This window comes from Nelumbo nucifera, chromosome 2 (assembly GCF_055504915.1).
Source record: "Nelumbo nucifera cultivar China Antique chromosome 2, China Antique-T2T, whole genome shotgun sequence".
NCBI classification, from domain to species: Eukaryota; Viridiplantae; Streptophyta; class Magnoliopsida; order Proteales; family Nelumbonaceae; genus Nelumbo; species Nelumbo nucifera.
Window position 1 is genome coordinate 14,427,221 of NC_142650.1, and position 71,919 is coordinate 14,499,139.

At 37.6% G+C, this 71,919-nt stretch overlaps 5 protein-coding genes and 1 long non-coding RNA gene across 9 annotated transcripts; 3 read left to right on the forward strand and 3 right to left on the reverse strand.

Moving 5' to 3' along the window:
- Nucleotides 1–3,015: 3,015 nt before the first annotated feature.
- Nucleotides 3,016–4,943, reverse strand: LOC104597145 (putative E3 ubiquitin-protein ligase RHC2A). The gene has a single exon (XM_010258558.3). The coding sequence runs from the start codon at nt 4,365–4,367 to the stop codon at nt 3,213–3,215; it is 1,155 nt and encodes a 384-aa protein (XP_010256860.1). The 5' UTR covers nt 4,368–4,943; the 3' UTR covers nt 3,016–3,212.
- A 14,023-nt stretch (nt 4,944–18,966) lies between these two features.
- LOC104597144 (glycerol-3-phosphate acyltransferase 5-like) lies at nt 18,967–20,998 on the reverse strand. The gene is made up of 2 exons (XM_010258557.3): nt 20,312–20,998; nt 18,967–20,197 (listed from the first exon to the last, which is right to left on the reverse strand). Exons 1-2 carry the CDS (start codon nt 20,945–20,947, stop codon nt 19,283–19,285), a joined length of 1,551 nt encoding a protein of 516 aa, XP_010256859.1. The 5' UTR covers nt 20,948–20,998; the 3' UTR covers nt 18,967–19,282.
- Nucleotides 20,999–45,684: 24,686 nt separating this feature from the next.
- LOC104597143 (pumilio homolog 2-like) lies at nt 45,685–55,076 on the forward strand. 3 transcript variants are annotated; one of them, XM_088897391.1, is made up of 11 exons: nt 45,685–45,823; nt 45,960–46,788; nt 48,784–50,351; nt 50,459–50,600; nt 50,709–50,816; nt 51,803–52,015; nt 52,154–52,264; nt 52,479–52,673; nt 53,691–53,865; nt 54,640–54,719; nt 54,839–55,076. In XM_088897391.1, exons 2-10 carry the CDS (start codon nt 46,162–46,164, stop codon nt 54,675–54,677), a joined length of 3,177 nt encoding a protein of 1,058 aa, XP_088753517.1. In that variant the 5' UTR covers nt 45,685–45,823; nt 45,960–46,161; the 3' UTR covers nt 54,678–54,719; nt 54,839–55,076. The 3 variants fall into 3 exon arrangements, with proteins under 3 accessions (XP_088753517.1, XP_010256855.1, XP_010256857.1); XM_010258553.3 differs by having other exon boundaries at nt 54,640–55,076; XM_010258555.3 differs by having other exon boundaries at nt 45,686–46,788; nt 54,640–54,723.
- A 5,340-nt stretch (nt 55,077–60,416) lies between these two features.
- On the forward strand, nt 60,417–66,901 carry LOC148801935 (uncharacterized). Of its 2 annotated transcripts, XR_016081988.1 has the most exons (3): nt 60,437–62,114; nt 66,426–66,515; nt 66,682–66,901. It is a non-coding gene; the product is annotated as an uncharacterized LOC148801935 (long non-coding RNA). The 2 variants fall into 2 exon arrangements; XR_016081987.1 differs by having other exon boundaries at nt 60,417–62,114; nt 66,426–66,901.
- On the forward strand, nt 62,385–64,168 carry LOC104597142 (transcription factor PCL1). Its single transcript, XM_010258551.3, has one exon. It carries the CDS (start codon nt 63,061–63,063, stop codon nt 64,018–64,020), a length of 960 nt encoding a protein of 319 aa, XP_010256853.1. The 5' UTR covers nt 62,385–63,060; the 3' UTR covers nt 64,021–64,168.
- Nucleotides 66,902–68,550: 1,649 nt separating the features above from the next.
- Nucleotides 68,551–69,725, reverse strand: LOC104597141 (thaumatin-like protein). Its single transcript, XM_010258550.3, has 2 exons — nt 69,408–69,725; nt 68,551–69,306 (listed from the first exon to the last, which is right to left on the reverse strand). Exons 1-2 carry the CDS (start codon nt 69,472–69,474, stop codon nt 68,618–68,620), a joined length of 756 nt encoding a protein of 251 aa, XP_010256852.1. The 5' UTR covers nt 69,475–69,725; the 3' UTR covers nt 68,551–68,617.
- Between the last annotated feature and the right edge of the window lie 2,194 nt (nt 69,726–71,919).

The window sequence follows — 71,919 nt, forward strand, 5'->3', positions numbered from 1 at the left end:
AAGTCCAAAACATGTATCAAATAGGGGACTGGGGACACTCTGCATTGGCCCACATTTTATTAGTGTCTTTCACGAACTTTCATTTGTCGTTGAGAGGTATGCTGTTGTTAGCATTCCATCTGTTTTCAACTTTTATGACGCCATTTTCTCCTTCCATTTATTGTTTTTTTTTAAAATCCAAGTTTTGAAGTTTTTCTATTTTTTTATTTGTTTAAGAGTGGGACAAATGAGAAATTGAGAATTGGAAGTAGTCGAGTGTTCACCAATAGGTTTTGGAGATTCGCAAAATGGTTTCCCGTGGAACCTCAGGACATGAGAAACCAATTTGATGGTTGGGTCTCTTCTGAGCCTTGTGTAAAATTAATCTTTATGGGTTCACCGTTCAAACCACCCAAAGATCGTATGGTCTCAAAACCCAAAGAACCAAAATGGAGTTCAGGTTGTATTGTGCTCGTTGATGATTGCCTCCGGATTGGTTTCTCTGCTACCAAAGAAGCAAGGGACTCAAAACTCGGATTCATGCAATAGCGGTAAATGGATATTGAGTTTGGAAAGTGGGATTTCTTAATTTGAAACTTTAAAAAAAAAGGTAGTAAAATCCAGCTAACAATATGGATATATATGGTTACACTTTACAAATACGGTGTCATAAAAAGATCGAGACTGTGACTGAAAATGTTAGGAGTTTGGACGGGCCGAGTTGTTGGTTGAAGGATTTTTGTTGTCGTTGGTAGATAAAGAGCAGAATTGAATTTTACAAAAGTTATAACAGTCATGTATACACATGTGGAGGGAGTGTGACATTTTGCTAATGGTAGTTATAGAATTAATTAATTGTCATAAAATTGAGGGATACTTTTAAGGGTTTTTGTAAACAGTATTCCTAAAGCTTATTGATAGTTTAATTGATTTCCCCTTTAAACTTTAAAATGGGTCAAGATTCAAGAACAAAGCTTAATTCTGACCTTGTTGCAAGATTTCTGAGCCAAACTGTGATCCAATAATAGATGGTGATCTATCGAGAGAGAAATATGTGGGGTGTTTAAGATTCCTTGGTTTGGTTGTTCAACCTTCTTGGCCAAACGATTAATGGATTCTATTTGTGTTGTTGTTCATGTATTTTGAAATTACATGATAAAAAATGAAATAAATTATACTAACTAAAATTTAAAATAAACTTCCCAACATTCGAATTATATAATATAGATATTTCATCGTTATATATTTTAATGATAATTTATTATTTATTTTTATTTCGACATATGAAGTTCTTCATTCAGATTTGGTTTAGGTTTAGATCTTCAACGGACTAAGTAAGACTAAGGTTTTTGCCTTTTTGGATGTATTACAGAGTTACATGCAAAGTGTTTTTTTTTTCGTTTAAATTTATTCAGTAAACGTTTTATATTTGTATGATTGTAAAACCGAAAAACACATTTAATCAAAAGGCGTTTACGCGCAATTACGCACTACATCAGCAAAAAAGTTTCCTCAATAAACGTAAACCAACCACACATATATATGGTAAGCGACTAAGGTGCTTCTACGGAATTCAAGGTGGCAGAGTTGTAGTATTCGAATGAATGGGACACGATCAACCACCTACACCTGACCAGGTTGGCTCGGATAAATTCACCGAGTCAAGCCGCTGGGTTTTCGTACCATATCAAGAACTAATCTCGAATACCATTAAGGTGGTTATTCAGGTTTTGGCTGGGTTTTGGTTGAAGTTGAGATTGTAGATTATGGATGAGAACATATTCCAGAAACAGCATCTCATCTTCCATCTTACTTTACTTCATCTCAAGGTAAAAAAAGGTGAATTATAGTATGGGCAATTTGCTGAGCTTTCTAGCTCCTTCCCATATAGATCACTAAACAGCAGTTCTCTCCAACCTTCCCTTCAAAGACATCAACTTCAATGATTTAAACATCAAATGATATGATTAGAATCTTGGTGTTGGAGGTTACTGACATAATATGGAGGTATCGCGTTTATGTGGCGGCAAAAACCAAAAAGTGATTTGGTCGAGAATCGAGATTCGAGATTACTCCAATTCGGCCATTCCATTTGATAAACAAGTCCACATGGTCAAGTCCCATATGCAAAGCAACGTCAGAGGTGTCAGCTGTTCACTGATTCCAGTGAGGCTTTCTCCCATTCTTGATTCTTCACGCTAAAAGAGCTCTATTGCCCTCTCGTTGTTTCAAATCAGACACTGTTGTCTCAACAGGACAAAGACAATGGCGGTGAGAGAGCCTCCTTCCCTCGCGACGCTATCTCCTGCAAGCAAAAAAAAAAACTCTGGAGTCTGGACTCACTACTCGCTGAATTGTCAATTAGGCATTACTAAAAATCTACTGTTTTTTTTTTTTTTTTGGTGAATGGTGAAACTATACTATTACTAGAGAGTGGGACCTTATATGATGGTGGGTAACTGGGTACTGATCATGATCATGGCAGCTTAAAGAAGGCATGATTCAGCCTGGGAAACCCATAATATGTTCAATCTCCCAACTCCTAATAATAAGTCGCTGTATGAGAGACAAATGGCCAACAAAGATAGTCCCCTTCCTGTTAGTAGATTGGCACATCCAAAAACATGCCCAGAATAAAAGGCGAACTTTCATGACACATTGCCATGGACTTCATACATGGACACAGCTCACACAGCTCATAAGGTTCTGTGAACAAGAAACGAAGTTCAATATTATACCCACAGCTGAAGGCTGACACTAACAACATTCTTCTAATGAAGAAGGGAAAAAATAATATGCAATATGAAGGTTCATTAACAATGTAATATAGTAAAAAAAATATGAATGCTTTGAACCATGCCACTAGCATCTAAGCACAGGCAGTCTGAGCTTGTACCTTCTATTTTTAGAGTCCACTCCATATTCTGATTGCATTTCTTCTACTACTCCTCGATATTTTTCGTTTCTTTTGCTACCAATTTGAGGAGAGAAATAATATTGCACCTCTCCTAGTCCATTCCCATGAAAAATGGATTCTTTTTGAACATGATTAAAATTGAGAATTCTTCATTCTTTTTGCTATTTACAGTGCTTAAAAGCCAAGCCTTTTACAGAGATGTTGCCATGCGCTAAGAGCGCTGTCACGATTGGATGATCGGACAGTAAAACCAGAGAAGTAGAGAGAGAGGAGATTTTCTTAAAGTCTCCCAACCCATCCAAGCCAAAGAAAAAAATCACCATCTGGAAATTCCACCGTTATCTTCCAAGGTCCAGGCGCTGCCGCTGCGCCTCCGCGAGGTTCTACTGAAGACAGAACTGGAACGACTTCTAGGAGTAACCCTAGATTCTGAAGTATGATGAGAAGACGATCTTAGCCTCCCAAAGAAAGAGAAGAAACTGCGGAAGACACGGCCAAATCCCCGACTCTCTCTCGACCTGCTACCTCTAGATGTCCATGAAATTCTCCTTGGCGCACCGCCAGTATTAAACCCACCATCCATTTCCGTGTAAACGACGGGTAGCTCGCGCTCGGCAGCTCGTCTACCCCCGGAAAATCTTCCGACTGCAAATCCACCACCCGGGAGCCTCCATATGGTTAACCCCACAGTATCTTCTTCAGTAGTCGCTGGAGATTGCTCGCCTTGACCACCTTCGGGCTCCGGCGATGCTCTGCCACGAACATCTGTAGGCAATTCGTGACGGCAAACGGGACAAGAATTTCGAAGAGAGAGCCAAGGGAGGATGCAGTCTGAATGGTAGATATGTTTACAAGGCATCTCACGGGCCTCCGAGCCAAGTTCAAAGGGCTCCTTGCAGACAGCACAGTGAGACTCAGTGACAACATGGCTGTCGACAATCTCGATGGTCGGCATGGACTCGACGGCAGCCTTCGACGCCGGGGGATGCTCATAGCGCCCAACTCCGTTGATCTCGATCTGAGCCAGCTGTTCGAGAAGGCGGTCAAAGCCCGAACCCATCAAGAAATCCGACATGCTTGCGGGCAGCGGACGGAGTCCTGAACCGGAGCCATCATCGTAGTAAAGCTCAAAGTTTCCCCTCTCTCCACCACCACCTTCCGCGCCGCCACGTTCAGCAGGCCCCCGGAGGACAATAACGGGGTTAAAAGGCGAACGATCCCCAGTGTTCCTTCGGCTGCGGCGAAACCCTAGATTCGCACTCTGATCCGAATTCTGCCTATTCCCGAGCATATACATCGCAGCGCCGGGAAATCGCCGGCGCCTAACGTCTGCATGTGCAGATCGAGGGGGCTCAACGATTTCTTCAATAAAACCCCCATCGCAATCAGGGCAAACAATAGTTTCTCGAGCCCAAACCCTAACAAATCGATTGCATCTGTAGCACCAGTACGAAGACCCAGCTGAAGCCATCTATATAAGCAAACCTAGAAAAAAAAAAAAAAAACTTTTTCCTGTAGATCAGGGATTCACGGGAAAGAAAACCTATAACACAGAACCCTCTTTCTTTTACAACCCTTCCGAATCCGATTAGTGAAGAAAAGCGAAACAGAGGGTTCTGCTCCACAGAACCGCTTCCTTGGAATACTGGACTTCGTCACTGAAACCTCACAGTGAGATCTGAGAAATCAAGCAAATAAAAACCCTCAGTTCCTCACTAATTTTCACAAGAGAGAAGAAAAGTCCAAGATTTCCACATCGATGAACAAATTCAGGATCATAATGAGGAAAGAAACCCTAAAATTGCTGGTTTATTTTGCATTACAGAGAAGAGAGAAGTAACGAAAGAATTGAATCTGGATTCTTGCAAAACGCGAGAAAACTCTGGTTCAACTTCAACCGGAACAAAGAAGAAGGGAGAAACCCTAACTTGCCAGCAAACTAGAGATCCGGCAGACTAGAAACCAAGAAAGATAAAACGGAAGACAGCAGTGTAAAGGTAAGGTCATGAGGGTTGGAAGGACAAGTAAACGAGAGGCAAGGCTTTTAAGCAGGGGCAGGGGTGAAGGCTTAACGGCGAAAACGCGTTCATTTTTGTTTTTCAACGCTTAACTCCCTAAACCAAACGTCCGTCGTGAAGTGTGGTTCTACACTTGTAGAACGTCAAAGAGAAGATTCGAATAAGTGGATCGGGCCGAGCCGCGCGCCGTTGGGCTTCACTCGGCGATACGCGTGGCGTTGGTAGTAGGAAGTAGGAACTGGGTCTGGGTGGATGCCTGGAGTTGCTTGGAGTTGGAGTCTTGGAGACCAAAAATAAGAAAATGACGCCAATTTTGAAAGTTGAACCCGTTAAATATTCCTGGCCTCCTGGGGTAGTTTTTCTGGTATTTCTTTCTATTCTTATTATATAGGGAAAGAAAGTAGAAACGTTTATGAACCAATCGTAAAATCCACCTTTGGGTTGGAATTTAGTCATTTACAATTTAGTGCTGATCGTTTTTTAAATTAAATGGATAATATATGTTATGATCCAATTAATTAATTATATTATTGAATAGTAATTGGGCATGGGGTAGAAAATAGAAATAGTCCATCATCATAGCCTAAACGTGAATTTGACTTTCTAGGTTGTAGGCAGGCATATCTTGGATTATTTTCGGGTGTAAGATCTCAACCGTCAGACAATATGAATAATCCGATGAGTCAATGGGCGGTAATGGTGTGTTGCGTGTTACGTTGTAGTTTGGTTTGGAGATTGAGCCATCAGATTTTGATCGAGGAACGAAATTCAGGAGGAATGATGGATGATTCATCATCGTCATTATTCTGCTCTGTCACTTATCAGTCATGATCTTCATCAGGCATGGCCATGGCCCATTGGCTGTGGATCTGGAACTTGGCAGCCTGGCAGTAGGCTTCAGGAGCCGTCTTGACTCTTGAGAGTGATGTGAGTAACAGAGTAAGCAAAATGACAAATGAAAACGTGGAGCATGCAGGATTGCATTGCAGCCGTTGGATTCTCTTGAAAAGTCAAAATTGAATTTGGTAGAAGAAGGATATAAAGCAAAAAAGGATCCAATGATCGTACAAAGGAACGATTGAAAATGAACCACGACGCAGTTGAGGTTTAGGAAGGCGGATCCTTTCTATTGTATTCACTAACTATTAAGCAGCGAACAGAGCACAGAGGCGGCGTTTATCGGGTTATCAGGTATTAACTACCAACTATGAATTAATTATAAATTTTATAATTCCTGTCTCTGACGATCGATTTAGCGAGAATCCAACTGATCAGCTGGCTTTCTTTAGAAGCAGACATGCTTTTCCAGTTTTCTTTCGTCGAAGGTGGAATCTGATTCAATGAGAGAGAGAGAGAGAGAGAGGGTCCCTCTCCTTCCCTCCCTCCCTCCCTACCCGTCTCCTTCGATCTTTCATGAGGGGCAGAAGCCGAACGCATTGGATTACTGGATATAATTAAGCTTTTTAATGAACACCCATGCACGCATAAGCATGGCCCGTTTTATCTAATTAATAAATTAAACCATCTGACACCAGTCTAATGGTTGATGGGGGCCACCAGCAATGAAGGGCGAACTACTACTTCTCTGACTCCTGAGTCCTATCTGTGAAACAGTGAAAGGAAAGAGAGTGGCCTGTGCAGTATCTGTGAGAGCATCAATCTGAACCGTGAACAGACAAAGACGATTAATTTACGTTTTATGCTAATTCCGGCTTCCGGGTCTCCCACACTTGAGTTTTGGCGGTGTGTGTGAGGTGAACAGGAAACCAAAAGCATCTTTTCCTTCGTGGAACGAACGCGTTAATTAGCTTCGTTGGGTAATAAAGGTAATAACCCATCCTCCTCCCCTACAAAGTAAACAGAAAAGTGGAAAAAAAAAAAAGGGAGAATGACCAATCAGCCCAGATCAACAAATATACGGATAAGATGTGGTTTATAGGGGTGAAAGGGTAGGGGGCTGAAATTCATAATTCTGCATCGGATGTATCCTTACTTCCCCAAAAGGTAAAGTAAATTTTGATAGAGCATACTTCATACTTGTGTTTGTTTTCCCTATTTATTATCCTTTAAGAGTTCATAGTCCAGTCCATACCGGTATTGTTGTTGTGATGATAAATATGGATGTGGAAAAAAGAGAATATCTATATATTGATAGCCATATATATATATATATATACATGCGCCATCCCTTGTCCTCTTTTTATCGCTCTCTTTCCGTTTCGTTTCCCAAAGTTGACTAGTGCACGTGAGATTTACGACAAGCACACGCGTAGAAACTTCCATATAGAGCTTAGAGCTCCTCTCCTCTCCTCTCCTCTCCGGAGAAGATTGCATATGTCCTGTATGTATACACACTCCTTAGTTTTCGTTTTTAATTATTATAATATAAAGAAAAAACCTACAACTGTCTAACATCTTTATTTATCTTTTTAATTTTATGTTTTTTTTCGCTTCATCTTTTTAATTTTATGTTGGCATTGTTTTCAGTGTTACAAAAATATAACAACAAATTACACGATGGATTTCAGACCACTTTGAATGCGCTCTGTGAGAAGCATATCCCAATGTTAAATTCATATCATAACGTTGTTGTCATCCAGTCCATTGGTTTTGCTCTTTAACCGGTTCAACGGAAAGGGATCATCATCATTCACCAGTCTTCTCTCTCTTTCTCAATTACACTGCCAATTTTTAATATATTTACACATGCAGAATGGACAAGAATAAAATGTTAGGGATTGAGAGATTCCTTTCTTGTGTTACACGCTGTGGCGGAGGTGAAGGGGACTCCTCTTCTTTTTAATTTTCTCATTCCAACAGGTCCTTGTTCTGCTCACTAAGTTTCATTAATTGTCACCAGCCTTTTTTTTTTTTACATTAGCTTGAATGAATATATATATATATAAGTACTAAATATAACATAGATAAATATATAGTGTACATATATAATATATAAATAATATATTTAAGCAGCTTTAGACTCAATTTGAAAGGAATACAAATATAAATATATGCAAAATAATATAAAATACAAGACTTTATATTTATACTCTTTCCAAATTGAGCATTATGCAAAAGAAACAGTAATTACTGGGAATATCTGGCTTTCGGAGCAGAAACATTAGATTCATCAAATTTTACGCTGTTATCAATTAGTACTCGATCTTGTTAATTGTAGCATTAATTTTATAGAAAATAGCATCAAATATCAGAATTGATGGTAGGGATGTATATGAAAAATACACGTTTAGTTGAATCAGCTTGGACGGCCTTTCGGCCTCTGAGCCAATGATCCACAAGGGCTACACCACTTTGTCTATTAACAGAGAACCCCTGATTTTCCCTGATGAGTGCTGAGATGAGATGCGTTTATCCCTCCCTTTTTTATAAAAAATATATTATGTGTGGCGTGTTCCATAGCGTCTAACCAGCGAGAGAGCTTCATCCATCAAAACAAAAGTCGATAAAAGGACGTGCCTACTTGGAATCTAAAGCTACCTTTCTTTTTACGAGTCTTCTTTATGCTTTCTTCCTTCCAAGTCAGTGGTGCTCCTTCTTTTGGCTCTTCCCAATCCCAGGACCCAGATAGAATAAAGCTCGTCTTTTCTCAAAGGACTCTAACCGCTTTTTTCCCTCGGCTCCCTGCACTACTTCTGTGTGTAATTTCGCTTGAAAAAATGGGGTCAATCATACCGTGGAATTTTAATTATTTCATAATTCCAATGTGAGTTCACTTTCCTCCAAATACCCAAGCTCAGGAATTTGGATTCAACATTTCGGCTCCTTTGATTTTCAACGAGAGATTGTCATGTAATGTACCATGTTAAATTTCTTCTGCTGTATATATATACAGTCCAATGTCCAATCAATTACCTTACTTTTGTGATGAGAGAGATAAGGCCCCACTCCACTCTTACAACTGAAATTCAAAACCCCAGATAGAGAAAGATGGCGTTTTGTTTTCCCAAACTGAAACTGGGTCTTGGTGGAAGTGGAACAGCTAGCTCATGGGCGTGGAGTCCAAATCTCAATACAACTGTCCGGTCCATTTCTTTGACGCTTGTCCCATTCAACAATACCTAAATCCAACTCAATTATGCTACCCATTCCTACGGCAAAAAAATATGTCAACACAAGCAGCCGGTGATCAATAATGCATACAACCACACATGTAGATTGTTTTTTTTTTTTTGTAATTCCTGCATTTTCTTTTATGCATGCCATATGACCAGTTGCCTATGCCTCTTTTTTGGCTTGAAGTAATGCGTGGAGTCTTTTCAATTAATTTCGGGTCCCTATTCTATGTCTATCTATATATAGATTAGGCTTTAATGGGTAGATATATATGTGTACTCTATGCTAATTACAAAGGTGGCTATTCTCTCACTTAGATGTCACAAAATTTCTTAAACAACTCGCACTACTGGAATTGGGATTTGGGAGACACGTAGTCCACATGGATACAGCTTATACAACATCCATACCATAGTATAATAAATCAATAAGGAGCATGCGTGAGCAGAGAAGAAGACTACAACGTAGGTATCACCTACAGTGTGGGCAGCAGGGAAGAGGTGAAGATGACACATGTCGTGCATCGCTGTCTAAGTGGTAAGTGGTGTCCATGCTTGATGTTTAAAAGCTACATAGTAATGGAGATGTTATTGCTAGGCCCATTGGCTTAAATGGTGGCAAACAGTGGTATACCTCTTGCATCTAGGGTCTGATGATGATGATGATGATGATTGGTGGTGCGCGATCAGGTGTTTTTTGTTGGAAAGGCAATTCGAGTGTCGGACTGCTATGTCTTGGAAGGAAAGAAGATAAAAGGTTATGGGGTATTTTATCTGGTGTGGACATTTCAATGCTTAAGTTAATTTGGGAAGTTGTAGAGAAGTGATAGCTTGAAGAACAGTAATTTGTGATAGTTAAATCGTGCGTACTTTATGAGACTAGAGGCGATGCCTTTATATAAGTAAGTTGTCGTAGGCTTCGTGAAATGTTTTCGAGATCACTGGCCTGCATAACCTGGAGTCTGTTCCGCACTCAAAGATGGACTCTGTGTAAGATGATAAGGCTTATCCAAATCTATCCAATTCATGCGGGATAGGGATAAGATCCATTGGCGTGCGACATGATCCTGAAGAGATCGGAGACATCTGGCTTGCTTCTTGAAGGAGGCTACAGGGCACCTCGGTAGGTCGGTGAATACGACGAACTGCTTGGGCCCTAGTCTTAGCTAAGTGACCCAAGGTGCCCAAAGTACCCAAGGTGACTTGAAATGTTGAGGTATCCAAGAATACTCAAATATTACCGAATCGATTGTTCGCTCCATGTATCATCATGTCACTGGTCGGACCAAGTAACCCCTCAACAATGATGAACTAGAGCGGACCTAGCGGGTGGCGGAGAGGAGCCATGGCCCCCTCTAGCTTAAAAGTTCCTACAATCTTATTTTGGCCTTCTCATCATTTATTTTTATTAATTCTTGGTTCCCTTATTTGTGTTTATTAGCTTTTGGCACCCTAATTATATTTCTGTCCCCATGCTGATAGTGATAGTTTAGAGCAAGCTTCAAATATCCATATAATTGATGCTTCGAACTGTGCATTTTTTTTTATAATTTTCTTTTTCAAATTTTCAGAGAGGGCCTCATTTTTTTATTAATTAATTAATTATGAAATAAAAGAATTTCTTAAAACCCCTTAAAATAGGCATATTGATCTTCAAAAGATAGAATACGACGGAGTATATTATATCAAATTTTTGAACCTTGATTTATAGCCAAAGACCATCGGTATGACTACCCTTAGGTAGGTCTATGTTATCTTGTTTTACGATTACACTCTAAGAAATGAAAGCACAAGTAAAATAATAAACCATAAAAATACAAGGGATTAATTAAACCGAGCGTTCAAATTAAACAGGTTTAAGACCGTAATAGATGTTTTCAAACTAATATTTTCAAAGGTAAAACTAACCCAAAACCGAAATCACTTTGATGACCAATTTTTAGGTCAATGGTTTGACCGTCCGTTTGAAATGGATGACTCATTTTAATTTAAAATAATAAAAATGAAAAATGACCAAAACTATTATCAAGGCTGAACAGATCCATAATTCGACCGCCTGAATCAACACCTTGCTGATGAAGTTAACAGTTTTCGGCAAACTAAAGATGAAATAGAATCGATTGGCTTAGGCTTGAAATCTATATATAACCACCTGTTGATGACCTAATTAATATTCTCCGAAGTTGAACTACTCGACATGCTTGATTCATTGTTAAAAATCTAGAACACATATATAATTAATATTCTTCATCTATCAGGCTTAGGCTTGAGTTATATTCATTCGGCCTGAAACATTAATTCGTCATCAAGTCGGAACACTAGAGTCAAATGCAAGCAAAACAAGCTGTATTCATAGTGGGTGTCTCGGTGATATATTTTATGTTGGATGGCGGGGGTTCTACTTCTACATTCCAGAAAAACCCAAACCCACACAAATTAATTCCACAAGGCCTAAACGCACAACCCGTTATTAGAAGGTCAAATAACTTTTTATCATTTTCCAGTCTCTTCCAGTCTTCCTCGAAGGATCAAATTTATTTCGAGCGAGTGAGAGAGCGCGTGAAGGAACCTCTGATAACTAATGAAGTGGCTGATGGAATAATTTATTTAATTTAGACACAGAATGAGAATAAAAATTAGAATCAATAGAAATGAGATTTCATTCTTAAGAAAGAGTAGGGAATGGTCATTCCACCAAGAATGAAAATGGAATTCCGACTTCACCCAAACAAAATTGGAATCAGAAATTCTAAACCCCTATTCCAGCAAACCGAATGGGCTTAAGACTCATGGATCGATTCTTCTTTATATCTATAAATCACTGTTAAGAAGCCCATACATGTGCTGATAGATTAGCTAGTGTTGTTATGAATCAGGATGTTAGACGTAGTTTTTTTTTCGGTGCATGTTGATATATTATGGGAGGATATATCTGCTGTTAGTTTTTGGCATTCTTGTCCTAGCCGTTGGTGCAATACCATCTTTATCACCTGTCTATTTTATCCACTCCAAAGTAATAAGTGATTAAGTCCAGCCACTTAACCACCATCAAACCGCTCATATTGTGGACTCGGGATTCCAGAAAAAATGCTATCCACAAGACCTTGTAGATACACACATATGGAAACAAATTTCATGCTTCTGTGTTGTCTTTCATTCATGGAGAGATGTTTTTGATGCATGGCCGTAGTGTCTTGTGGGGTGGTGTGGGTAATTTTTATATTGTTTGTGTAATTGTGTTGATGATAATATTGGTTATCTAAATAGAGGAAAGATATTGAAAAATGTTGAAAACATTGTATGAAAATGTTATAAAGATTATATACATGATGAAAACATTGTAAAATATGCAAAAATATAGGATGTTGTTTTATGTAACAATAAAAGATGAACACATAGAAAATATAAATTAATTATTATCTTTTTCCAAACAGGATTGTCAACGGGTTGGGCCTCATTTATGACATCTTGTAGAAAATTCGGAATTAATAATCAGGACAGTTAGGTCTGACCTGATTATTATATATGTAAATAACAATTTCAAACTTCATTTTCTGATAATATAACTTTAGTAAAAGTAATAATAAGATAGTAAATTATTGATATGTTAAAAAATCAAGTATTTTGAACCAAAATGGTCTTACCTAAAAATAAAATAAAATAAAAAAGCAATCTTTGAAGAAGTTGTGGAGGAAAAATTGGTATTGGTGTGTCCCATGCGATTTTTTCTAAGCCCATAAAGAAGTCGTCATACTCTTTATCACCATATCTGGGATAATGAACTCATCGTCCTCCAACATTTATTCGTCATCGTCTTCTCGACTCTCCATGGCCTGTTTGACCGGTTATAGGAGCTCGTCTTCCATGGGGGAAGTTAATGGGGACATTAGTGAGAGACCACATGCTGAACATGAAGAAGAAGCATTAGACGGTTTAGTAGTGGGTGTGTCGAGTTCACCGGTGGTCCACCGTTGAGATGTAGGAAGCTTTTGTTGGGTGTTGAAGGTGAGGTTACTCGGGCTTGCAGGTTATGATAAACATTTTTGGTGGGTATGGCTCTGCTGACTTGTTACATGGCCAAACACCCCTTGGAACTGATAAATCTATAATGGCCTCTGTTGTGTTAAACCAGCAAATACAAATATTCAATGTCACAAAAAATTAGGATGGAAACAGGAAAGGAGAAAAATGTGTAAGACCCTAGAGAAAGAGAGACGTGGACAATTTTTTTGTATTTGCATATGACGACATTGGAATTATTTCTCTAAATGCCAAAATTATCATTTTTAATATTTTTGAGACCATTTTACTTTATTTGTCTTTCCAAGCAATGATAAGAGTTATTTGTCTTCTATGACAACAACAGTTGTATAAACCCTCCTTCATTATGGATCAAACAATTGAAAAAAGGATTACAAGGATGACGGTTCAACGACATCTTCTTCTGTGTAAATTCTCGGTTAGCACTAATGACACATTTTGAAGTTTGGGTATTAAAGTGAAACTAATACAAAGTACAGGGTAACAATGCCTTTTATTACACAATATGTTGATTCTAGCAATATTTGGTATTGGAATCTATACAATGAAAATATTAAAAAAAAAAATTTATGAACATTTGTTTGTAGTGTAATTTCTGAACATTTTATTACATGGGTGTGAAACTTTGAATTGCACTATGGATAACATATCGGAGCGCCATATTGTGAACCATATGCATGACGGACTCATGGTTAGGGTATCTCTCTATTTAATTCAACTAATGCAATCATCCTTCATTGGTTATGAAGCCTCTAGAGGAGGTCCCTCAGTTCCCATTCTCTAATTTGTCGATGATTGTATAATTTTTGTTAAATCATCAATTAATATATATATTTTAAATTAAAGATATTTTAGACAATTTTGCCAAGGCCTCGGGGCAATTGTCTAACTACTTTAAACCGGCCATAACTTTCTCCAAAAATATTCCAGAAAAAATTATGCCCAAAATAGAGAGAGAGATGGGTCTCCTCTCTTTCTTCGTTGTTGATGATCAAACCAGAGAGAGAAAGGAAGGGATGAGAAGTTTCCATTCCAATCACTGCCATCATTGTAGCTAATAAACAATCATCTCTCTCTCTCTCTCTCTCTCGATGCTCTTTTCTCTTGCCATGCTTTCCATTTTCTTCTTCTTCTCCCCTTTACTAGCTCAGTAGCTTGATCATGCTTTTAAGATCAAAACTGTAGTTATCTATCATAAGCTTCTAAACTATTGACAAGATCGCCTTAGGGGAAACCCTCTAAGAAAACACAGATTTATATCTTCATCGCTATTTCTCTTTTATTTTCATGTGTTTTTAAAGAGAACCTTTAAACAGAGCATGTTTTAGTGTTAAACTATTAACCGTGTGGTGGTATTTCATGCTTCTCATGTATAAATTTTTTAATCCGCAGGATGTTGACGTGTATCACTCTGATAGGTCGTGCAGGATATCCAGACTCTCTAAATGTAAAGTTGCCCACTAAAAAACAAGCTTATTGTCAGGGGTTTAATCATAAATCCGTCTTGTGATCTTTGTGGTGAGGACGAAAGTGTCCATCACTTATTTGTTAATTGTGATCATTTGGGGCAAGTTTCAGATAGTGATACCTCTATTAATCAATGGTGGAAACTATTGCATGTATATTATGTGGGAAGAACAGGAATGATAAATGTTTTAATAATAAGTCTATTACTCCCCATCTAATTGTTAACATAGGTATGATTAATTGGAATGAGATTAAGATTAATGTGTTGAACGAAGATCAGTCCACCAATAAGGGTTGGTCCATTCCTAAACCTGATTGTTTCAAGATTAACTTTGATGCCACTTGTAGAAATTAATGGTGGCAGATGCGCTATTGGATGTATTGTTAGGAATTACCAAGGTAATGTTCTTGAAACTAAGGCTTGTTGTATTGGGTGCACTATGATAAACCTTGTTGAAGCGTGGGCGGCACGGAAGGCCATCAACATCGCAATCAACTACATTAGACCTAGTTAGAGGAAGTTATTTTGAAACTATAACACCTTCAATCTCATTTGAATATATAGAAGGAGTTGAAAATTAAACTTATGACCATTTAGTGAAAACCGCATCACTCAAATTAAGATACAATATAAATCTTACATTATATGAGCATATATATATTTTAATCAAATCAAATGGGATTATATCAGATCACAAAGGATTCAAATTCAGACAATCAGATTCCATTTGCAGCCCTATTTATGTCCCAATTCAATCGATCAATTTAATTTATAGTCATGTATAGGGGCTTAGGGCCCGTGGAATGAAAAAGCTCTGTTCCGTATCTGGTTCTGATACCGTTGTAATGATATGAAATTTTAATATCTCAAATTTCATTATAACAACCACAGGACTCTTTTGCTTATTCTATTGCAATTATTCGGCACCATCCCCTGACTTTCTGGTACATAAGTTTGGATTTGGCGAGATGCCTTTTTTTTTTTAACTTTAATCATAGAAATGTTAATTACACATCAATCTTTACGTTTAAAAGCATATTCACATTAATTATTGATTATCCTAAAAGTTCAGCTTGGAAGGAGTACAAATGGAAATGTGTAGTACAAAATTTTGTATTTGCACTCCTTCCAAACTGATTTGGAAACAAAAGCACCACGATGATGACTTGCATTTGATAGTAAAAGTGCTGATTTTGCATCTTTAAGTGAAAATTTTGATAATAAAGACAAACCATGCATACATCTAATTTGACAACAATGTTGTAAACCTTCGTTGACCTGGACGATTGAATCGTTCATCCCATTAATTTATGAGCCATCTTTTAAGAAAAAAAACGTTGAAAATGTCAACAACAACCTGTTGAATTGTCTTTTTTTTTGGGTAAATTATAAAGACATCCCCTGTATTATGGGGTTAGTGACAAAGACCCCCCTATACTTTAATTTGCAACAAAGACCCCTCTAAACTTTAGCCATTAGACAAAGACCCCCCTCCGTTAATATTCCGTCAGTTATCTTTAAAAAAATATTTTTATTTTTTTTAAATCCTTAAATTACCTTTTTCTTATTTATTTGAATGGTGAAAAAGATATCTTGGACCAAACCGCCATAGATACCCATCACCACACTAAAACCGTAAAACATAAAGCAAGAACCATTAGGAACCCGGTTCATAAACGTACTGAGAATCTAAAGAGGACAGCACGTAGGATCCAAGAAATGACTCATGCCTTTGACGACATAAAAAATAATCATGCACTCCAAACTCTGCAACAAAAAAAAGTTAGAAGTAAGTATTCCCTACTACTGATATTGGACTTTTGGGCTTAAACTTATCATGAATGGACGTCCAATTATGCTCTTTCCGCCCTTCAATAGTTTTGAAAAACACTAACTAAATTTGGGATGCAAACAACCAGAAATCAACCAAAACATAGAAGCCACATGCATAATCTAAACTAGTAACACAGAAGCCACACGCATAATCTCAACTCAGAATTATGCTTAAGAAACACACATGCACATTGAGTTTATATCTTGGATCAATTTGTCCAAAGTTGAAAGAAGAGGAACCTTCTTTGCTGACATTCCATTACAACAAACATGGTCTGGTTTCCCCTGAAATTCCATTGCAACCTCTTCGCTCGAATGACCTTCTTCTTATTGATACAAACCGATAGCACCAGATGCTTCAACCCCTCTTCTCCGCTACATCTGATCAAAATGTCGTGAGACATTTCACTATTCCAGAATTGCTCTTTGGTTGAATACAGTGGGTTGCCTGAGAAATGTTCTATTCGTGATACTAGAGAGAACTGGGCATCTGGCAGGATATCTTGTCGATACAAGTGACTGCATCTGCATTTTGGATCAAAGGGATCAATGATACTAGAGGACAACAACCCTGCGTTGAACTACCTCCGCAAGAAGAGTCGTTCACTTGTATGGCGTATTTGCTAACACAAGAAGCCATCTCTCATTACAGACAAGCACCCAAATGAAGAAAATGAGAATTTGGAGATATGTTATCATACAAAAAGAACAATACTAGAGAGAGAGAGAGGGAGGGAGGGAGTATTGCTTCTTGTGCTAGAGAATATGGAGAGATTGAAGATACATCATGGATTCTCTTTTGTTTTCCTATCAACGGTCTTAAAGTTAGATTTTGTTGTTACTTTTCAGGTGACAATCAAATGTGTTTTCGATAATTAGGTTTTAAGAAAAAAAATGGCAAAAAAAAAGAAAGAAAAAGTTTAGTGGGCTATTTTGGTAATTTAACACTTTCTGTTATTTGGCTTAATGGTTAAGGGGTATTTGTCACAAAGTAAAAGTACAGGAGATCTTTATTGCAAATTAAGATACAAAGGGTTTTTGTCGTTTTGAGAGAGAGCAAATATTTCTCTCCTCCAATTTCTACTTTTTTGTCTATTACTTTCATTTCTTTTTCTTTCAACATGAACTGAGAGAGATATAGAGGGAATAAATGATGGGGGGTTTCACTTTCTTTGGTTACCTAGCCATATCCTCTTACCTCTAATCGAAAAATCCAAAATTCTTTTGTGATTTTATTCTCACTTACATACTCTTAGTTTTCATAAGTTCTATTTCTACATTTTCTTTCTTTATTTTTTTTTTGGCTGTTAATTCTCATTCTATCTTGCCTTACGAGAACTGTTCTGATGTTTTTTTATTATTCTTATAAATAAGAATCATTCATGGGTTTGAATTTCTGAAAATTGCTATAAAAACGGTCATTTTGAAATTGATGCTTTGGAGTTTGGATCAATGTTTTCAACTTGCCATTGATCCAATCAGTCGAAGGTCAAGATTTCGGGTCCTATTCAATTAAGACCTGTTAGATAATCAAAGATGGTTGACTTGGTCAAGAACCGTTCGGCCTGATTGGGTCAACCATTGACCCATTCGACTCGGTCATTGGGTTGCGAGTTGCAAATTCAATGTATGCAAATTTTCGGAGGCCATAATTTTACACTCTGATGTTAGATTGGGGTTATTTTTTTTATTTTTTGTAACTTTTCAAGATCTATGCGTTCCAAAATGACATTGACGCTTTGCCTTGCTATATATTTTCATAAAAAAAAACCCCTTTTTTGGCCTCAAATGACATTGACGCTTTGCCTTGCTACATATCTAAAATATATTTATACATTATTTATTGATAAAATATATATTTACACACACATATACACACTTAATACATATATGATGACGTGGCATGGTCTGAACCTTTTGACCCAACCGGTCGAATTGGTGACTTGTGATCCAAAGGCAAAGACGGTTTGGCATTTGCGTCGATTTTTAAAACATTAGTTTGGAGACGACAAAAGGAGTCAGCAGTACTTTTCCGGATTTTTTTTTTTTATTTTCTGCAAATTTCTGCTTCTAAACTTCTTAATTGTTAAATTTAAGTATTGAATAGATTTATGTATTGCACTTTCTTTGCAAAATTTCTACTTTTTAACATTTTTTTGTATTTTATACATTTTAAATATTTTTATAATTTTAAGTTATTATATTTATGATGTCACTAGTTGATGTGTTCAACTGAACCGTTGAGCGGCAGACCCAGGACCCGGAAGAAAAAAATGGTTCCACTTCTGGGTCGGTTCTTCAAACATGTTCTGCTTTAAAATAGCAAAATCATATATATTGGCAGAAATTAAACTCCCTAATGAGCAAAACTGTGCTTAGGAAATCATGGTGCAACGAGATGGCTTCATTCCAGTTTTTAAAGAGGTAGTTTAGAGGCTTTTAGATGTGCGAAATTATGGAGTTTCTGCAGGCCGAATTTTGAAAATTTGGGTATATTGGTGCAAAGCCACTTGGAACAACCATTAGAGTGTCTTTCATTAAACTTATCTCCCTAAGATGTTACTGTAAAAGTTGTTCGAACAGACAATGCACTGACCGGAGCCGATCTCATCATACTGACGGCAAGAAGAATGCCAATTACCAAAATGTAACCAAATTAATTAAAATACTGATTTAACTAATTATACATAGACTTGTCTCTCCTTAATTACAACAAATTTAATTACCAAAACAATATTGAAAAGAATCCAAACCCCACGCAATCGGCAATCCCCTATCTATACAATATGCATGCATAATTAGAATTAATAATAAGATTAAAAAACCATCAAATGGGATTTAAAAAATTTTAAAAATCGGGAAAACAGAACAGAAGCCAGAATCCCAATAATAGTGGCAGAGGCAGTATTAATTACTGATGATATATTATGTATATGCTATGCCATGCATGTTATCAGTGTGGAAAGGGCTTAAAAGTGCCCACAACCTTCTTCACACGCTCCAGTAATGGCGTGTAATTAGATACCGTACCATCGTTCCCGGCAAGCAATCTGTACTTGTCTTTCCTCGTAAAATTGGTGCACTCAAATCCAAGCGTCGTGGCTAACATCCTCTGCACTTCATTTGCCACCTCATGTGGGCTTTTACCGGCCGAGCACGTCTCGTCCACCGGTAACTGCCCCAAGAAGGTAACCTCATAAATGGGGCGAGGGTTCATGAAGAAAAATATGGGGTCCAACGCTTTCCAACCCCTTGCCGTGGTTGCATGAAACAACCCAACCCTATGGTTCAACGCAACCGGGACTATCCGGTCCGTCAACTCTGCGAATAGTGCACTGAATCTCAACAGGAATGGTTCTCGGCACGTTGTCCCCTCCGGGCACACTGCAAGGTCCCCTTTGGCCAGCTCTCGCTTTATCTTCTCCGCGTCCACGTCCCGGATTCTTGTTAAACGAACGGTCGGTATCGGCGATAGTATCTCCGATACCCTCGACAGGGAGTACGTAACTGCGGGGATCCTGCGTCCAAGAGCCGTGGCAAGAACAACCGGGTCCATTAGGGTGCGGTGTGTGCACACAAACAGAACGCCACTGTTGGATCGCGACACCGGGGGTGGTGGTCTGCCCCTTACTATCAAGTCGCCTCCAAGTGGTCGAGCAACGTAGGGGATAGCCCACAGAGGAAGAACCAACCCGATTACGATTCTTATGAACGCAAGTACGATGCCTAATGGAAGCCACAGAAGGATGACAAGGGCCATCAATGGCGTTGGACGCTTGATTAGCCGGCCGTCGTGGAATATGACCGGTTCCGGACGTTCGTCCTGCTGGTTAATTTGCTTCAAAGCGAATGGTGGGTGGATTTGTTCCTGCACACAAAGCCAGTGTTTACCTAGTGCTTAATTAGCGGTAACTTAAACTACCTGTACATATTTAGGGTTTAATTTCTAGCTAGCTAGGTGGGGTTGGAAATGATCACTCACCTTGCAGAGAGAAAGGATGGATAAACTAGACACACATCGACCTAACCCAGCGGTGGGCTGTTCGCCGTTGAACAACACATTAATACGGTTGGAGATTGAACCCATATCATCTCTAACAAATCCAGTGGCAAATCCAAATCGATTTACCTCGAGCTCACTTCCGAGAACTTCAGTGGCACGTAAGTGCCCTTTAACAAAACTCTCCACCATCACTCTGGGGCTCTTAGTCACCACAACCTTCTTTTCATAGGAGCTAAAGATCCTCCAAGCGTCGGTATCCAGATCATCCATGTAAAACTTGGGCAGCACTGCACGTGCCACAGACTCTATCTCAGATGCCCGAGCACCGGCGACGGCCACAAAGATGGTGAGCTTGAGAGCCGCATCCCCCATCCCCAGCATGTGTAGCAAGCGATGCAGAGGCCAGACCATGAGCAAAAGAGTAAAACGAATCAAGCCACCGGACGCCTCGAAGGCGACTAGCATGAAGTAGGAGAAGGGGTCTGGGTCCTTCAAGAGAGTGCCTTCGAATTCTGATACAACACAACTCTCCATTGGTGTTCGTCGAGGCTCCTCCTGGTCTTCCATTGTCAGGGCAGGCTCTTGCGTTGGAGTTTGTTGCTGCTCCCTGTTCATCGAACAGTGACTTATAGGGGTTGTAAAAAGTTGCTTTTGCTTGGTTCGTTCTGCGAAATTGAGCAAGAGTTATAGGCAGTTTATCGGTTCACAACTACCTCCATTTTTTTTTATTTTTCTAAAGGTAAGCACCAAATGAAATGGAAAGAATTACACGCCACGGAAGATGAGTCATGAGTCATGAGTCAAACTCAGCACTTCTGTGTTTCCAGTCGTCCACCTAAAACTAAACTCCCCGCCTTTGGTTTCTGACGACTCGTATGTATATATCTATGTATGTAGATGGGGTTTTATACTTTTTTGTGTGTGTTTACGTCGACGCTACTCGCTAGCTGGTAGCTGGGGGACTCACACACGAGACGAAGCTCAGACATATTCACGTTATTCTTGCAGCAGTCCACATAGTCTGGACTCTTCTGGATTGTTCGTCGCTTCAAAGCTAGCTTCCGTCGGCTACTGTGCTTTCGTGCTGTCCGTCTAGCTAGATACACTGTTTTGATTCGAGTACTCTACTGAAGCTGCTTCAGTAATCAGTTGTAGATTAACAATCGTTCATCAAGCCAATCCATCCCCCGCCAGTTGAAACAAGTTATATAATTCTGAAAATCGATCTCTTCTATATATTCCTTTTTTTATGTTTCCTTTCTTTTTCTCTTTCTCTTTTTCTGAGAAACAAGCGTAGGAAGTTGAAACACAAACTAGGTGTGTACAATTGCAGCCCAGAGGGCTTTCCATCAACTGTTGACTGTATTTCACGTTAAGATTTAACAGATTTCTTCGGCTTATACATTGATGATCAGTAGTCCATGACGACCTCTGGCCGTCCAAACTACAATTTAGTCGCTTCTTTTCTTCCATGTCATCAAGCATCTGATAACCACATGAGCTTATTCATTCATTAATACATGATCAGATCGTGTTTGATAATATATTAACACAGAATATAATTAATAGATATTTTAGTTAGAATTTTATTCAGGATATGCCAAGGCAAAATTAAAGCTTATCTCTTGTGACTCTGAATGCTCTGGATGAGTGAATCCACCACTTGAAGAGTTCCATATCATAGACCTTAAATATGTTAAAAGAAATTAGCTTTACACACATTTAACTTGACTGCCTTCAAACAAAAGAGGAAAGCCCCGAGGCAGTGTCAAGGCATTATTAACAACTTGTAAACACCTAGTGGAAGAAAATAATTTTCACTTAGAACTTCAATCTTCTATAGGCCGGCCCGGCCGGCCAGTTCAATGAACTAACATATCTCTCTCGCCATATCTCTTCATCTTCAGTGCATCTTCTTCCTGTCCTGATAATAGTTTTTTGATCGAGTAGTTACTAGCTAGTTGGTCATCCAAATCTAAAATGGGTTTTCAGTGGATGGAATGTTGGCATAGCCAACCCAACCTGACAGATTCTCATTGTGAAGTCCGTTGTCTGTAGTAGTGCCTATACTCTGTTGCCTATAACTGAATTGAATGGTTCAAGACATATCTGTGGTTCTTCATCTATTTCTGAAGCCAGATTTGCCCTGTTCAAATATGCCTAATAAAGTCTGTCAAATGTGGATTATATTAATGACTAGGCCGGGTCTTCGTGTTAATTACATACAATTTGGACAAGAGAGCTAGATTGAGTGCAAGGTGGAGGATACAATATGGTCAAGATATATATAGGAAAACAATTGATAATAGAATATAATTAGCATGGTAGATGAGAAAAAAGCTTCCTACAGATACAGTAGGTGCAGTAGTTGCTCTTTCAATGTACGTAATAAACCTGGACATGGTGTTTCCGATTCCGTGTCGGAAATTTGAAGTAGCTTGCACGGTTTTCGTGGTAATTTAAAAGCTGAAAATTGGTGGTCACGACTCACAGCTAAGCTTGAATATTTGGAATATATTCTTAAGACTTAAAAGGTAGGTTTGAAAATTGAAATTTGTTTTGTGGTTGGCTGGTTGCTCAACAATTTTCTTCACCTCACAAGGGTCGTCATCGTCATCGTCATCGACTTGTGTTCTCTCTCGGTATAATTCAGTTTAGCAGGGACGTTTAGGCAAGAAAATTAAAGCCTGTTGCAGGGCATACAGATCCATGGAGAGACTAGATTTCAAGAGAGCATTTTATCTTGACCAACCTCTCTGCTCTTTCTTTTATTTTAGGTAAAAGTGAAGGTCGATCGCTTTTAGTTTCATGCTTTAAGCCCCGTTTAATATTAATTCCAAGTTCTGCCCTGGTCCAGACGACTTTTGTAGAGATAGCTGTGCTTATTAATTTGTGCCAAGTCACAGCTCCGCCAAACTAACTTCTCTTGGTTATATGTGTAAGAAGCTATGAACCCCATTAGGGGTGTCAATTGGACTGGATTTGGTCCAATCCGATCCAGTGCAATGTGAGTCCATTATATATGTATCAGGTCCAATCCAATCCAAAGAATGTTTTGGACCATTTTGGACCGGTTCAATTCAATGTCTGGATCGTTCAATTTGTTTAAATTCAATTTGATTTAGATTGGTTTCAACCCAAATTTGGTCCATTGATACATATATTTTATCTTATATTAATAGATCAGATATTGGCTTAATCCAACTCAATCCAATATAAATTTATTAAGGAGGGAGCAGGTCCAATCCAATTTAATAAATACTTTGGATCGAATTAATTCAATTCAATATGTCTTGTTGGTCCATCCAATCCATCCAAATTGATTTTGGACTGGACGGGGTCCAATCCAAAACTGGTCCATTGACACCGTTGAACCCAATCGTCGTGCCCTAAATCCACAGCAAGCCTGCTAAGACAGATATTTTATGGCAAAAGCCTAGCTAGGCAATAGGCTTGATGAAGCGAAGCCATATGTATAGGCAGCATATTACAACTTTTGCTAGTTGGCAGTTTGGCACCACTATTTGGATTTAAATTTTTGACAACATCCTTGTACCAAAGGAGTCCGGCCGGGAATTAATTATTTGGCGCATCCATAGATAGATGTCCACATCTCTCATTCAAGTGGGCGAAAATTAACTTAATTGTATAGATGAGCATGGTTATTTGTTTTGTGTTCTAGCTATATATATGGCATTATATTGTAGTCCTCAGCCAAATGTGGGTACGGTTTCCATTCTCCCACTTAAGAAACATAGTTGAGTATTGACCTGTTCATGGGCAGGGTAGCCCGATGGGTTGGGCCAGCTTGGCCTAGTCCGTTATTAAGTCAGGCTTGGTTATAATTTTAGGCCTACGGGTTTGGGTTTGGGCTTAAAGCACTGGGCCCGATTATTTTCGGATCAGGCTTGGTCTTTCTCAAAACAGCTCGGCCCGAGCCTGAGTTTGAGTCTGACTTCATACAATATATTAAATAATAAAAATATATTTTATTTAATAAAAAATATATATACAATATTTTTCCTTGTTCTTCTTCTCTTTTTTTCCAAGTAATAGTGAGATGTTTATTATTTTTGAGTTTTCAAGGTTTTTAATATAAATAAAACACTTTTTATTGAGTAAAAAAAAAATAAAACTGTTTTCAAATTTCTGGTCGGGCTCGGGCTCGGGCTCGGGCCAGAGTGTATACTCTTGATACATATACAAAGCCCGTTCCGGCCCATGAACAGGTCTAGTTGATTAGGAGTAATTAGTAATTCTACAAAAGTTGATGCCTAGGTATGACCTAACCATAGTTATGGAGGAAAAAGAGGTAGGCCAACTAACTATTGTAAAGTTTTTCATAGAAGCACATGTGTTATACGTGAGAAATTTTTCTTCATATTAATTACTTGAATTATAGATATATCATAGTTAAGATAGAAATTGAAATTTAACAAAAGTAACAATATGATTAAAAATAAACTTAAATGCTTGTACCAAATAACAATTATTATTATTATTATTATATTTTGTGTGCCCTTTCTATCGTAAATAAAAATAAATTTATTTTAACAATTATTTTTATCTAATATGATGAATAGATAACATTAGAAATATTCTCAAATGGTTTTGACAAAATTCTGTACATTTTCAATTTTGGTGTTCTATCTTTTTTAAATATTTATTACTCAATTATGAAATCATGGGTTTTTTAGAAAAGTTGGATCATTGACCCACCATATATATAAGAAAATATCTTTGCTTTCGGATTAATTTTAAATTAGGGAAAATTATAGTCAGAACCGGCTATACATTTAAAATTAGGCTATAAGAAGTTATTCTAGAAATCAACAAAACTCTGACGATTAGCTCTACATTTCAAATTATAAAAAACCCATGTCATGTCATTGAAAACTTATGTGGCTATTGCCAACATGGGACTTTTAATCCATATTGAACACAACAAAAAGCTTATACTTAAATTGCCCTTTAATGTTGGGTGATCGGAAAATAAGAAAATGGTTTTTAGTTTCTCTCCCTCCCTCCCTCCCTCCCTCCCTCTCTCTCTCTCTCTCTCTCTCTCTTCAACGACCGTGTGATTTGAAAATAAATAAAAATCATTTTCAGTTTCTAGATTTAGGTTCTCTCTATCAATTTCTCTCATTCTCTCTCTACCTATCATTCTCCCTCAATCTCCTCTATTCTCTTTCTCGGTCAATCTCTCATTCTCTCATAATTTCTATCGTTTTCCCTCAGTTTCTCACACTCCTTCTCTTGTTCTTTTTTTTTTCTTACACACTTATATGGTATTAATCAACTTGTATAAAATAACATGAGACCAACTTGGTATAGTTCAAAAATGATTACACCAATTTGATAGAAGTTCACAAGAAACTCTTGGCTATGAAATTTACACCAACTTGATAGAAATTTATAGCTTGATTGTACAAGTGGTTGGTCCCTTTAATTCTTTACAGTTTGATTAATATTATAAAAATATGTAAAAAAAATAAAAAAAAGAATGAGAGAGGTAGCGGGAAAAAGACTAAGAGAGAACGACAGAGATTGAGGGAGGAGATATTAACCGAAAGGGAGAGTGAGGAAGAAGAATGAGAGAGATTGAGAGAGAGAATGGGGAAAAACCGAGTTTTGGTTTGGCTATATACCAAAGTTGAGAGAGTAGGAGATCGAGAGATGACTACGAGAGTGAGAGAGAAGGGAGGGAGATCAATAGACAGATGGAGCGTGATAGAAACTGAAAACCTATTTTCGGTATAGGCTTTTTTTGTGTCCAACATGGATTAAGAGTCCCATGTTGTCAACAACCACATAAGCCTTTGATGACAAGGTGGGGGGTTTTTATAATTTGAAATGTAAAACCAATTGTTAGAGTTTTGTTGGTTTCTGAACCAGCCTACAACCTAATTTTAAATGCATAACCGGATTTGACTATAGTTTTTCCTTTAAATTATATATTTTATATACATTATATAAATAATTTTTACTTATCACACTTAATTTTTGTTGGTCTATGATATCATTTGACTCAAATCACTAACCCACCACCCAAAAAGAAAAATAGTTCGATTTCTAGTTTGACATTAAATTTTGTATTACATTTCCATCATTGAAAAAAAAATTATGTATAATACTTATTTTTGTTCAATATAATGAATGAATAATATTAGAGATGTACCCAATATTTTATTTTTTTATAAATATATAACATTAGATATGTGCCCAAATTTTTCTCTATCTTTTTTTACTTTTGTGATTCTTTGTATTTTTAATTTTTAAAAATTTTATTATTTGACTATGACGCGATTTTATTTTTAGGTAGATTTTAAATTTGGCGTTCCATTTACATCATTAATAAAAATACTTCTTACATTTCATACTTATTTATTTAAAATTTTTATTATTTAATTATAGAATTATTTATTAATCCATTTGACCCCAAATAATGAAATTGCTTGCCCACCACCGGGAGGGAAGAAAATGGTTTTGTTTTCAAATTACTTTTCAAAATATTTATTTTTGTACTATTAAAATTGATATTGTGGATTTAATTACAAGAATTTAATGATGAGAAAAAGATATCTTAAATATAGGATTTAATTAGAGAGAATAGGAAAATATTTTTTTTTCCAATTGGTTTTAAATTTTATATTCAATTTCCATCATTAATAAAAACATTTCTTATTTATCATACTTATTATTGTTTAATATGTATGTTAAAAATGTTTTCAATTTTTTTAATTTCTATTTTTTTTTCTTTTATCTATTTTTCATTTTATTATTTAATTGTGACAACATGGATTAACCCATTTGACCCAAAATGGTTTAATTTCTTACCACCACCTTGATGAAAACTCTATTTTGTCTACGTAGATTTTAAAAGTATAAGCTTTTATATTATTGGAATTATTAATTTGTTAAGTATAGATTTAAATATAGAAATTAATGATGAGAAGAAACAAAAATGACTTAAATATAAGATTCATTGGACATGAATGCAAGTTAATAATTAAATATTAGATTTATTGAAAGAGAATTGAATGCATTGAATATCATAAACTTACTTATTTTCAACTCATTTAATTTCAATAACCAATTATCCTATTTGCCCTCACTTTTTATCAATAAATTTAAATATAAAGGGATAAAAGTTCCAGGCCATTCGTGCTTTTTAAAGTATATATATTGCTTGGCAATTTGGCATCATTTGTTTAATTGTACATACAATATTACAATATATTTGTCTCGCTATGATCTGCCAAAAATGGATTATAAGGTAATGGTGACCTGGTGGCAAGCTGTCAATTGGATTTGGGTTGGGTGAAAATAAATCGGGTCAGGAATTGCATACCCGAATCCAATCGGCCTACATTGAATGATAAGAAAGAAAAGGAAAAAGTCGAATTTATTGGGGACCTTGGTCATGGTGGGTGGTGGAACCATTAGCCCTTGTACTGGATTGACAATATTCAGCCCAGAGGAGTCTCAACCAGCCTATTTAACATGGGTTGGTTGGCAGTTGGGACTTGGGATTTGGGAGTCTATGGGGTGCACTCTATTCATTCATATATTCGAGTTCAACTTCAGTCAGGGAAAAATCCATTCGAACAGTTTTTACTGAAAATATCTCTGTACTGATGTATTTTATTTCAAGGGAAGATATTCCCAATGCAAAGTTTAGAAAGACTATTAGATCGGTATAGGCACAGGTTTGCCCTAATGGAAGCCGATCTCCATTTATAAGGGATTCAGCTTTGAATGAACTGTATTGACGAAACCACTTTGAACAACATATTAAAATTAGCTTTGCAAAACATAGGGAATTAAAATTGGGCATTCTGGGCTTTTCACCAAACAAAACTTTTCGGTGTGGGGCCTATCCTGCAAAGTGGCTCTACTCTGACTAGTGACTACTCATCTAACGTGTCTGTGTGTAAATGTCCTATTGCTTTATTAATCTTCTTCCTTGGAATGGAAAGGTTTTGTGTCAAGCTAGGAGACCTCCGGATTCATGTTCCCCGCTTCCTTAGCCTTGTTCGGGTCCAAGCCCATACCCATTATGCGGGTGAGAGCTGAAATGTTTTTTCAATTTCTCTAAGGCTGTTTTTGATTTGAAGGAAAAAGTAAGAAAAGAAAGAGAAACCTTTACAAATTTTGCATATGTTTCCAACCTTTTCCTTCAAGCCAAACATAGCCTAATAGTCCGAATCTGTTGCAATGCTTTTGTTTTATGAATAATGTTGCAGTACTTGTTTGAACCTAAGGTTGTGTTTGGTTGCAGTGTAATTTTATTTGCACTAGTACAAATGAAAAGACTCCAAGCTTTGGTTTAATTTTGATTTGGGTTTTACTTTATTCTGCTTCAAATCTTATTTTACTTGTAGTCAAACAAAATAAAGTAAAATTTGAAACAAAAATAAATCAGAATCTACACCCAAGTCATTTACATTACCATAATTTTGCATCAGGTCAAATAGATATATACAGCAACTAAACACAGCCTAAACAAGTGTTTTTTTATTTGATATTACATAATACGCGTTACTAGAAAATTTAGAGGGACAGAGCAGAGTGTATATGGAGTCTATTGGCCTTACCTCCTTACCACGAACCTGCAATCATGATCCAATGCCACCATATTTAGAGGCATGATGATAACCATATCAACTACTGTTTTATGGCTCAGTTGGTATATTCTGTGACTGTTTATAGTAGAAATTTAAGACCAAACCCCACTGCCACCAGGGTTAAGGGGGAGGGGGTCATGGACCTTTGGGGCGACATGCTACCCCCCTTTTGTCCAATTCACATTCAGGTAACTAAAGTCTAAATATGAGACCTTAACCCTGTTTTTTCAAGTTAGATTGAGTCGGGTTTGCAGAAATAGTCTCAATCGCCTCTCCATGGATAGATCCTCTCAGCCTTAATACTACACTCGTGGCAGTACACCAACTTCTTTCATTCTAATTAGATCAGATTGCTACCACCAAAGATAAAAAGAGAAACACGACTATTCACTCGTAACAACATCAATAGATAGGAATGGCAATTTTTCCATCCCCATCCTGGCATGGAGATTGCCTTGGTGGGTGGGGACAGGACTGGGATTAATAGGAATCCCCAAATGGGGACGGATCGGGTATGGGGTGTGAAGTTCCTACCCTGCCCTACCTAAAACCCCAATTATAAATATTATTATACATATTATATTTATCAAAATATATTTAAAACGTTGTTTATATTTAAAAAATTATTTTTAAGTAAATTTATTTTTCAAAATATACTATTAATTAAAAAATGTTAGGGATTTGCCAACAACAAAATTCCAAGCATCTAACACCGAGTTCAAATCAGTCCTCCACAATGTCCCACAGCACATCCCCACCGTGTATTGGAAACATCTTCCAATAATAATACTAGGAATGATATGAAGATGTTTCTAATACACGGCAGAGATGTACTGTGGGACGTTGTGGGGGGCAGTCTTGTGAGGGACTGATGTGGTTTCTCTAACACCAAGTTCCAAGTGCCTTGAGGAAGACAAGATCGATTCCACCCACTTGTCGAATTTTCCCAACATCAAGAAGTGATTGAGCATTTGGTTGATTGCCCCGCGTTCTTGTTGGTGGATGTATTGCACTTTGGGACTGGCTTACCAACAACAACAACCATCAAATCCTACTTGCCAGAATCCCTCATGATGTTGTCCGAGTTGAGGTGGACAATCAACAAATTAATTTGTTGTTGAGCTACACAAATTGAGTTATCCAACGACCTATACACAAAAGATCAGAGGCTCGGAGGTGGTTGACGTGAGAAACACTTTTTTTTGGTATTTGGTGCCATGCACCATTATTAACGTCTCTTTAACCCCTTCTTCTCCAAAGTACCGTAGGATTCATTCCACATCAATAGTAGAACAAATCAGTTAAGACAAGCTATAGTCATAGTTGAGGAAGAAGAAAAGCAAGTGAACAACAAGGCACAAGGACTAGGACTCAAGGAGTTCTAAAGTGGGAGAGTTTAAAGAAGAATGCCACCTTGGGCATCATTGCCTTGAATACTAGTTGGGAAGTGCGATTGTGTGCTCCTTGGCCCTCACGAGTGGGGCACACGTCAGCTTCGAATGTGGTTAGCTGCCGTAAGTCTGAAGAGTCCGGATCTCCTTTACATCCCAATCTGCACATTTTCCTGTACTTCCTAACATAATGTGCCATATCAGCATCGCACAATTAAATTCCTATAACTAGTTAAGGATGTGAGAGAACATCCGCTTGTATTGTTTCCTTACTTTTAAATATTAAAATACATTTAAAAATTAGAAAACCCTCTTCTTCTTCAAGGGGTTTACCGTCATTTCCTTTTAAAAAGTCAATTCTTTGTTAAAAATTCTAGCCCATGTTCTCTATTTTTGCTATGAGAAGGCTTTTTGCAAAGAGGACTAGTTGAAAGCGTTAAAAAAAAAAAGCGGAATGGGAAGAAGGAGATGCCTACAGTCTATTCAAGACACAACAACGATGATTTAGACAAGTTTGGGAGTTTATCTTCTCTATCGTTTTGGAGCACTGCAATCGACTATTGTGGTTGCTTAAAAAGTTCAAGCTAGATTTTGTTTCCACCAGAAGAGACGCCCTGTTTCAATGTGTTTTGCACAGAAAGATATCCGTGACAATCTCATTGTTTCTCCTCTTGTAGAGGTAAACGAAGAAAGGAAATATGCAATGCTGTAAATAAACAACAAATTTTGTTGTTTGCCTTTTGTTGCATATTAGAAACAGATTTTACTCTGTTTCTCCTCTACTGTAGAAAGAGAGCATAAGAGAAATCGTCCTCATAAGTCATAACCATTAGTGAAGGAGAAAAGGTTTTTTCTTGTTTTTTATCTTTTTAATATTTAAAAATTAAAAAGCAAAGAAACGGAAGTTCTCCCAGCATCGGTTGAGGGGTGTGCATTGTACATTCTATGGTTCTACCTGAGGAACTTGAGGAGTTGGCGTTGACCATAGTGGTGTGGTTGACTTTGTCTAGTGTTTGCCACGTGTTCCCACTTCGTCTAGAGGTAGAGATGTGCACCAACATTTGCCCTTGAGCAAGGTTTTAAAAATTGACATGGAAACGGAATCATTCTGGCCATCGGTTTTTGGGTCAGCAGTTCAACCGTCTGGGTCAAATGGTTCAGACGTTTTAAATATTGTAACTGGTGATATGTTATCTTACCAATTAGATTGGAATATTAGGGTAAGATGCATATAAATACAATAGAAAAAATGTTTTGAGTGTGTGAGAATGAGAGAGATGTGAAAGGCTACCGATGGCCATCAACCCGGAAACTGGTGGCCAGTACGGTTCTAGTTCTGGGTCGTTTTTTAAAACATTGATGATTGGTATATGCTGTGAAATCGGTATGAGAAGCGATATGCGAGGAGCAGATCCGGACTCGTAACTTGTGGCCTTTTGAAGTTCTGAATTGAGTGGGTGTCTCACACCAGACCCTGCATCATGATCGTCTCTCTGTGTTCATGATTATAGAAATCCACTCTATGACTGGTTCTGTATTGAATAACACTCACGTTAACAAAAGTGATTCAACCAGTTAACTCAGTTTAGAGCAGTCAAACCGATTCCATTCATTTTGCTTAGTAAACCTGTCCTCTCCAATTTGGCCCACTAAAGCCCATTTCATTATCGTTTCAGCCCATAGTGGCCATTGATGAGAGAGAGAGCTATGTCGTGATTTTCACAAAATGAATTGAAAAATAGACAAAAGGCCACATTATTTTGGGTATCTTTTTAGTGTTCTTCGTTTTTTTGTCATATAGCCATGACTTTGAATTTGTGTAATTGTTTGGTAGGATATATGATTGTGTTGTATCTGTTTGTCTTTGTATAGTGGTTAAAAGCTGTGAATATGTTTTTTTTTTTTCTCTCTCTTTCAGGTTTAAAGGATCCTTAAAAATTTTAACAGTTTGTATTATCTTTGTACAAGGAATTATCTTTCTCTTGGTGCTGATATTACTCCTGATGTTTTGAAGGTTGATTTCATCAGTGAAGTTATTCAAGTAAAGGAAAAATGTATTGGAGCTGCAAGGGAATTTAACACTTTTTCGGAGAATTGTTGAAATTACAATGTTGTCATGAACAAGGGACTGTAAGGGAAAGAATGTATTGGGGCTAAATGATGTAATTTACTGCAATATTGTCCATTATTGTATTCTCATATTATGTTGTTGTTAATCGGGGTTAACAATCTTATTGGTGTGCCTGTAATCCTTTACTTTCTCTTAAATATCAATAAAATTCTTTTGAGTCGTATTTATCTCACTTTTCATTTTTTTTTTTTTTTTGGCATGTATGGGTTTCTTTCTTTTCATTGGTTTTGGATAATATTTTAATGATTACTATGTGATGTACTAAGTGGTTTCCTCCTAATCATTTTTAATATGCAATTAACACTACTTCATAATGGAGAACCCAAATAGAGAGATATTTAAAGAAAACCTGTTATATTGTTTGTTTTGAACAACTACAACAATTCCAATTTTGCCTTAATAGATCTGTCCAGTATCATTTTAGCAATTTTATTTAAGGAAAAAGGGTTGTTCTCACCTCATGGAATGAAAATTTTAGGGTTTTGCCAATTTTATGATTATATTTTCTTTGGTGTTTGTGGTTTTGTTGTATTTCTAAGTAGTGATAAATTCTTTTTGTTGTCTTCCTTATCTCCTCACCGGGATGGCTGATGCAGGCCAAATTTTCATTTCAATTTAATCCTTTCTATCATCATATTGAATTTTCAGGTGTTTCTGTACATCGCACAGATCTCAGCTAGTATATATATTATACCTCATTCAGCTGTGGAACTCTCACCGCATGGGTATAAGCTCTTTCTTTCTCCACCACATACTTACCGAAACATGACACGTGAGTCACACTAGCTATTTCATTGGAATCAAATTAGTTAAACCAATTGATTCCTAGTGCTCCTTTTTTTATATTTCATTTTCCTTCTTTTAGCAAGCAACTCCTCAACTACAAGATGCCAGAGCTGAATAGGCTGAATTTGAAGATAAAATAATTACACAACAAGCCCACCTTTAGGGTATGTTTGGTTTGAAGGAAAAAGTAAGGAGAGGTAGGGAAACCAACATAGCATTATAGTATAGAAAAAAATAACAACTTGAAACAAATCACTTGCAGAGTTGCAATTAGAGAATAAAATAAAAACGTATTCAAAGATCACACCTTACAGTTTAAGGTTTTAAGTTGAATAGGTTTTTGAGATGTTAGCAGAGCCTATTCGACCAAGTGTTTAATTTCAACACAAGGTATGACTGTATGTGAGTCTTTACTTGTTTACGTTTCATTCCTGATAAACTTTCGCATGAAGAAACGTGTTAGAGAATAAAAACATATTGATGTTTCTTGTGACTACCCATCCACCATTAGTCGTTTCATAGATTAGGATCAAGGAGTGTATTGTGAAGGCCGTGTTCTGCATTAAAATACACTGTAAAGATGTAGATGGTTAGATGGATCACGGTAGTAGATGTCTTTCAGCAATTAAAGAAATATCGTTTTCATGGCCTTGTCTACTTGCAATATTATCAAGTCACTTTTCATGGCAACTTGTTTTTTATTCCCACTCAAGACTTATTCCTTTCCACCTTGCCTATGAAAATGATTCATTCAAAATGCTCTCATATGTGCCGAACCTCTTCAAGTCATTCCGGGCCCCCAAAGCTTGTCAATCATGGTTTTGAAAATCGGAACGGATTGGATGGTTGGACCGGTTGACCCGGGAACCAGCTAGATATTCGGTTCAGTTTTACCCTAAAATCATTCTTAGGCCAAAAATATTCGATTTGATAAGCAACCTGCTGATTCTGGCAGTTAAATCATCGATCTAAACAACAGTTTTGACCATTTTTATTTTAATTATTTTTTAAATTAGAATGGACCATCCATTTGAACCGGGCATTCAACTCAGAAACCAATCCCCAACCAAAACGGTTCCATATCTGGTCCAGTTTTTTAAACCTTGTTGCCACCTTTACCATGTTATTACTAAAAACCATTCCAATTTCCAACCCCCATGGCATTACTTGATTAGGATTGTTTTGTATATTTCAGGTGTGGTGATATCAAAATTTGATCTTTTGCCAAAGTAATCAGGATATTAATGCAAATTTAATAAAACACAGGGATATAATTGCAAAACCCTTCAATTATTTTCGAATAAATTCTCACAGGAAAACTTTAAAGCAATTTACATATATAACCAATAATCGACAATTTCCTCAGTATAGGTGCTGCAACAAGCATCCTTGCCTGTTATTTAAAAGTAGGAAGATTCATCTACTATCCTTAGAAGAGTCCACCCACATACCCCACAAGACAGCTTTCTTGTTGACGGTATTGACAACCACTTTTTAGAGTTTTCTTCCAACAAGCATCGTTGAATGTCAACTCTTTATTTACGACAATTACTGTCACCTCTTTATCTGAAGATACCTCTCATTAAGGATAGATAAAACTTGGTCTGTTCGAGTTTTACAGCCTTGGCTGTCAACCGAGTTCTCTCTGGGTTATCACGTTACTAACTTCATTTAGCAATGAGTTCTGTTAATGGGTTGGGTTTGGGTCAAAAACAGGGTCTTCAACCGATTACTAATTGCGACAAAATTATTAATCCAGAATAGTCTCGATTAATAATCCGGTCTCATATATAATTATACTAATAGACATAAACATATAGATAACAAATTAAAACTTGATTTTTCATGATATAACTTTAGGGCCCGTTTGGTTCACGATCGGAATTGGAATCCGAATCGAATTCTGATTTATGCTGTTTGGTTCATTAATAGGCTGGAATCGGAATTAGCCATGATTTTCAATTTTGCTCCTAATAAAAATAAAAAAGCAGAAAATGCATGAAAATACAAATAATTGCAGAAATTACAATAATTTTATAAAAAATTCAGAAAATTGCATGAAAATACTCAAAATTTGCAGGAATTGCAAAAAAATGTAGAAATCTTACAGAAAAAGTGCAGAAACACCATTTGAAGAAAAATGCATAAAGAAATTCTATTAAGAGGTGTCTATTAAGTGGGGCCCATCTTGTCTCGTAGCAAGTACCGCGTGGTAAGTATTAACTCCAAATGGGGAGAATAACCGTTGGCTATACAGGGTCCAATACCACCAGCTCTTTGCAACTACAAATACTTACCACGTAGAGTTAATACTTGCCACATATAGCCATGTGGGGGAATGTCGTGTATCATTGCGTGTGTGTGTGTGTATGACACTTTTATAGCATGAAACACAACATAGGAATGGCATTCCTTGGGGTGGGGTCGGGAATGAGCATTTCCCGTATAGGGGAATCCCATTCCGTTTAATCAAACATCCAGAATGGGATTAAACCATTCTGATTCCTATTCCCTTGAACCAAACTGACCCTTAGTAAACATTATAGTAAATTTGTAAATTAATTATAGGTTAATAAATGAAGTATTTATATATACATAAAGTAATAAAAAAATAAAATATTAGCTCGTAAATGTGCCCTTTTAGACATAAAATATAATAAAAAGTTATAAAAATTTAAAAAACCTTTATAGATTATTAACAAAATTATTTATTCAAAACAAATAAGATTCACAACCGACCTAAATTATTAATCGGGACAAAATCTCAAAACTAAAACTGATGTAATTGATTCAGTAAAATATAACATAATAGAGTATATCAATTGATAGTCTTCCGAATACTGTTATGGGGCTAACTAACATTTCATGCGGGGGCCAAAAATTTATTCTTTTGATTATTATAATTAAATTGATACGTACGCTTGTTCTCCCCCTCCAATTATGTTTTAGCATGCATATAATTTTCTGTAAGAAGCTTGAGGATTATTTATGCTGAAGGCTGATTCATGATTTCTAATCATGGTTTTCAACACTGGATGGTTTGACCAGTTGACTCGAGAATCGGTCATGACTTTAGGTCTGATTTTGGATCCCAAACCATCTGATTAAGGTTTGGACTGGACAGTCAGACCATTTGACTCAAAATCTGATGGTCAAAGTGGTTCTATTTTTGAATTAAATTTGATGGTCAAAGTGGTTCTATTTTCGAATTGATTTTTAAAGCCATGTTAATTGAACAATGAGCATAACTTGGCCCATTATTTTCAGTCTTGTTTTTTTCTTATAGAGCTAGCATTTTCATTCTCTACCCTATTTACTCTACTCTAGTTAACCAATAAATTCCATCCTTATATCCAGATCTGTACTTTAGTTTTTCAAACTTCCAATTGTTCATTGTTCCCTAGTTAATATAATAAACTGTCCGTTAGATCATTTGATTAACTAAATTGCGACTAACCGAGCAAGGATGGTAGTGCCGTCAAAATAAAACCTTGGTTGGCTTTAAACATTAATACTTTATTTTAGTTTTTGCTTTAGTTAAGGAAAATTCACAATTAATACCTTGTATTCTGGGCCTAGTGTCATTTTGGTCCCTGAATTTTAAAACGTGACAAATTCAATACTTGGATTTAATGTATCAATCCAGTATTTTTCATTAATCAACCGTTAAGTGATATATAAAAAGACACAAATGTCCTTTGGGTGTTATTTTATTTTATTTATTAACTATCCAAATGCCATTCTCAAAACTAAAACACTGTTCATCCTCCTCTTCTTCAACAGTTTTATTTCTAGCGTTGCTTTTCCCAACAAGCAACCCATGAGGGTGTACGACAGCCTATGGAACGTAGACGATGGCGAGAGGTGGGCTTGTGAAAATGGATGGGTCGCAACTCGAAAACACCCTTCATCTCTCTCTCAAGCAGTCTCTCTTCAAGATCTGATTTGGGTCACGAACCATTGTTTCAATCTCAAGGTAAAAGATGATAAATAGTGTTTTTAAGGGTAATTTTAGTATTTTAAAGTTTTAAAGTGCACATGTCATAATGTAATACATATAACTGATGGATTACTACTGATAAATACTAAATTGACACAATTTTAAAAGTCCGGATACTGGATTGTTGCATTTTAAAATACACGGACCAAAGTGGCACTAGGCTCAAGTACTAATCAAGAATTTTCCTTTTAGTTATTAATTCATACTGTTACTGTAACAAAATAAGCTATAAAAAGAAGTGTTCCCTCCAAATAGTTGGATAAAATGTCATCCTCATATTGAGGTTGTGCGATGAAACTGAATCATGCAATCATCCATATTCATCATAGAATGTCAGAACATGTTTAGGAGTTGGTATTTTCTTATTTTTGATGGTCTAGATCTCAGGGTTTTATTATACCTTTGAAACCAAAAACAACTTTAGGACAAACTCCACTTGCCACCCCCCCCCCCCAACTTATCCCAATCATTCCATTAACTTAAGGAAAAAAAAAACTAAGCACATAAAATGAAGTATGAAGATCATCAAAATAGCATTAGCAGTCAACTGGTTAATTTCAACCATCAAAATAGCTACTAAGATATTCTACCTGATCTAACGTCTAAGCGATGTACCCAATCATCCCAAACATTTATGCCATCAAAATAATGTACAAATATCAATGAATTAATCTCAACCATCAAAGTAATGTATAGATATTGAAGGGATGAGAGATCCATCATATGGATAGCCGAACCCTACAAGTAGGTAGGGCGAAATTTCAAAAAATTCTCTCTCTCATATGGGAATCACATTCCCTATTTTAAAAAACTATATTTTCAATGATCAATCTTAAACATAAATCAGACCAGATCTGAAACCAAAAGGTAGAAGAGGGATGTACTTGATACGGAGTAACAGTAACTCCCAACGAAGGTGTTCATGCCCAAGGAAAACGCCAAAGACTGCTCCCACTGAAGATGACACAGCGTAGGGTGGAGAAGAATCAGCAGGTGGTTCTTTAGCAAGAACTTAACTCTTTAGCAAGAATTCAATGGAGGGTCAGTGAGCACAACTTCATATCAGTTTTTTACCAAAAATTGATATCAATAACGCTTCTTGATTGCTCCTACAGGTGGAGATCGAACTGGCTATGGCGATAGCAATAAAAGGAGGCAAGAGCAGAAGATGGCGTCAGTCTAACTGGAGTTGTCTTCTCTCTTGAATCTATAATCCTATATGATGAACTGGGGTTCGCCCTCCTCCTCTATTTATAGCTTTAAAGAGAGCTTCTCCTAATCCCATTAGGAGTTTCATGATCCAAATCTTATTTGGATTTGGACTCTCTTTAAGAGATAAGGATAAACCCTTATCTTATCTGCAGATAAAAATCAACCCTCCTAATCTTATTACGAGTTTCCTAATCCAAATCTTTATTTGGATTTGGACTCTCTGAGTGGATAGGGACAACTCTCTATCCTATTTGCTGATCTAAATCCCGGAACCGCCCCTCTTTAAATAATCATATTATACTAATTCGAATTGGGCTTTAGGCCCATTAAGTCCATGTGCTCACAAATCATCCAAACTACTGCCCAATTGGGTATTCTTGTATGGCGTGACACCCAAACATTGATCTACAAATCAGCCACATGGTTTTAGCCCAGCCTCTGTTACAAGGCCTGGCCGAATTCACTGTAGAAAACAGTGAACCCCTGAGCCCATTAATGGGCCCAATACTTACACTAACTAGTCCCTACGTCAAGCCACCTTATAAAAACCCAAAGACTGTGGGCAGATGCAAGATTAGCCCATCAGGTATTACCCTCAATGGTCTTACACTTATCCTCTCAACCCATAATGATCAAACACAGCCCAACAAGAGAGGACCTCTCCCTCAGCTGCAAGGAACAGTGTTGCACACTCTACTCACATGGATCCCGGGAATTAAAACCTGCAGCTTTGGTTTCCATCAGAAATAGTGCATCCCTGATCATTCACTTTGTCCGACAAAGGGTTAATCCTATCACTATGATCACTCACTCAGATGAATTCTCAAACTGTCCCAACATACACAGGTTTTAACCCCCTCTAAGGATCTCACTAATTGACATATCAAAGACAGCCCAATCCGACACGTAGTGCAGTATTATAATCGAGTCTAGGGGTCAGGTGTAGCATTCCAGTTTTGCCCATCAATCTCCAAGGTCCAAGGCAATACTGAAAATTTGGTATAGTTCAAGGTTTCAAGAAAACTCACACTACATGTACCTCATGTCTCACCCTGTCAGCTGAGACAAGCCACCCCAACCAACTTGGCGGCACATTAGTGTTAGCCTTGACAGGATAAATCTCCCCAGATATATCCAACGACTGTGAAGATTCTAAACCAACACGAGTCTCATATATATCTAGTTTAAGGGTATTACACAGAAACACACCATAATAACATGAATCAAATATGTACTTTATTCATTTACATTAAATGTCATAAGGTACATTATTATGATTAAAGTTAAGGACATACACTATCTAACAGATATTTCAATTAATCTTAGACATACAAGTAATTAAAATAATACATTATTTTAATAAAAAAAACAATGCATGAAAACCTCTAAAATCCAAATGTTGTATCAACACTATATCTAATCTAACCCATCTAAATGATATACCATGTTTTATCTAATCTAGCTCAGCCAAATAATGTACCAAATCAATCCAGAGATCTAAGCCACCAAATTAATATCCTAAAATCCGTGAATTAACTTCAACCACGTAATACGCCAAAATCTCAACAAATCAAGGGTATTCAAGTAATGAACCAAATCAATCCAAAATCAATACTATTTAAACAGTCTACTATGATAGTGGATTAATTTCGTCCATGCAAGCGATGTAACGAGATTCTAGTTCCAAGCTAACGTATTCTAAAATTAAGAAAATTCCATGCATCAATTCATTGAGACCACTTTGATATTTTTGGGTTGATTTAGTTTGATGACTCAGATTGATTGAAATCTTGATATATCACTTAGATAGTTGAAATTAATTCATTGTCTTAAGACATGGCTTTGACCTTGGGGTTGATTTGGTGTATCAATTGCATGACTTGGATTTGATATACTTGTAAGGATAAAGATCGTTTGGCTGATAAGGTTCCGTTTGGTTTACGGTCGGAATCGGAATGGAATGTTTTTAGAGGGCATTTTGTGGGGGCAGATTTGAACTCATTTTCAAATCATGCATATGGGCATATTACATTCATTTATTGGATGGAATGCTAATGGAGTTGTTTGTGTGATGATTTCGTGAAACTTAGAGGGGATTTTACATATGGTTGCGTATTTATATTGAAAACAAATGCAAATTAGTGGTAGACTTTTACATCGATTTGCATTTACACTACAAATGAATGCAACCTCAGGTGATTACAATACAAGTGCACAAAAATTGAACTATAAGATCGGGCTTTCAAAAAAAAAGAATTATAAAAATTGGATATACAACCCAGTTTAGGTGTTCAATAAATGGTTAATATGGATGCAGCTCTCTATATTTCCATCTAGGAAAGTGTCTTTCAAGTTTTCAACAACTCAAGAAGACAAGAAGGCTACCTAGCATGGTTATTAAAACCGAACCAGTCAGGGCACTGTTTTCCAGTTTGGCGGTTCAACCGTATGGGTCGAGCGGTTTGATCCGTAATGTCATAAATAAATAAAAAACAAAAAAATACTTATATATAATAAAAAATACCATAGAAATTTAAATAAAATACAGGAAAAAGAGCAACATATAAAAAAATAAAAATATCTAAATATAAAAATAATAAAATACAGAAAATACAAAAAAAATACAGAAAAATTCCAAAGAATATAGAAAAAAATATGTAAGCAAGAATATGTAATGAGCACTTGTTTTTTTTAGAAGAAAAAACCGTATCAGTTCAGAAAAAATTATCTGAACATATTTTGAGAAGAAAGCATAAATTTCATATTAAAACATATTTTGAGAAGAAAAAAAGAAAGAAATTTTAGAAACATATAGGATGAGACCCTATTTTTTTCATAGGAAACAAAGAATAAGAAGGATGGAAGAAGAATTTGTTGATTTGATAAAATTTAAGATATTCCTTGCTTACCAATTCAGGTTTTGAAGCCTCTGAGGGTATAAGACTACATATATCTTGTGTATTGAGTCAACAAGCTCGCCGTCCGCCGCTACAAGTCACTGTTGCAAGTGCTGGTGTCTGTGAATCTTTTCGCCGTCGAATGCTGCTGCAAGTGCTTGGGTGAGGGTGACTCTTTTTTGCTGCTGCAAGTTCACCGATCACAGTCGGTGTGTGTCACTATCAGATGCCGGAGTAGATGGCCACCGCAGGTAAGTGTGAGGGTTGAGACTTGAGAGGACTGAGGAGTGAGGAGGGAACTTGGGAAATAACCCTAAAGGCTAAACCGAATAAGGGATTGGGATTTGAAAATCAAGCTGGTTGGGATATAATTGGTATTTTATTTTTTGTTTTTTTATTTAAAATATTAAAAATAAAAATATTAACCTGCGAACCTCTAACCGGGTCGAACGGTTTAGTAGTTCGACCGCCCGCGTCAATGGTTTTTTTACTTTTAACATTTTTTCAAATTTCCAGTTTCTAGTAAAACCGGACCCGGGTGGCTGATCAGTTACCTGTTTTTCCGGTCCGGTCCGGTTTTGAAACCATGCTACCTAGTGCCTAGTGGGATTTGCCGCTTGAAGAGTGAAAATCCTTCTAGTTGTAAAGAAAAAAAATGCATTTAGGCTCAGTTTGAAAAGAGTACAAATGCAAATATGTACAACATAAATACATATAAAATAATACAAAATATAAGATTTTGCACTCTACTTATTTGGCATTTGTACTCCTTCCAAACTCAGCCTTAGGAAATTCTTTAAGAAAAAGTTGTGCTAGATGTATATTAGTTAGTTAAGTGGTTAGCTAACAAGGAATGCTAAGTTATGTTTGGTGAAAAATTCGTAGAGCCCAAACTGACTATCAATCAATCAATTGAAGGACCGCCCACTTCGGCCCCTTTGAATTTAGGGTAAAATATACAAACCTCTTCTGAATTTTCACTTTCATGAAAAATTCCCATGTAGTTTATCAAAAGCTTGCAGTTACCTCTCTTTTGGCTGAGTTTGGAAGCAGTATAAATGCAAATATGTACGGTGTAAATACATACAAAATAATACAAAATATAAGGTTTTGCACTCTATATATTTGCATTTGTACTCCTTCCAAACTCAGCCTTCATCTTTGTTTCATTAATGAAGATTTCCAACTTATTAGCGCATCTTTTAATATAATTCAAAATACCAAATTTGTTCTTCTAAACTTCCCTAGACCTAACGTTTTTATAAAGAAAAATTACTTTATTCTTTTACATCTAACTTTGAGATATTTTAATCAATAGTGAAAGAAATTGGGCATATTTAATAAATTTCCATCTAAGTCGATTGATATATAAAGGTAAAATGAGTACTTTTGAAAAACTAATGCATTGGGTCACCGTCTTCCATCCATAACAATAAGAAATAAGAAAAGAGAGGTAACTACAGGTTTTTCAATGCTAAAGGGGAGGTTTTTATGATTATCAAAATCTTCATGGGAGGTTTTTATATTTTACCCTTCAATTTATGTCAAAGCAATTGACTGAATTTTTAACTTAACCTGGCAAAATAGGCCCTAAAATTGCATTCACCCCAAAGGTCTTAACTCTTAAACAGGGCAAAAATCATTTACTTATTGCTTCAAGTAATAAGTTAGAAAACAAAACTAGGGAGGTATGGATTAAATTGGACTGATTTGGTTCAATCCGATCTAGTCAACTATAAGTCCATTACAAATGGATCAGGTCCAATTCAATTTGATTAATACTTTCATACTTTGGACTGGTTCAATTCAATGTCCATACCATCAGATCTATTCAAATCGGTTTTAATTTAGATTTATTCCAATCCAAACCTTATCCATCGGCACCTTCATTCTTATCTCCTATCAATAGATTGGGTATTGGCTCAATATGACTCAACCCAATGTAAATCGATTATGGATGGGATTTGACCCCAAATACTTTGGACCAAGTTCAATTCAATAAATACTTTGGACCCTTAAGTCTGGGCTGATCCAATTCAATATGTTATTTTGATCCGTCCAAATAGATATTTGATTTGAATGGGATTTGACCCCAAATGGGTCCATTATTAACACCCCTGTTTGCATGTGCTATTTGCACATCCCAGTCTTTACCAAGGGTGTAAATCGGTCGAATTTGAATTGGAAGATGCAATATCTGAATTCAAATTCAATTAGAAATTCCGATATCTTAATTCGAGTAAACATCTAATATATATTGAAAATCAATGTTCGAATTCAAATTCGATTATTTATTTTAAGTAATTAATAAATATATTATTTGTATAAAGTGTATTAATATATAAATTATTTTATGTAATTCAATTATTATATATAAAATGTTTAAATAGTTTATAATTATATATTACATGTAAGAAATAAATACTTGATCGAATTTAGATATCTAACAAATCAAATAAAATCATATCCAAATTCAATTCGATTATTTAAACGATATAAATAGGATATCCAAATTCAACCAATTATGATATTTGAATTATCCAAATTAGATTCGATTAGTTATTTCAAAGTCGAAATTGAATTTTTGAATACGATCTACACCCTATTCTTTACAAATAGGCACATCACCAACTTTAGCTAAAAAGGTTTCATGTTTTTTTTTTTCGAAACTGATGGTGCGCAATCCGGTCGGTCCTATTTGTCAACGACCTTGCCTCTGACTGGAGCAACAGGGGGGTCTGAAACGGATAAGAAAGTGGGGAATCTCCAGGGAGGAACCCGACGAGATCACTCCGAAGCTCAAGTTAGTATTCTCTCAAAAGCAAGATAAAACCAAATGGCGCAAAGTTCACATACCTTGTCCTCGGGGGGTAGAGAGCCTTTTATAACCACTTCGCGCATTCACTCCGAGGCTTTTGTCAGGTCGGGTATGATTACTCCCGTGCTTCTGCCAGTTCAGGTGTCATCACCTCTGCTGGGACAGAATCGCCACTGCTCCTTGTCGGAGCCGTCCTTTGTAACTGGAGATGGCGGTGGCAGGTGGCCGTTGGAATGCGGCTGTCAAGCGTCAAATCCCAAGTCAGTCAAGTGCGCCGCCCCTGGATACGGACTCCTTCGGTGTCAGGTACGGTTTGTTCAGTTCGATGTCCTGGGGCGAAGTGCTGGAGTGGTGTGCGAGGTGAAGTCTTGAGTTCGGACAGAGGTGTGGCCCGAACTGCCATTGGGCAGGCCAGTTCGGGTTGTTGCCCTTTGTGTTCATAAGGCTCGGGGCCCAAGGGAGAGCTCGGGCTCCGTACTGGGAGTTTGGGCTCCTTGTAGGGAGTTCGAACCGCTGGTTCCTCATTTCGGAGCTCGCGCCTTAGCGAGCTGTTGCCTTTGCCACGTGTTGAATGGTTACGAGGTCGGGCCAAATCTTCCTTCATAGAAACCATAAAAGGTTTAATGTTTTTTAAAAAGACAAAAATAGCCCATTACATTAACTTTAATCATTATAAATAATAAAATAATGGATGTGATATTTCACCCGAAACTTAAAAAAAATTACATGTTGTAAAGTTGAGATTAATAATGGAGTAATTCCAGCAAATAAAGAGGCGGAGAAAAATGTTAAAAGTAAAAATGATAATGTAGAATTCTTGGAATTCTGATACGTCCATTCACTCCAAATTCTTCCCCTTTGGAAGAATTTATCTCAGATATATAGTTAAAATAACAGATAAAATCTACAAATCAAATATTGCTATTTATCTCAGATATACCTGGTATCTTCCTAAACTACCCTCACACCACCGTTTAAACCATCTTCCAAAAATATATTGTTTCCATAAAAAAAGGAAAAAAAAAGAAAATCAACGAGAATTGTTAAGTGATAGTCATTTCAGTAATATACCAACTTAAATGATGTGTTTACTCTTTTAGTCATCACTGTCATCTCTTAAACACTGAAACTTTTGTAAGAGAAAATCTTAACATGATGACGTGGCAATTGGTGTCAATCTAATTAAGGACACGCGAAAACTTTTAATTATATCCATCTTAATCAGCTCCAGTCGGTCATCATTCTCGCTCCAAAATTACCCCTAACCTTCGGGAAATTGATTAAAAATTCAGACACCTGAAGGCTGAACTCTGAACTCTGAACTCTGAACTCTGAACTCTGAAGAAGCAAAAATTTCCAACTACTATTTTAATTCATGAAATAAAACCCTAAAGGGTTCGGGCAAGAACAAATCCATTGCCGTCAGCCCCTGAATCCAACGGTCCTGATCTCATCTTCGCTTGTGCTTATCAGCCCACTTTCAGCACGCTGTTTTCTTTTTCTTGCCTTCGTTTCTCGTACTGTTTGTTGCTGCTGTTAGCCATTTCTTTTGTTACCACTTACCTAGCTGCGATTTTTAGGGGTCGGAGGTAATGGCGGAAATCATCGCCGATCGTCGACATAGTCGACGTAAGAATCACAAAAGATGTTTCTTTTCTATCTGATCTCCTGTTCTTTGAGTAAATTTATACACTATAATAGAAGGATTTCTCCTTTGATGCCCTTTTACGTCTATATCACTTATTGATCGGGTTGTCAACTTTAGATTATAGGTTTTTGATCGAGAAATGAGCTCGTGAGAAGCTTTAATGGCTAAAGATCGGATTTTTTCAGCTTAAAGCGGACATTTTGGTTGCAGAAACGTATTTTTTTAGCTGACGTAAAGTTCAAGCTCAAGTTTTTACACACTGTTTTGGTTTCCTACTGGCTCTCTTCTTTGTGGCATGCTTACTGAGGTTCCGTAGAAGATGTTGTCGGAGATGGGAATGCGACCTATGCTCGGAAGCAACGAAGGATCGTATGGAGAGGAATTAGGGAAGGAGCTAGGGATGTTGCTTCGGGAGCAGCGGCGGCAAGAGGCGAACGATCGGGAGAGGGAGCTGAACCTCTATAGGAGTGGTTCAGCTCCCCCAACCGTTGAAGGTTCCTTGACTGCCTTTGGAGGTCTGTTTGGAAATGGCGGCGACGCCTCCCTTTCGGACTTCGCCGGTAGTAAGAGTGGCAATGGATTTTTGTCAGAGGAGGAACTCCGCGCTGATCCAGCCTATCTATCTTACTACTACTCTAACGTGAACCTTAACCCTCGACTTCCACCGCCGCTGCTATCGAAGGAAGACTGGAGGGTTGCGCAGCGGTTTCAGGGCGGGGGTTCCACGCTGGGAGGGATTGGTGATAGGAGAAAGGTGAATCGTGTTGATGATGGAGGGAGTCGATCGTTGTTCTCGCTGCAGCCTGGGTTTAATTCGCAGAAGGAAGAAAATGAGGTTGAATCAAGGAAATCACAGGCTTCAGCGGAATGGGGTGGGGATGGACTCATCGGATTGTCGGGGTTAGGACTTGGGAGCAGGCAGAAGAGTTTCGCAGATATTTTTCAGGTGATTTTTGTTAAAGGTTTTGTTAATCCATTCTCTTTCAAATCCTTACTTTTCAGAGAGTTTTTCCTGTTCTTTCCTTTGGTGGATAGGACATCTATATAGTAAAAATGGTTCTGTTTTCTTCATGGAGGTATTCAAGTTCATTTCACTTTCAGTTTTCATTTTAGGATGATCATAAATTGATATTAGCGATTCTTCTTGTTTCCTGCTAGGTTCTATTTCTAGCAGGCACTGATGATCCTATAATATGCGCTATCCATAACCCCATAGAATTAAAGTGCGTAGAATGATACAGTTATGCTGCATTTAGAAACCATGTGGAATAAAATCCAATTCATTAGTTTTTCCGTAGCATGTGCAAACACACATTCAATGTATAAATTGGTGTAGTCAAAGGGGTGTTGATAAAAATAAAAGTTAGGTCATATTAGGATCATTTAAGATTTCAAGAGGTTGGTCTGCCTGCTTTTGTTTTATTAATTTTGCATTTCGATAATGAAACCAGTTTTAGATGCTCAACTATGCCTTCACATGCTTTAGGAAACCTGAATGAAAGGATCTTATTCTGTGAGGCATCAAAATACCTTCTTGATCATCCTACAACTAAGAATTCATTTCTTGTCAATATGCTTGATATAAATGTTAAGACTCATTGACCTTTTTTATTTCTGATAGCTCTGCCTCTGGTCCTCTCTTTTTGCTTTCATGCTGATAAGCCTATCTGTAATGCTGATTCTCCTATCTGCCTTTTATTGGGTTCCTTTCTGAATTTGTATTCTCACCATGTTAGTCCTTGTTGTTTCATTTATTTTTGCAGTCCCTTTGTGGACCTTAAAGGCAAATTTTGTTTTCCCAGGTTCCAATACCTTCAGTCAGAACCTTAAGCGTAACTCTGAAAATTGCTTGTTTTTTCTTAATATGTCTAGGGGTGTTGGACTTCTTTTTCAATTTGTATTCTTACTTGCCACGTTTTCCCTTGATGTTCATTTTTGCTGTCTTATTTTGGACCTTTAAGGCACGTTTATCATTTTGTTCTCCCAGGTGGAAATACTTAATACCATAAAAAGTTACTTACTTTTCTTAATCTGTCTAGGGGCAGTAAATAAATGGGCATTTAGAAAATCTTGTGCAGTAATAAGGGCATTAACTGTGCACCGGAGTTAGGATACCTTCAATAGGTGACATTTTGAATTAACTAAAAAACTGAACATTATCTAATTTAGAACTTTTCAACAACAATATATGGGGGGAAGAATCATCATCATCATCTAAGCCTTGTCCCGACTATATGGGGTTGACTACATGAGTCTTGTTTTGTCATCCACTCTGTTCAGTGCAGACAAGGGGAAAATTTTTCTCAAAAGTAGGAGAGATGTTATATTAATCTTAATCTAGAAAGTGAATCGGGCTACTTTCCAAAAATGCCATGCTTATGTGGATAACCTGATTTTTTACTCTTCATTCTAGAAATTAAAGTTTATATTTTAACCTCTCTTCTGAAGTCAAAGCTTACTGAATGGATGGAACAGCAGAATGTTTTGTTGTTTTGCTTTATCTTCAAACTCTCTTTTGATGTGATTGAACCAATGCTCTTCTACATCTAAATCAAATTAGACTGCAGGCATGGTTCATGCATGTCTGCTTATTCAATCTCTCTTTTCAGCCATACAGATAAATACAATTGTAAAACCTATTTGTAGTTTTTCGTATCTTAGCCTTAGTTTATCATTTGCAGGATATCATATCTCTATCAGTTTTTCCAAGTTTGGTTTATAATTTGCTGCATTGATGCACAATTTGCTTTCCGAAGATGCCAACTTGCTAAGTTGGTATATTGTGGGGATTTGTAGCATAGACTTGGGTCCACACCCCATCTTCACCAAATATGAAGAAATGACCACTGGCCCAATTGCAAAACCTTGAAAAAGAAATTGTTTTGATGAATTGCTATTTTTATCATTAATCCAGTGGAGTAACAGCTTACTCCCAATGCAGGATGATTTGGGACGCACAACACCTGTCTCTGGTCTCCCTTCTCGTCCGGCTAGCCGCAATGCCTTTGATGATGGGGTTGAGACTTTAGGTTCTGCTGAATCCCAACTAGCCCATTTACATCATGAATTGACATCTGTAGATGCTCTACGATCTGTTCCAAATGCACAAGGCATTTCTGGGGTCCAGAATGTTGGTGCATCAGCGTCTCATACTTTTGCATCTGCATTGGGTGCCTCCTTGTCACGAAGCACAACTCCTGATCCTCAACTTGTTGCTAGGGCTCCTAGTCCTTGCCTTCCACCTGTTGGAGGGGGGAGAGTTGGTGCAGGAGATAAGAGAAGTATCAATGGCTCAAACTCATATAGTGGCGTCTCGTCTGGTATGAGTGAGTCTGCCGATTTGGTAGCTGCTTTATCAGGCATGAGCTTGTCAACAAATGGCGGACTTGATGAAGAAAACCATTTGCGGTCCCAGATTCAACAAGAAATCGATGATCAGCAGAATTTCCTTTTCAATCTGCAAGGTGGACAGAACCATATTAAGCAACATCCGTACATAAAGAAATCTGATTCTGGGCATTTACATATGTCTTCTGTTACTCAATCTGCAAAAGGATCATATTCTGATTTGGGTAAAAGCAATGGATCTAGGATGGACCTGAATGCCTCTTCTGTGATAGATGGGCAAGTTGAACTGCACAAACCTGCTGTCTCATCTGCTAATTCATATTTGAAAGGGCCATCCACACCCACTCTTACTGGGGCAGGAGGTTCTCCTCACTATCAGAATGTAGATAGCTCAAGCTCAGCATTTCCAAACTATGGTTTAGGTGGGTATTCTGTTAATGCAGCATTGCCTTCCTTGATGTCAAACCACCTTGGCACTGGTAATTTGCCTCCTTTGTTTGAAAATGTTGCTGCAGCATCTGCAATGGCAGCCTCTGGCTTGGATGCTAGAGCACTAGGGGGAGGTTTGCCTTCAGGTACAAATTTAACAGGGGCGGCCGAATTGCAGAATCTCAATAGAATGGGGAATCACACAGCAGGGAGCACTCTTCAGATGCCCCTTGTTGATCCCTTGTATCTTCAGTATTTGAGGACTGCAGGATATGCTGCAGCTCTCAATGACCCTTCTGTGGACAGGAACTACATGGGCAACTCATATGTGGATTTACTTGGACTCCAGAAAGCTTATCTTGGAGCATTGCTTTCACCTCAGAAATCACAGTATGGTGTCCCATTCCTTGGTAAATCTGGTGGTTTAAATCCTGGTTATTATGGAAACCCTGGATTTGGTCTTGGTATGTCATATCCCGGAAGCCCACTAGGAAGTCCACTTATTCCTAATTCTCCTGTGGGGCCTGGTAGTCCAATTAGGCACAATGAACGGAATTTACGCTTTCCTCCTGGACTGAGAAACTTAGCTGGGGGTGTCATGGGATCCTGGCATGCAGATGCTAGTGGTAATATGGACGAAGGCTTTGCATCCTCTCTGCTGGAAGAATTTAAAAGCAACAAAACCAAGTGTTTTGAACTTTCAGAAATTGCAGGTCATGTTGTTGAATTCAGGTATTCACTTTGCTCATAAATCCCCCCTCCTGCAAGTGCGTGCACGCAGAACTTTTATCTTAGTATCTGGGAATTGGATTATAGCTTTCAATATTTTCTATGAGCAGTGCTGATCAGTATGGGAGCCGGTTCATTCAACAGAAACTTGAAACGGCCACAATAGAGGAGAAGAATATGGTTTTTCAGGAAATTATTCCCCAAGCTCTTTCATTGATGACTGATGTATTTGGTAATTATGTGATCCAGAAGGTACTTTATCACTTCGTTAATATACCATCTACTTTTTCCTGATGACTGTATGATACATTATGCTATTTAGTGTTATAAACATGACTAATAAATCAAAGTTGTCTTCAGTTTTTTGAGCATGGAACTGCATCCCAGAGACGAGAACTGGCAAATCAACTCACTGGGCATGTCTTGACACTTAGTCTTCAAATGTATGGGTGCCGAGTGATTCAGAAGGTAAACTTAATTTTTGTGGCCTAGCTTGCTTCATTTTGAAAAGATTCTTTGATTGGTATTTTTGGAACAATATTCTACCTGTGGGAACATCTATTAATCTGTATCTGGGTGTCTACAACTATATGTTGTCCTCAGTAATGCCACCCTCTTCACCTCTATACTTTTTAGGTCTGGGAACTTTCATTTATGCCGGAGATATGGGCATGATCAAGGAGTAGCAACTATGGTCAATCTCATGGTTCACTAGTCTGACACAAATGTTAGCTAGTTATTTCATGCTCAGGTTGGGAATTAGTTGTGATCTAAGGCAATATAACCTAGTACTAGGCTATATTAGCATACATGCATACTCTAATGTATAAATCAAGAATTACAGACATCTGAGTTTGGTTTTCCTTCTGCTCGTTATCACTGTTTTGGCCTGAATTGCGCCTACATGCGGGTTGATGAAGGTATTTTAGTAGTTAAATTCCTCTGTGATGTTACATTCTGGTTTTTTAGTAGGGTAAGCCCTACTGAAGCTTCAGGGGGAGGATCTGAACTCCTAGATGATGAATCAATATGTATGGAAACTTTTGTTCTACTCAAACTACAAAACAAGGCTAGCATCTAGTAATACCGAGTCATTTGCATTTTATAGGTGTGTACTCTTTGTCTCATTAGGGGAAAGCAATTGGTTTTGCAAGTTTATCAACTGGGAGGTGTCAAAGTGCTGTTTTTTTATTGGTGAAAAGCCTTGCACTTTGATTTTTTGCATTGCTGCTGCATATATTGGTCTTGGATAGGATTTTTTTCTATATTTAACAACCTTTGTAACAAACTTCTGCTTAAATTCATATAATCATGTAAAATAAAATTACAGTTTCTGATTTCCAATGTCTTGGAGATGTTCTTCATTTTGTTTATTAAATATTCTATTCTGAATTGTACTGAGACTAACATGATATGGCCTTTCTGTTAAACATTTTTTAAACTCATTGGTTCAGGCAATAGAAGTTGTTGATTTGGACCAACAGACTAAGATGGTCGCAGAACTTGATGGTCATGTGATGCGTTGTGTACGTGACCAGAATGGGAACCATGTTATCCAGAAATGCATTGAATGCATTCCTCAAGATGCCATTCAGTTTATTGTTTCATCATTCTATGATCAAGTTGTGACACTGTCTACCCACCCATATGGTTGTCGTGTCATACAGGTTGAGAAATAACATCTTTCTCTTCAATTTCTTATTTCTTGTATTTAACTAAAGGATTTCAATCTTATTGAAGTAGTAAGTATTGATCATCAAACAACAGTTTTAAATGCTAAAATGCTTTGGCTTTATTACCACCAGAGGGTACTGGAGCACTGTGATGACCCCACAACCCAGCGTATCATGATGGATGAGATTCTGAATTCTGTTTGCATGTTAGCACAAGACCAGTATGGGAATTATGTTGTTCAGGTTTGTTTTCTTTGGCTAAGCTTTCCAATCTATTTCCTCTCTGTGTTCATATAAAGTTGCAATGATTACCAGTGATTTCATGTCCATGTTCCCTATTTTCTACTAAAATAATGAGCTTTCTTGTCCATGATCCCTATTTTCTACTAAAATAATGAGCTTTCTTGAAATGTTTATATTTCATTTTGGTTTTTAATTTGCCACATATACTTGACAGCATGTGCTGGAACATGGAAAGCCACATGAACGTTCTGCCATAATCAAGAAATTAGCTGGACAAATTGTTCAAATGAGCCAGCAGAAATTTGCCTCCAATGTTGTTGAGAAGTGTTTAACTTTTGGTGGTCCTACAGAACGCCAGATCTTGGTAAATGAGATGCTTGGTACAACTGACGAAAATGAGCCTTTGCAGGTTTGTCTACTTTCTATGGTTTCAATTGCTAGATCAAATATGCTTTGTACTACAAATTTTGTGCTATTAATTGCCATTTTCCTTTTCCTTTTCTTTTTCTTTTGTTTTTAATTATTATCAAGAACTTTAAATGTTTTGCCTGTCTGAGGTTGATTTTTTTATGGTTGTTGGGTTTAGGAAAGTTACGTCGTCATTATTTATTGTTTGTATTTTCTCTTAAACTGCAAAAGCAATTTTTTTTTTTTGGATTTGATGTGTAACTTAATTTATTTCATTTTGCAGATGCCTACAATTGATTCCATCATATCTATAAATTTTATTGGTTATTGCAAATAATTAATAGTTTTATTTTCTTAATTATATTACTAATGACTTTAATGTCAACACTAAAGATCCATCAATTAGCAAGAGAAAGATAAACCAGAGAAATGTCTCACAAGTATGGACTGCGATCATTTTAGCTTAGAAATATAACTAATTATTGACTGGAGAGTCTGTAAGAATATCTATGAACATGTTAATTTGATTGAAAGGGACGTTATTGATCAGCTCTTCGCAGTTTTCTGGTTTTATTTCTCTACTTGTCTTTTCAGATAGTAGCGCTATATCGTTTCTACATACTTGATGAAAATTTTACTCTGTTAACTATCTAGAATAACATTTTTGGTTAAGCTCTCCACTTTTCTCAATGATGTACTGCAACGTCATAGCTCTTGATGATATTCCATTTTCTCCTCTTTCAAAGAGAGTTAAGCTAGAGCTCAGCTCCATGATGTGGGTCTATTGTACGGAAGATAATCTTACCTTCTTTATGTTGAGATAATGCCTTGAGACGAACATAGTAACTTTGATACTGGTACAATATGATATGAAAGTAATTTTGTATCTTAGGTTTGAAGTTCAGTTCCTGCATCCCAAAGAAGTAACTATCTGACTGATGCTTTTATATTTCTTGTTTATTGGAAGATCTTATTGTTACACAGCCTTATCTCCACTTGTTTTTGTTTGTTCTGCCAGGCAATGATGAAGGATCAGTTTGCAAACTACGTTGTACAGAAAGTGCTGGAAACTTGTGATGACCAGCAACGTGAACTGATTCTTTCACGAATAAAAGTTCACTTGAATGCTCTGAAGAAGTACACTTACGGGAAGCATATAGTTGCACGTGTAGAAAAGCTTGTTGCTGCTGGCGGTACTATTTCCTTTCTCTTTTACCTTCTTGTTTGCGTTTTCTTTTTTTTTTTTTTTTTTCCTCTCTTTTCTGCCTTCATTCTTAAAAAAACATCCTCTATTAATGTTTTGTGAGCTCCTGGTGGAATAGTTTTGGTGGATCTTAATGGGTTCTTGCAGCCCAAAAATTATGGGGGACTGTATTACGCACTTCCATCTGGAGAATCACTTCAGGGCTTTGGTTAAAATGTGACAATGAACAGAAGCTACCTGTTCTGTGGAGTGCTTGCTGCTTCGGCATTACACATTCATTTATTCTTCCATAATAAATTAAGTTTTGTTATAGGAATCGAAAAATTTGACTATTAATACTATTAATCATCACCATTTAAAAGGAATTAAGTCATGAATCAATTGGTGAAATAACATTATTATGTCTCTGCATTTGTTGATGTATATCTTGGCCAAAATGTTGATCATTGATTGAAAAAGTTATGATTAATCAGCACATACAGCAACTGATGGATGTCAATCGAGAGTGCTGATGGGCGGTAGACAAGTGGGGTACTGTGAGCACTCTTGATGAGTCTGGTTTGTTTTATTTCTTCAGCTATTGAAGAATAAATGGTGACTGTCATTTTTATGCAAATAATATCAATTCTTGCCTCCTGTGTTGCATGTGCAATAAGATGACATGGGAGAGCTGTTGTGGCCTTGTGGAACATTGTGATTATGTTGTATTGTTAAATGATTCTTTCATATCTATAGATCTCTAACAAGGATCTATTACTTGCAGAGAGGAGAATCGGTATTCAGACTCCATACGCTGCTTAGATGGCATAGCGAGAAAGTAAAGTTGTTGTACAGCTAACTGAGGCTAGTATGAGCTCTCCCTCTTTCTTCTTGTCTAGCCATCGCTCATATCTATTGGATAGGAATTGAGCTGATTGAAATAAATTGTTGCTTGTACTGAAAAAAAACTGTACATTGTGTAGTTTCAAATATACCTAGAATCAGGCAAGCTCGAGGCTCAGATGAATACACCTGATGCCCCTGCGGAGGAGATAAATTGACTGTACAAGATTTTAAGGGTGTAAAAAGTAAAAGAACTGGAATAGTGAATATGTTAACGTGACTGTACAAATGTCACCTTGTGGAGAGCCTTTGGTCTTTAGGTGAGGCTGGGAATTTTCTTTTAATTTATGGGATTAATTATTTTTCCTTGAGCACAAATTTTCTGTTGTGGCTAAGTCCTATTTTCGAGGGCAGGTCTTGCATTTTAATTTTATATTCTCTTGTGCATTTGTATGATATTCTTTATGCTGCTCACAGTTTCACTCGTTTTGCTAAGTTACTATTGTTTTGATGCTATTTAACAAGTCATCAATTATAGTGCTTGTGCAGAATAAATTGTTACTGTTGCATTTCTTGTCTGATTGAACTACTAATGGAGGTGTGATAGTTACAAGTTGTTAGAACATGGAACTTTGAAGCACCTGTTCAGTATGCATTGTCTTGGTGGATCCCATTTCATCTCATTGAATTTTTCACCCGTCCAGATTTTGAACTATCGCCTTATAAGGTTGTTTGGCTGCTATCTCTGGAGTCTGGACCTTTGGGGGTGGTCCGGGTGGAGGGTGGTAAGACATTTTTTCTTGTAGGGGTTCTGAAGTTCTCATAATATTCAGTGTTAACACTGGCATGTGGGTGGGATAGGTTTCTATTGACCAGGTGTCTCCCATCTCTCCAGCACATCAACTTCCAGAAATCGCGTCTTCCAGGATGAACATAGAATTAAATAGGGAAATGGGTTTGCGAGTCCCGTCACCAGTGGTTTAAATCGCTAATGAATCTTACGGGTGAAAAAATGAGTTTTGGGACTTTGGGCTCAACGGAGTCCCAAAGTTCCTCTCTCTACCTCAACTGTATTCAGGGGAAAAATTTTGGCCCTAAATAGTTTGCCGGTGAGCAAAATGAGTTTAGCTTATTAAAATTAAAAAAAGTTGAAGCTCCTCTGGAATGGCCCCATTGAAAATGTGAAACTGCATATGGTTGCAGCCTTGGAGGGGATCGGGGTTGCCCACTAATACGAGGTGGCGTATATGGAAATTCCAGTTGGTCTGTTCTTTATGTGATGGGTATTCAGAATCTTACACTAGAATGACTAGATCCCTCCATGTGGAAGAATAGCGAAATGGGTGGTTTCCTCTCGACTCTGAAGATGCTCCCGTTTCGCTTTAGATATTTGGAAAAGGTGATGGTGACTGGTGAGAATCCAGTTCCAAAATTCAGGGACGACTGACTATGAAGTTCTCGACAACCGTATGGGGAGGACGGATGATTGTTCTGTGCTGCAACCCGCAATGTTTATTTAGCGAGGCTTTCTCTTCATCTGTGATTGATTTTTATAACCTGTCATGGATATCTTATAGGAGACTTGTCATGAGGTTTTCACCACTTGGATCAATGACGCCACCACGTTCCCAGAGTAAACGGTGAAGGCTTTCTGGTTGGTTTGCCCCTCGCCTCTCGACTCTCGCAGAAACACATTTTTATTGGGTTTGGGATCGAGTTCTTAGCTTCACTAGTCTGAAACCACAAACCAGTATAGTTAGATTTTGACCCCGAACCTCTGCTATTCTACTGGCCAATCAATGTTACTGTGCTGAGCCAATTGGTTTTTTGCCTCATCTCTTGACCTTTTACGGCAAGTTGAACCGATTGGCTTGGGCTACCATGGTGTGGCTGGGATGATCTCACCCATGGTTTGCCCCGCAGAAATGTACTTGAATAGAAAATTGGATAGGTGATGGATCCATTAAGGGCATGTTTGGAACCGATGCTATTTTTTCAAAAAAAAAAAAGGATGCTATGTTGGCACCATGTAAGAAATACGGTGTTGGGTTGGTTGGTTTTTTTTTTTTTTTTTTCTTTTTGGAAAAACATTTTCTCAAACCATTGTGGTCTGAGAAAACCCCCTTTGTTGACGTTCTTGTTTTTGTACCATTGCCAGCAATGGTTTGCTGATGTGGTGTTGGAAAATGCCTAGGTGGCAACAATGGGTTCGATTAAAAAATGCCATTTTCTCAAAAAACGGCAAACCAATGCAGCATCATTTTCTTAGAAATTGGTAGCAGAGAAACAGCATCAGTTCCAAACATGACCTAAGAAGCTTGACTTGGCCAAACATCAACGCTGCCATATGAGCTTAATGTATTTATCTATTTTTTTACTGGAAAAATCTTCTTGTGTGGTTGTAGAGACGAGATATTGATGTAACAGATGGTTGGTTAAAGGCCAGCCGATCATTCTACTCCAGGGTGTGGGTGTGCTGATGATCCATTCTGAGTTGGGACCAATGTCTGTTTAGCAGGCTGTGGAACCAATGATAACTGCCCAGCCAATTTGGGCTTCACTGGCATGGGACATTATCGTTGGTTCTACAGTCATTGGGTTCAACTAGACCAGGCAAAAATTTGACCCAACCCAACCCAAAAAAACAGGGTCAGGGTCTCATATTTAGCTACGTGAATGTGAGAATGACATGACCTGACCCGACCCGGAAAAAATTGGGTTGGGTCATGGGTCAACCTGCTGACTCAATTGTCGAGTCTAATTGGGACTATTTATGCATTGTTAGGAGTTTTCACTCTTTACTTTTTTTTTTTTCTATTTAGTCTTTATTCTTTATTGTTTACTCTTTAAATTGTTAAAATGTTCAAGTTTTTTTTGTTTTATATTTGGAATTTTAAGGTTAATTTCTTGAATTTTGGTATTTTGTCATGCATGTAGTTTTTCTTTATTTTTTAATCACAATTATTTTTTGGGATGACCCGATTTAGGGTTAGGGTCTAGCATTTGATAACCTAACCCAAAATTCAACCCGACCCCGAATCAACCCAAAGTGTTGACCCAACCCACCCAACCCAATTGCCAGGTCTAGGTTCAACTAATCCAATCTCCGATTAAGATGGTGGGTTTAGGCAAGTTTCGATCTAGGTTTTTGGATTGTGGATTTCTAGTAGGGCCTTTCCAAAATCTGGCTGGTGATCGAATTGGTGTTCTAGCAGGGGGATGCTAATCCTTGAGTAGGATTAGTTGTAGATATACAACTCTCAGCAGTTCACATGTATAAAAATATCCTTGACATGGACTCATGATGTAATTTTTATATATGGAAACATTTTCTGCTATTATACCACTCATCTTACGAAGAGACTTGTTTTAATTTATGCCCCTTTTAATTTTTGTTTTGCTGCCCATGGCACAAAAAAAAAAAAAAAAAAAAAAACATACAATTTTCTTTTGTTTTAAAAGAGGTAAAACTACAACTGAAAGTCTGTTAAAACTTAAGAGGGAACAGGAGGATTGTAGTGACTTACTGAGAAGAGCTTCTTGGGTAGAATCTAGGGGTGAGCCTTATTTGGTTAAAATGGAATTTTGATTTTTGGGTTAATTTGGTTTCAATTTTAGTCATTTGAACTTGTAGCTAGAATCCATGAGAGGTCGAGGTCGAGGTCGAGCTCAACCTCAACCTCCAGCCTCCTTTGCCAAGGTTTCTTAAATTTAACACTAAAGTTGATACTTTATAAGTTATTTAAACCCAAAAATAACGTTTGTGATTTGTTGTCTTTACACTCCAACAAAACTCTCCATTTCAATTATCAATTCCCAATTCCATCACCATACTCCAAACTCCAAAGAAACCGGGCTTTACATTTACATCTACAGGCCAGCAGGGTAATGCTAGAAGAACGAACGATCCCCCTGTCTCCACTCTCCAGCTTATCAACTTGATTGATTAGCTGCCTGTACCTGCACCGACATGGCCCCCCTCCCCTATCATGATTCGTCGATATTCAACCTAATGCTCCCGAGTCCCAACACGGACCAATGCAACCGTGCTTCGATAATATCTTGGAAAAGATGTTCTCGATAATGGCTTATTTTATTTTAACCGTGTTGGGAGCGTTAATTGGGAGCAGATCAGAGGTGAATTGCTATGTCAATGCAATAACTTAATATTATAGCCACAATTTTCATGTCCAGAATGCAATGTCACGCTTTCCAGATTTTCACCAAAAGTAACTTGTGCAGTTCATGCATGAGGCCCATAAGCCGTGTTTCCAAGGAACAACAATAACAATTTGTTCAACGCAATGGCTATTCATACATAAAATACATGACATCTGGACCTTTTATAATAGAGCCAAGACATACTATAAGGTCGGTCATCGCATCGGTGTGAGATGGAGGTTCCGATTCTGGTTCCCTAGCTTAGCTTGTTGAATAGTCATCGTGGTCGGCTATTCCCAATTAGTCCCTAAACGGGCATCGAACTCGTCTTTTGACGCATCTTAATTAGCACTCTATATGCTATCTTACCGATGTGAGCATGTGGTCCACTAAAGCTGCCCTCGTCACTCGTCACTCCCATTGTGTATGTAGTTTTGGTATGGTTTGGGTTTTTGGAAATTGGGATTAGGTAATTCTTTATTTAGAAAATTAACGTGCGTATTAAGTGTTGGAGGAAGTTTTATTTTAACACTTTTTCTATTGATTAAGTGTATATTTACTTTTCACTAATGTGGTGCTTAATTGTCAATAAATAATTTATTAAATAATTTTTTCTTAATTTTAAAAAATAAATTAAATATAAATTGAAGCTATACCAAAATACATACTTGATAGAGTTGAGACCTTCTACTAACAAAGCATGCTTCAATCCTCTATCAACTTAATATGTATTTAGTATAACTTACTTTTATTAAATAAAATGTTTATATTTGATTTAAATCATATATTAACAAATTGACGTCATTATGTGCCGCATCAGGAGAACAATGAATAAACACTCAAACCAGAGAATCGTTAGAATGAAGCTTCCATAATAATATATTTGGTACACACAAATCAATACCTATTTTGTGAATACCTATGTGTATGAATCAGCATGATGGGATATTTGACAATGACATCACGCCCTTTATCAAATAAAGGAAAGCCTTAATCTAATACACCACATATGATCATGATACTAATACCCGCTATAAAAATAGGATCCGCCCTGTATGACATATATGGTATAAGATGAGCTTGGTAGAAGTTTGGAACTTGTTTTGTTGGTCGGTTTGATAAGTCTCAAGAATTGGCTGTGGCTGAAAGCCTCGTTCTATTTCTTCAGTGATTGGTTTTATTTTAAAATATAAAAAAATAAAATAATATGAACATGTATTTATTATTAGGGGTATTTTGGTAAAATAGCTTTGTCCAATCTCACTTTTCATGTACTCTGGTCAGATTCACAAGAAATCTATATAAATATATTAAGCTGAAGTGTGTACGTAAGAAGGCATGATGATGAGGAAAATGGAATCTAATATTATTTTTTACCTTTTTTTCATAGAATCTATAAGAATGCCACTCTTTACCAATTCTTTCTTTTGTTTTTTTTTTTTTTTTTCAAATTATAAGAATACCACTCTTTTCTACCAATTCTCTCTCTCTCTCTCTCTTTTCTTTTAAATTAGAAGAATGCCACTCTCTCTCTTTCTCTCTCCTACCAACTCTCTCTCTTTCTTTTCCTTACAAATTACAAGAATGTCATTTCTCTCTCTCTCTCTCTCTCTCTCTCCTTATAAATTACAAGAATGCCACTTTCTCTCCAACTAAGGGAGACCTTAGCTTGGCATCTCGGCTACTAGGGGACCTGCAATCAAAGGTAGTCGAGTTCGAACTTTTGAGCTCAATCTCAAGTCTCTAATTTGAATCGAGCTCGAACTAGACGACACCTCGACCACTAAGGGAGACTTCAGCTCGGCACCTCGATCATTGAGGGAGGTCTCGGTTCAGCACCTCGACAACTGAGGGAGACCTTAGCTTGGCACCTTGTCAACTAAGGGAGACCTTATCTCGACACCTTACCTGATAGGGAAACTTCAGCTCCACACTTCAATAGCTGAGGGAGACCTCGATTTGGCACCTCGACAATTAAGGAAGATGTTGGTTGCTTGAGAGACCTGCAATAAAAGGTAGCTAAGTTTGAACTTTCAAATTTTTAACTTCAGCTTGAACTCGAGCTCGAACTTAAATTCAAGTCTCTAATTCGAATTAAGCTCAAATTTGATAATTTATGAACGAACCCCGTGCAACGTAGGGCCCTAACTCATACAGTCATAATTAAGAGTCCGCGTTCTGTGCACCCATGGGTGCACTCGACGCGTGAACCTGCCAATCACAAACGTCCACGTCAATATGTTTAAAATTTATTAACTTTAACGGACGTTTAAGCTGTTAGTTAAAGAATCCGGTTGAACCGAATACAAAAAGACAAAATACTTAAAACACATTACACTCGTTCTCTTCCTGGGTTCCTCTTCCTCCTCCTCTTCTTATTCTTTCATGTGTTTTGATATCGACGATGGGCCTGGGGATGAGTCTGATCTCAAGATCCAGACTCGAAACTGATATCTTGGAATGAAGACGATGACAGTCCCTGCAATTGGAATGAACGCGACCCCAAAACCAACCGGGTCTCTGAGCTTGTTCCTGATGGATTCTCTCTATCTGGGCGTATTGGCCGAGGAGTTCTCCAACTGCAATTCCTTCGCAAACTATCCCTCTCAAACAACAATTTCACCGGGACCATAAACCCAAGTCTTGCACGACTTGAGGGCCTGCGGGTCATTGATCTTAGTGATAACAGCATATCAGGACCAATACCAGATGATTTTTTTTTTTTTCCGGCAATGTGGTTCTTTAAGAGAAATATCCTTTGCGAGGAACAACTTGTCAGGACAGATCCCACAGAATTTGGGCTTGTGTTCAACCCTCGCCACTCTTCACTTCTCCTCCAATAAGCTATATATCTGGCCTTCGATCACTTGATCTTTTAGATAATCTACTAGAGGGCAACCGCTCATGCCTCTGTGGTTCTGCTGTCAACCGCTCATGCCTTGCCGTCCTTCCCAAATCAATTGTCCTTAACCCTAACTCATCTTCTGATTCCTCTGGCATGGGTTCATTCTCTCCTAATCTCTGTCACAAGAAGATCATCCTCAGCATCTCTTCCCTAATTGCAATTGGTGCTGCCATCGTGATTGTCTTTGGTGTGATTGCTGTGATTGAAGAAGAAGGAAGAGGAGGAGAACGCATCAACTTGATTTCGTGCCGCTGTCGGTGGCTTCTGTGTTCAGTGAGATCGCCGGTCGCAGGTGGATGCTTCTGGGCTGGGGGTTGGCGGAAGAAAGTATGGAGGATGAATAGTATAAGGTGCGTTTTTAAGTTTTTTTGTCTTTCCATATTTCGGGTCAACCGGATTCTTTTTAACTAACAGCTTAAACGTCTGTTAAAATTAGTAAAATTTAAATACGCCGACGTGGGCATTTGTAATTGGCGGGTTCACGCGTCCAGTGCACCCACGGGTGCACAGAACTTTTTAAGTTGTTATTAGAAAATGATAAAACAAAAAAAAACGTAAAGGGGGAAATTGGAAGTGCATGTGCATGTGCGCCAGACATGAGAGAACCGGACTTGTCCTCCAACAGTCGAACTGTATCATTTATGTACGGGCACTACAGTAGAGAGTCTGATCTGATGTGATGGCGGTGATGCCGTGGTAGAACTGCAGAATACAAGTGAAGAGAAAATGTTAACAAATAGAAGTTACAACTTACGACAGAGTAAAATTACCAAAAAAATCCGGCTATCGGGGTAAGACGTCCACGTGGGCAGTGGGGTTGGAATCAGCTTTGCACTTTTTTCTCTGCTTTCCCTCCATTCAGAAAAAGAGAAATGATTTGCTGCGAATCTTGCAAAATATCTTCTGTCTTCTTCTTCTTCTTCTTCTTCTTCTTCGCTCTTCTCTCTTCTCTCTTCCATTCCATGACATACCATAAAACATATAAAACATTAAAACATTAACATGAGACATGAGTCTGCCTCCCAAATCTTCTCTTTCATCTCCAAAAACAAACACACCTCCATTTTCATTTTCTTCTCGTCAATATATACGTATATATACTCTTTTATTTTTTAGATTAAAATGTAAAGTTTTTCCTTCTCCCATGAATCCTGCTGGTTTCTATAAACCCTAATTTCTTCTCTCCTTCCCGGCTCTATAGTTTTGGTTGATCCAAAGTTCGTCCATATCATTTCTTTATTTGTTTCGAAGCCCCAATTCTGCTTTCTGATTACTGCAAAAAAATCAACCAAAGGAATGGGAGACGAAGTTCATACGAACGAATACGAAAACGGTATTGACGGTGGAGACGGGGAACGAGTGCTCGAATGGGAAGCTGGCTTGCCCAGCGCAGATGATCTTACGCCCTTGTCTCAGCCTTTGATCCCACCGGAGATTGCTTCCGCCTTCAGTATAACCCCCGTGCCTTGTCCAAGCATGCTCGATGTGAATCATGCGTCGCAAAACACGATATCTATCCTCTATCGGCAGTCGTCCCTGTCTTTCTCTTCCTACCACCTCAAGTCGTTGCCTTCTTTCATCGAGGACAGTACCCGTGATGCCATGGTTGTTGAAGGGGAAGAAAATGATGCCGGTTGTTCTACCAAGGACGGTTCCGGTTCCCGTAAGGTAAGGAGGCTTGAGAACGCTGAAGAGGCGGATTCGACCTTGCCGACGGAGAATTCCATGGAAGATCCGTCTGCCCGGACCTTGAAGAGGCCCCGGTTGGTTTGGACTCCTCAGCTTCACAAGCGATTTGTCGATGTCGTGGCGCATCTGGGTATCAAGAACGCTGTGCCCAAGACGATCATGCAATTGATGAACGTAGAGGGTCTCACGCGGGAGAACGTCGCCAGCCACCTCCAGAAGTATCGCCTCTATCTGAAGAGGATGCAGGGGTTGTCCAACGAAGGCCCATCCACATCCGACCATCTTTTTGCATCGACGCCTGTGCCCCAGAGCTTGCACGAGCCGCCTGGCCACGGGCACATGCCACTTCCCATTCCTTATCCAGCATCCCTGATGCCTACGCCGGTCCTTGGCATGGCCCATGGTCACGACCATATGGGGGTTCCAGTCGGAAATCCGGGTGCTACAACCTATCACGGTTTCGAGTCGCATCCCTATAACATGTTCAGGGAGCAGCAGCGAGATTGGTCTGGTAATAAGTTCGGTTCTGTTGTATCATATCCTCATGTCACTCCTAATGATAAATAAAATTCTCAGATTTTCATTCACACCAGAGAGGTGAATCTCTCAGTCTTCTTCATCTTTTATTATTCTTATTTTTTATTTCTACCATTCCTTGTAATTCTACATTTTCAGATGACAATACCGAATTGATGGTGGATGGAATGAGCCAAAAGCTATGGTTTTCTTTTACGATATTACTATTTTGGTAGCCCCCTGTTTTAGAAATTTCTGCTTGTTTCTTACATGTTCAATTCTATATATTTTTCCTTCTTCAATAAATTGATAAATTGAGAAATGCAGTTTTTATCTATAATTTTAAACTAAATGAATAGTTGCAAGATGTCCTAAATTAGTCCTCTACCTTGAAACAAGCACCAGGGTAAGTGGTCTACGAGTACACGACCTGACAAAGATTTGTTTTCTTTAAATGCTTTACTTGTGTGTTTTCAGTTCCTTGGGCAGTTACTGCAGATTTTGCTAATAAAGAACCTTCACCTTCCTCTTTGAATTTGTTATATGTTTCGTTCCTTTTATGATCATAATGTTTAGCTCATTGCTTCACTTTTTTCCTTGCTAATTAAGAAAACGTAATGGACGGTGAAGAGAAACATCTGGCATTGGGAGAAAGGAGTTCCTAACACTGAATTAGGAATTAACAATTTTCATTGCTGTATATCCAGAAGGTTCTATTTTTGAGTCACATATGAGGATTTTTCATAACACAAACATGACCACCTGAACTTCTTTAGGAGTTAACTACCACCTGGGAGATGTGAATTTCACAATATTTAGTAAGTAATACAATTTTTCAATTTGGTTAACAGCAATTATGTAGTGAGTACCAGAATTGAAATGCCATTTGCAAGTAATGTATAGTGTTTATCTCTAAACATCATATATATCATAGTTGCAAACTCAAATGGAGCCTTTTTATGTGAAGAATTTCACACTCATGGTGCAAGTACAATGGAAGTGCATTAAAATTTTGTTAATGTGTACTATTGAATGAAAGGGGAGTTATCCCTATATGCAAACAAGAATACTGCCTAGCCTTGTACTAAAAATCAAGGGTTAGCAAATAGAAGATCTAAATTCTGCCATGAATATAGCATCTCAATGTGCACAGGTGAAAGGGTATTCCATTAATCTGCTTAAGAAAAGACAACATACTACAGAACATCTGCTTTCTTTAATTAGTAGAAGTTGCAAAAGCTTTACAGTTGCCTTCTTTTCTGCACTCAACAATGAAAGCAATAATCTCTAAAGAAACCTCACAAACTTACTGAAAACCAAGATGTCCAGATGAGAACAATGACAAGATACAGTTATGGGAAATAAGGATACAACTATATTTCCTAATATCACAGACATGGAATGGATACAAGTATAACATTTAATATGTTTATATCATGCTTCTATATCTAATTTTTGAATCTAAGTGTCATTTCTCATTATTTCTATCTTGCCAAATTTAATTGAGCTTCTAACATATACAGATGCTTTATAATATCATCATCATCTAAGCCTTGTCCCAAACATATGGGGTCGACTGCATGAATCCTGTTTCACCAATCTGCTCTGTTCAGATGCTTTATGACATGATGATTTGTTAAAACACACCATTTTACATCTTTTAAAAGTATTGATGCTATAAAGTACATTCTAGAAGTGTCACTGCTGTATCCAATATTGTATCAGGTACATATCTTTAAAAAAAAAAAAACAATTGACAAATGCTATTGCCCGTACAAAACAGGTATAGTTCTGTTTGGAATGAAGAAACCTTGGAAATTTTGATGAGATGGTACAGAGTTTACACTAACTGCACTTTCTGTAATGAGGAAGTGGAATCTGTTGATCATTTATTTTTGAATTGTTCTTTTGCTAAAGGCTTGTACAGGGGTTAGACTGCGTACATCTGTCCCTCCCTAGACCCCGCATTGTTGGGAGCCTCATGGACTGGGCTGCCCTTTTGCTAGAAGGCTGTGCTCTAAAGTGTTGGACATTTTTAGACTCCACATTTGTTTTCTGTAATCTGTGGTGGATTTCTTAACTAGTTGGAAGCTGTAGGATCTGAGCAAAAAAGGAAAAGTAGTTTGGAAAGTGATACCTTTGGCAACTTTTTAGACTGTGTGGAAAGAAATGCCAGAATCTCTGAAGATTTGGAAAAAAAAAAAGAAGGGAAATTTATAAAGGAATTGTGGGGTAGAATTCATTCTTGGGTTGCAGTGAACAGAGTTTTCACAGATATACCATACAACTCTTTTTTGAATGCTGTTTTGTTATTTTGTAATTCTTAAGCAATACTTTCTGTACAGGTGAAGCTAGTAAAGTAGTAAGTGCACAGCTACTTGCTTGTCTTCTATGAAGTGATTTTTATCTTTTCCTTTTTCTGTGGGTTTGGTATAATTTTTTAAGATATTTTTCAGGGTTTGATGCTGGAAGGTGTCTTTTACTTGTTACAAGTGAAGGAGGTGCTCGATGTTATAATGAGAATGATGGCAATGAAGTGCTTGAAGGTATGGTTCATAGAGCTTCTTGTTTTTTTTACCTATTTTTAGGTGACAAATTAATTCAAAAACTTGTGAATCTGTAGATGAAAGAGGGCTTAAATTGATTAAGGCCATAGTGCTCCCTTTTTTTTCTTGGTGCATACAGACTCTGAGATTCATTCTTACTTTACAGGTAATATTTGGAGTCCAATATGGATGTGTTATTTGCATGTGAACTATAAAATGAGGCGCTTTTTGTAATATTGCAGATGGATCAAATACAAAATTGAAAAATGCCAGTGATATCCTCTGTTTCTGCCCCTATTGTATATGTTTTTCTTATCAACCCCATCCACTGTACAGGACTAATCAGTTTATTCTCAAGAATCATCTTCAGGATGTTGTAAGAGCCATGTTATGATTGGGATACTTCATGTTATTTTCAAGAACCATCTCTCCCTTATCTATCCAAAAAAAAAAAATCTCTCATCCCCTAGACACAAGAAACCCTTTCAATTATAGACTGGGATGGCAATGGTACCAAACAGGTTTCTCCTCTAAACGTTGAAACTTGCACCACCAGGATATTTGTTCAAGTAACCACAACTGTTTAGGGTATTTGTTCTTTCATGATACCTCTGATTTTCTTTCATTTTGTTTTGCCCCAATATTTTCATTCTTCACTCCAGCCAATGAAGTCATCACAAGGACTCTTTATCTGTATCTGCTAATGTATTGAAGGATGTAGCTTGCATATCACCCTCACCCTTGTTTCTGCAAATCCGTTCTCCCGCATAATGAGAGCGGCAATATTTTTTGAGTACGCCTGGTTTTCTGATTGCCGGTTGTTACAGCAGAATAGAACAGTTCACTATATCAGCAGTTGTTACAGCAAATGGTCTCAGTTGTTACAGCAAGTGGTTTAATGGTTGCTCGATGTGACTAAGGCCAGCTTTCCGTTATCAGTCTCTTTCAACTGTTAGGAAGTTGTTGGGCATGATTGATCAATGGTTCAATACTTTTTTTGGTAATGAATAGTTCAATACTTCAAATCTGTCGAATTTGTCCCATTGGGCTTAGTTTGGAAAGAGTAATATGTAGAGTGCAAAGCCTTATATTTTGTATTATTTTGCATGTATTTGTACTGTACATCTCAAAAGCGGCAAAATTTAGTATTTTTTTTAAAAAAAAAAAGGTTATGGTTTTCTCATTTACCCAAAATTTCCCTTTTCTTGAAGCACAGATTAGCATACTGTCTTATAGTGCTATTAATTTGGTGATATTTTCGCGTTAGATATGTGGGAATCTTCTTTTGGGTGGTTCCCTTTCTATCAATGTAAAGGGGTGTGGTGGCCTATAAGCAAGCATTACATTGCTTTTTGTTCAAGAGCAGAAAATGAGTCTTTGATCGTCAGTGTAATTGTCTCAGATAGAAAAAGAGTATTGGGTTGAATATTTTGCCTTCATCTTTTGTTACTGGTAGGTAGTATTGACATGGAAATGGAGAGAAAAGGTAGATGCAATGCAGGTAAGCTGCGAATTGATGAGATTAAGCAACCCCACCCCCACAGCACCATTTTTCAGGTCAAAAAAGGGTAATTGACTTCTAGAAGACTCGGAAACTAGGAAGCAGCACTGTGAGCAATATGTTGATTGGAAGATTTCATGAGTGACATGAGGTTAGACTTTAGAGAGGAGGAAATAGAGCAGGGCTATTACAATAGCTTACTTAATGGATATGCACATCTTTTTTAACTTTGGGAGTATTTGTGATCGAGTTGTTGAGATTCAAAGATGGTATCGGTATGGTATATACTCCATTGGTCTGTCTATACAGGAGTTAATGGCGGATGTTTTAGTTTTAACACCAGAATTAAAGATTCCCTTGGGCCAATTTAATTTTACAGCACAAGATAAAAATAAATTATAGTAAAAATGGGGGAGGGACGAGGGAGACCCCAAAGTGTAAAACATCTTTAGCGCGCAAATGACAAACAATAAGAAGCTAATAAACTAAAACGTCCCATACTTGAGATGGCATAATAAAGAAACGAAACGGCCCTGAAAGAAAAACAACTAGTAGAATAAATAAATTTCTTAATTTCATGCGTACATGTGATGTGGTCAAGTCAAGTCTGATTTGGAGTGGGAGGGCAGAAGGTAATAAGATAACGAGGCGCCCTGCATTTGTGAAGGCTGGTTGAATCGTCGAAGGCAAAGGTGTAGGCCCGTGGGCAGATGGCCTTAAAGACATGAGCGAAGATGGTGGGCTTGCAAGCATTTGGATTGGCATAATCCCCAGTGCAACAGTACTTGGCCGATCTCATCGCCACGCAAGCGCTCTTGCATCCCACAATCCTGTCTCCTCGCTTCACTTCCAACGCCGACGGGCAGCACACATTCAAATCAGCCTCACACGCCGCAATGCCGCACCCAATGCCCCCACCCCCTACTGGAACCATTGACACTGGAAGGTTGAATCCATCCACCAAACTCACGTCATAGTAGTGTAGGGGCGAACTGGAAGTTCCGAGCGTCATCTCCACAACTGTTGCCGGAGGCACTCCACCTATTCCCCTGCAATTCACAAGGCCTCCGCAGTCTCCCGTCTCGCACGACCCTTTGCCGTTTTCGTCAAAGCAACACCCCTGCCTACCCCATATCCTCCCTGACCACTTATCAGGTACGTCGACTACAGACTCCTCGCCACTGTTGAGATGGAAGCCACCGTCGTTGGGGGTTGGCTGGCCTATAGTACCAAGGATCCCGGGCCAAACGCTCTCATTGCAGTTATTTACAATTATGAGTTGAATCCCATCTGTAATCGAACACCAATATAAAAACAATGTCAGTTTGTTGCTAATACTTAATATCGATCAAAGAGAGAGAGAGAGAGAGAGAATGAAAGAGAGACGGTACTTGCAAAGGAGAGGGAAATGGAAAGATAAAGAAGGAAGGAGAGGAGACGTGAGAGAGTCGGAGTCATTTAGTTCTCTCTCTGAAATCTGAATGTGGCGGAGTTGGTTCAAGTATTTATGGCTATATATGCGAGTAAATTAAAGATGAAAGAGAGGAGGGGAGAGAGTGGTAGAGAGCGGCGTTCTCTTTTGTTTCGTTTCGCCAGTCGCCACCATGAAATGTTTAGGCAACCGCAATGGCAATATTGTTACTTGCAATGCAAGTGGAACGGTTTATGAAGAGAAGAAGAGGAGCACTTCCCGGTCTAATCGGTGCTTTTATTTTCATTTACCTAATTTTATTATTTTTCCTTTTTCATCTTTTCCTCTCTCTCTCTCTCTTCACTTTTACACTGCAAAAAGAATATATTCCTTGCTTTAATTGGTGGGGCTTTCTTTCAGTTAACAATCTTCTTAATTTATTATGGGGAAACTTTCATTGACCTCCATTTATTAGACTAATATTAGCTTTAGGCTGCAAATTTCAACCTGTCTGGTGGGATATCACAAGCCAATGCTGCACCTTTTTACCATCTTGTTGTTAGGTTCCTTCCCTTTATACATGTGATCAACTAGATTGTTATTAAATCATTTAAGAAAAAAGGATTTGGGGTTTTACCATATAATAGAGACCTTGGATACCAAAATTGCTCTGCTAAACCCAGTTGCTTAAAAATCTGGAGACTGGGCAAAATCCAATCTCTGAAATTTTCTTGGTAAGGTGCTCTAGCCACTAGGTGATCACTGTACATAGAGAGAAGTGAGATAAGTCTTGAGATTATCGGTTAATCTAAGGAATTAGGTGGGAAAAATAAAAGAAAGAATGAAAAATGGTGACCACATCATACAAAACATCTTCATTTTATCAAAAGGGAAATCAAGGAAATTTAGAGTAATTCTTGAAACTGCTCATGCAACAGAAAGTGCATGTGCCATGTGGGTTAAACATCTAAGAGAAAAAGGTAGAAATCATGAATTAAAGAATACAATCATATGCGTCCCACTATATCATGCATCCTTGTAAGCATAAGATTGTCTCCCACTCCAATGCATATTTCATTCAGTTCATGCAAGGTTGTCCTAGACAAAGTTGAAAGTTTTCCTGCGCAAAATAAGTAGAAGTAATTACTAATTACAGTTCATCAAATATACTAATATATGATTTTTAGAAGGATGGCCTTAGAAGTTTAAACCCATATGTAAGTAGGTAATAATTAAGTAACAGAAACCATGATCTAGCGTCATTAAGGGCCTATTTGGTGTGTCTTTTCGTGCAGTCTTTCGGCTGTTTACAAGTAGGGTAGATCGATTTTTGGTTTATTCCCATTTAGTTCATGGAAGACCTAGCTGCCAAAAGCCGAAGCGCCAAAAAGACACGAAAAACCCATTTTGGGCTGATTTTGAGAAACTCCAAATAAAGCTTTTTGCATATTTTGCATTTTATTCTCACGCGGAAAGATATAGAAAGGTGCATGAAAATATGTGTATCTGTTAAACTAGTTTCGAGCTGCTTAGATCTTCATGCAAAAGCTCAATTTGTCTTTTGACTATTAGAACTAACAGAAGATCCTCCCAAAAATATCTGCCAAATTGCCCCTAAATCAACAAGGTAAACAAACAAAAACTGGATAGGATTATAACGAATGACTTAATTGGTCTAGGCGTAAGATAGCCCTCTCGCTCTTCTCCTTGTATAATAAATACCACCCATAAGCTGATCAATCAACTGGTGCCGAATTCAATAGTTCTTTGTGTTACAAGTGCATAATGAATTGAATAGTAGGAATTATATAGTATATACTTCTTTCAAAAAGAAGAGGTGCGTGCAGAATCGTAAGTCATTCCAAGTCCAACCTGATTTTTACTTTCTGCCAAAAGTGGTGAAAACACGAAGTTGAATAGGACATAACTGTTGGGAAATGGGGTCACTAAAACTTGAAGGAGAAGCTCTGAGGTGTGCTATTTTTAGAATGTTATTTGTCCCCATTCAGTTTTATTGAATTTACTATTGAGTTACAGGCAAATCCGTTCCCAAGATATAACAGAGCCTTGGGCAAGAATCAAGCATTTGCACATACACGCGGGTGCGAGTAAAGTGCAAACAAAGTGTGCCTTTAAAGCACCTCATTGCCCCGCACACACACACATGCGTTGCAGGGTAGCAAGCCTCCATACTCTCATCTCTTTATTTAAGGAGTGTAAGTCAACTCCTAATAAAAAACCCAAAACAAAACTTGTAATTTTCCAATGTGAGACAAGCTCAAAACTAGTTTTAGCAAGAGAAAGTTATTTTTCCAAACAAGTGTGCAGGTACAATTTCTCATTTAATTAACCAATTAAATCCATTGGATTTAATCTCTAATGAATCGTTTCAATTCTTCACCAAATAATCACTACAAACTTCTCTTCTATGACTAGCTTAGGCTATGTTTGGTTACAACTCTATTCCAAAGAACCACTACTTCAAGAATGAA

Excerpts from the sequence above, each read along its gene's own strand:
- LOC104597141 (XM_010258550.3), bottom strand. The coding sequence starts at position 69,474 with ATGACTCCGACTCTCTCACGTCTCCTCTCCTTCCTTCTTTATCTTTCC. Across the intron at positions 69,307-69,407 it reads CATTTCCCTCTCCTTTGCAA|ATGGGATTCAACTCATAATT; the intron begins GTACCGTCTCTC and ends GTTCGATTACAG.
- LOC104597144 (XM_010258557.3), bottom strand. The coding sequence starts at position 20,947 with ATGAACAGGGAGCAGCAACAAACTCCAACGCAAGAGCCTGCCCTGACA. Across the intron at positions 20,198-20,311 it reads CCATCCTTTCTCTCTGCAAG|GAACAAATCCACCCACCATT; the intron begins GTGAGTGATCAT and ends CTTTGTGTGCAG.
- LOC104597145 (XM_010258558.3), bottom strand. The coding sequence starts at position 4,367 with ATGGCTTCAGCTGGGTCTTCGTACTGGTGCTACAGATGCAATCGATTT.
- LOC104597142 (XM_010258551.3), top strand. The coding sequence starts at position 63,061 with ATGGGAGACGAAGTTCATACGAACGAATACGAAAACGGTATTGACGGT.
- LOC104597143 (XM_010258553.3), top strand. The coding sequence starts at position 46,162 with ATGTTGTCGGAGATGGGAATGCGACCTATGCTCGGAAGCAACGAAGGA. Across the intron at positions 52,016-52,153 it reads ATGGTTGTCGTGTCATACAG|AGGGTACTGGAGCACTGTGA; the intron begins GTTGAGAAATAA and ends TATTACCACCAG. Across the intron at positions 52,674-53,690 it reads ACGAAAATGAGCCTTTGCAG|GCAATGATGAAGGATCAGTT; the intron begins GTTTGTCTACTT and ends TTGTTCTGCCAG.